The 72089-nt window shown below is 41.6% G+C and overlaps 1 protein-coding gene across 1 annotated transcript; it reads right to left on the bottom strand.

Moving 5' to 3' along the window:
* Positions 1–20195: 20195 nt before the first annotated feature.
* Positions 20196–47440, bottom strand: LOC126438118 (mediator of RNA polymerase II transcription subunit 31-A-like). The gene is made up of 4 exons (XM_050090487.1): positions 47262–47440; positions 46892–46984; positions 31351–31447; positions 20196–21001 (listed from the first exon to the last, which is right to left on the bottom strand). Exons 1-4 carry the CDS (start codon positions 47290–47292, stop codon positions 20761–20763), a joined length of 462 nt encoding a protein of 153 aa, XP_049946444.1. The 5' UTR covers positions 47293–47440; the 3' UTR covers positions 20196–20760.
* Positions 47441–72089: the final 24649 nt, after the last annotated feature.

The following is a 72089-nucleotide window of genomic DNA, read 5'->3' as shown; positions in this document are numbered from 1 at the left end:
AGGGCAAGTAAAATTTTCCCAGCTTGCTTCATCATGTGTTCTTTTGGACACGTCCAAAAGAACATATACCACATACATACATAAACTAATAATAGATGAGGATTCATTTGAACATAAATTTTCCAATATGGTAATAATTTTGTGTAGAATTATGTCAGCTATTTTGCCTAAATATGCTATTCTATTTCTTAAGAGTTTAAGTACTTCAAAACTAAAAGAATGCACATATTTTCATCACTGGTTTTATAAATAATTCACGTATTTCTACAGATCTGACGTCTTCTTTATCAGGAAGTCAGTACTGGTCCTGTGTTTATGTATGAACAATAACAACAAAATCTGAAATTACTGATATATTGTAATCAGCACAATTTGCTGGAAAACTATCTATCTCTTAGCCCTGAGCCAATATTTGAAATTTTAAGATACTGTGCCATGCCACGTAAATGACAATATCAAAGATATCACAAAATTTGCAGAAAAATTATGTGAGAGAAAAACATAAGACTAACATGATGGGTTCTTAGATAACAGTAATTTCCTCTTATTGGTTGAAGAATGGTGAACCCCCCATCATTATGTCCATGTATTATTTGCCAGTGCAGTGTCGTATTTAACTTTGCCTCAAGTTATTTATGTTATGTACACTGTTTTATCTACTCTGTACACACATTTAGTCACTCAAAATTTTATTCAGTCATAGTTTACTGCCACTGTGACCCCTAGCTTTCCCAGTCACTTTCAACTTTACTTTCACTGTCGACAAGTTTGTAATTTCTGCCACATATCACTATACTTGCAGGTGTGAGTCAATTTTACCATACCAGCACAGGGAGATATCCTCACATCGTGGCATTGTTGATTAAGCCCTTGTAGTCTAGACAGTCAAAGTCTTATAGAACAGCTGTTTATTGATTGCCAGAAACTGTACTAATGATGTACACTGCACAAATTTTCGAGTAAGATGGCTTTATCCACATTTGTCATCAAAAAGATTACAAAGATCAGATCCGGTTTCACATAAAATGTTACAGTATAAGCAAGTAGGTACAACCACTTGTGGCATCAATAGGTCACATCGACCACGATTAACACCATTTTTGGACTCTCATTGCTCTGCCGAGGCTCCATGTTAGTTTTTAGTTCTGTTCTGTATTGCAAGCTGTGAACACATATATGACTTACTGCGAAATATATCTCTCTGTGGAATTTAGTGGGGATAGTTATTGCCTTCAAACGATAATCGTATCCCTTCCCCTTACTGGTGACCCCGATGTTTCTGCATCTTCCACAACTTCCGCACCGGGTGTTGTAAATCAAAAGGTCATGTGCACGATGCCATGGCTTCCTCACCCAATGCTTTGTTCGAAGATTTGGAAGCACAACTACGATCACCCGATGTCTTCATTTCTTCACTGGTTCTACATTAATTCACAGTGATTCGCGATCTCCAGCCACATTAACTTTGAACTTTTTCACTCTACAACAGTAAAGTACTACGCCACTAACACAAACAATGGACTCAGGTTTTGTGTCACTGGACTGTGCTCGCCAACATGTGAAGTGCGAAGTGAATAATATTCATAACTGTGTACCTACTGATTGATCGTATAATGCTCAAAGTGATCTACATTCGCACGAACTGCAACAACAATTACTGTCGTGCCATGTGCAGCACCGCCATTATTGCAAAATGCACCTGGCCACTATCAACCATGACCTGTTCCAGTTTTGCTTCATTGGCAAACTAATCAAGAACAATTTAGTGCTCACAATTCTCCATGCTCACTTAAGAAGAACTTAAACTTTGGTCATACGAGTTACCGACTGCTACTGTTTAACAGCTGTCTGCTGGCAGAGGCAGAGCTCACTCCACATCCATGCTTTCTACACCACCTGCCATTATCTACTCACTCTCTCCATTGTCCGAACATTCCATGATCGCCCGTGCACCATATGCGCCGGTATACATGCCAGCACAAACCGACAAGGACAAGCCTCCTCCGCTGCCGCAGTCACCACCACCACCACCACATCCGTACTGCTGGTACCACAATGTTTTCAGCAATAATGCTAAGAAGCGCCGGTTACCTTGCCAGCACCCAAGCCAACCACAGGACCTAAAAGACACTGAGCCCTGCAGGGAACCTCACAGGCATCCCCATATATTGCACTCCGTCCACTCGTCCGCCCGGCTGAGCGGTCATTTGTACGTGACTAACATTTCATCATGGCTCAGTTTCCTAGTCAACACTGGTGCTGACGTGTCTATCATACCTACATGAATGGCTCCCCCCCCCCCCCCCCCCCCATCTTTTCACTGACAAGGTCACTTCTGCAAGCTGTCAACACATCAATATTACAAACTTCAGGCTCTGTCAAAGTTATGGTGCACCTATCACCTGCTCTGTGTTTTCTGTGGACTTTCTAGATTGCCGACATTGATGAACCAATTCTCGGTATGGATTTTTTGTCCTATTACAAACTCTTTCTGAACGTGGTTCAGGGCTCGGTGCTACACTAGCCCACTAACACTCAGCTACTGTGGTCCCACACTCATGTTCCACGTTCTCTTTCTCTCGCGACATGTGATTTAGTATAGGAGTGCTCTGCCCTTGCGGGTGACATTGTGACCTGCATCACTAACCTACGGTCAGAATATGACCCAGCAGCACAACTCTGCCAGGGAAACAACGGGTTGAAACAACGAATAGCACACGCTTACAACAAGCTCGTTGCGGCTCGTACCTTGCTGTTGAAACTGCAGTCCACAGTGCTGCCATCTAACCTTGTTTCTCCAGCAGACACCAGCTCAGACACTCAGCAGGTTAGTCCAAAAACATTAATTGTGTGTGACAACTCGCGTCCGGTAGACACTGCTCCCCTGACGTGCTTGCCACATTTAGAGCCATGTGTTTCAAACGGTGCTTCTAATGACAGTCGCACACATGATAGAACCACACCCACCATGCAGGCAGCCACCCCCCATGTTGATAAACATTCCTTCTCTCTCGCACACCAACCACGTGACTCGGTGGCCATCACTGTTCCCCATGCAATGTCAATGCCTCTCCTGCCAATGCCTGTTATCCAAGGCAAGGCTGACAACAGACAGTTGCTGCGTGGCCCGATCTGCTCTGTGCTGCGCACACTGCCAACCTCTCCAAACAGGTGCACGCCGTGCTCACGTAATAGGCACGTGATTATGTGATTTTCATGCTGCCTTTTCCAACCCGCGCTAATGGTTACGCTTCGTCGTGCCCCACTTGTCCAAAAACTTTACGTCAGGATGTTACTTAGTCTCGTGTGCAGTTCTTAGTTTCTTCCATCACTGACAGAATGACACACAAGATAATTGCCACTGCCGGCCCTCCTATTAGGCACAGGATTAGGTGCCTTAACCCCATTAAGTTGTGCGTGGCTCAGCAGCACATTAATGAACTTTTGGAGGCAGGTACTCTACCGCCGTTTGACAGCAACTGGTCTTCACCGACACACCTCGTCTCCAAACACAATGGTTCTTTTTGAATGTGCAGTGATTACAGATGCTTAAACACTCATACCGTCATGGACAATTACCCTGTGCCGAACATAAACGATTTCACTCATATGTTATCGGGTGCCACAATCTTCAGTGTGGTTGACTGTAAATGTGCCTATCACCAGCTTCCCCTAGTACTGGAAGGCATTCCAAAGACAGCTATTATCATGCCGCTCGGTTTGTTCAAAAACAGCCTCATGCTGTTCAGCCTGAAAAATGCGGCACAAACATGGCAATGTTTCATCAACTCAATCTTACGACAGTTCAAGTTTTGCTTTGCATAACTGGATGACATACTCATTTTCAGCAAATCAGCTGAGGAACACAAAAATCATTTATACAAGGTCCTCCAGACCTTGAACTCCAATGGCGTCGAGGTCAACAAGGGCAAATCCTCTGTCACATTTTTGGGTTATACCGTCTCCACAGGCGGAATACAGCCTCCCTAATCCCACATGCAGGCCATCACATCACTGCCCCCTCCGGCTACTTACAAAGAACACCGACATTTCTTGGGTACAATAAATTACTGCCTTCTGCCACCACCACGCAGGCCCCGCTGACAGACTCACTGTCGGGCAAAAACAGACTTCACGCCTTAAACCAGTTCACTGGACTGAACTTATGCTGGAGGCCTTCAAGGCTTTAAAAACTTCCTTAGCTCACGCCGTGGCACTCGCCCATCCCGACCCGTCATCCAAGCTGTTCATCACTACGGACACCAGCGACATCGCGGTAAGGGCTGTACTACAGCAACACAAGGGCAACACGGTTTCTCCCCTTCATTTCTTCTCTAAAAAACTGTCTACAGCTCAGAAGAAATATTCCGCTTTTGATAGGGAACTTCTGGTGGTCTATGAAGCCATCAAATACTTTCACCCCAACGTCAAGGGCCACTCTTTCTTCATCCTCACCGATCACAAACTACTAGCAGACGCTTTCTGCAACCCTCCCGAGGACCCACCCCCCTTGGTGTTTCTGCCACTTTGATTTAGTCTCTACCATGGCCAAGAGTTTCGTCTCCTCATGGACTGCCAGGTTCGGTTGCCCGACCACCATCACCACCGACAATGGTCGGCAGTTTGAGTCTGCCCTGTTCACCATTTTCTGTAACATCTGTGGCATTAAAAAAATTCATACAGCAGCCTACCACCCGCAAAGCAACAGGTTAGTTGAACAGTGACATCGCACTCTCAAGACTGCTCTCAGGTGCCACGACTGCCTCTGGTCTGAGCTACTTCCATGGGTGTTACTCAGTCTCCGTTCAGCCTTTAAACCAGACTTACAAGGAACTATCTCTGAATTCGTTTTCAGGGAGAACCCAGCCCTACTAGGGGAACTTATCCTGCCTCAAGCATCTGAGGATTTTCCCCCCCTCCCCAGATTTCATTAGCTGTATGCACACTCACTTCAAACATGCACGGCTACACCTGCCTATCAGCCATTCCCTGCTGGACACCTACATGCCAACTGCACTCAACACTTGCTCCTATGTTATGCTCAGGGATGATTCCATTAGACAACCCCTGCAATCACCTCACCTCGGCCCCTTTAAAGTACTACAGCGGGGCGAGACAACATTCGGCATTATGGTTAAAGATCGTCCTCAAACTGTTTCATTGCACAGGCTCAAACCTGCTTTCGTAGACTCCGGGTTTCGCCGCCACTTCACCGTCTGAGGAGACTCGGTCTCCCACATTCAACCTGTGCTGCAATGTGCCAACACACCATGTGGACAACACGGCGATCATCACCTTCGATAACCAGGTGCTCGTGCTCCTAACAGACACCGTGGCCTCGCCATCCAACGGGCAGTTAAATGTCAGGGTGGTGCATAGCCCGTCCCTCTCCTGTGAGTGTGACTCGTCAGAAATCTGCCTATTCATCTCGTTGGACGGCTTGATCTGCATATAGGGCAGACATGCCTGCACCATGCCACAGGCCACTCCACACGCCTGCTCTCGGGCCGGTCGACGCATCGTCCGGCCCCGCTGGTTAACCTGCTACGAGGTGGACTTGCCACCGGTCACTCTGCCTCTGCCTCCACACTCCACCTCGACCGAGATGGAAATCCTGGTTGTGTTCCTGCCAACTCCCCCAACTACTACTGCCGCTGATGCCCACATGACCTCCACTCAAGCCTCACCAGTAGTACGTCATATCGACCACAATTAACACCATCTTTGGACTCTGATTGCTCTGCTGAGCCTCCATGTTAGTTTTTAGTTCTGTTCTGTATCACAAACTGTATACACATATATGACTTAATGCGAAATATATCTCTATGTGGAATTCAATGGGGATAGTTATAGCATTCAACCGATAGCTGTATCCCATCCCCATACACTTTACTATGCACAAAAATTGTACAGTATTAACAACACAGTCACACTAGGAAGCCACAGTCCTTTTTTTACCACAATATTAACAGAATACAGTGACTGTGTAGAATTGGAACAGTGCACATGTTCAAAAGAAGTTTGAACAAAATCATACAACATATCAAAGTTAATATGCTGACTCACACCTATATCTTGAGTGAATGGTACTGGTGACCAATTGCTACACAATGGCTACAAACTCGGACTCTTGTGAATATGTTACTCAGGTGTTATTTGATTGCTTGCTGGTCATGGACTGACTGTTTTGGGGTACATGAGACACACAAAGATTGGTGTAGGAACATACTGCGATTTTGTAAACTATATTTTGATTTGAGAAACAGCTAGGTTAGATTTTACTAATTCAGATGCACTACATATTATGATAGTAATCTCGTTTACAGGGTACGTAGTGGTTAAGGAAAGTATGAAAGATCATGCAACCATGTTATGCATTTGCATTGGGAATAAGAATAATCCACTTACAAGTACAGGTGTAGATGTATAACCATTTATGCCCATTTACCCAATTCTTAATTAATAGCTAAATTACTTAGTTCAGGGCATTATTCAGTCCAATAAATATAGAGCGACAAAAGCATCATGGTAAAAGTTTCAATCTAACAAGATTAATGGCTAAATTTGCAATGGAAAATATAGAAGTATTTGAACTTCAATACTTATTATCAGTTAAGTTAGTTGGTTTCAGCGAAATACCTTACTATAAAGTTGGGATGTTGATCTTTCTAGTGAGTGGTGTCATCATTATTAAATCTATTAGCTCCAACTGTTTTTGCCATTGCGTACTGTTGTAGAATTATCAGTTAAGCATAACTAAACAAACATGATTTTTAAAAAAACTGCTTACATCTTTGCAGTCCACTGATCTACGAATATAACTGGAATGTAACTGAATGGAATTGATGTACATAATAATTGGATATATTTGTGTCAACTTGGTACTATGTATATGTTATAGAAAACCAGAATCAAATACCGATTAACATAAAATTAATTATTGGTAGGTGTGCAATAAAAACAGACTGGAGATTCCAGCTTGCTCTGTTTCAAAGCATTGGTGGCATATCAGCAAGAATTCTATCAGTTTCCCCTATTAGAACCAATTTTTTATTCTGAATGTTTTGATACAATCAATCATCAGTTTCCAGAATGAAATTTTCACTCTGCAATGGAGTATGCACAGGTATGAAACTTACTGGTTGATTAAAACTATGTGCTGGACCGAGACTTGAACTCAGGACATTTGCCTTCCATGGGCAAGTGCTCTACCAAATGAGCTACCCAAGTGCCACTCGTGACCCTTCCTCACAGCTTTACTTCCACAAGTAACTCATCTTCCACCTCTCAAACCTCATAGACGCTTTCCAGTGAAACTTGGAAGAATAGCACTCCTGGAAGTGATACTGTGGAGACCTGGCTTAGCCACAGCCTCGAGGATGTTTTGAGAATGAAATCTTCACTCTACTGCAGACCAAAGTAGCTTGCTCATTTCCAAGAAACATTGCATATTGAAGTCACGGCCTGCCTCTGACTGATATGTATCGAGCATGTGACTCTCGAGGTAGAAAATATGGATACTGTAAATAGTCATCATGGGGTTGCTGCCAGATGACATTGTGCAAATTCCGTAATATTTCCTCGGAGCAATTGTCTTACATATTCAGGTGGTTCAACCTTGCTGGTGGCTAGGTGCGGCTGACAGTATCTGCACATTGATGCCCTGTATACAGAACATGCACACGAAAAATGCACAGGCATGGAAATCACACATGTGCTATGATTTGCAGATAGATGGCGCCATACTAAAACACCCTCCGCTGAAAACCGCATAGCAGCCCTCCTGCATGCGCGCTGTACACTATGTTTACTAACACTGCAGCCAGACATCACTCACTAAATACTGTATTAGACCAATGTTATGACAAGTCTGTTATTGAAAAATCTTAGCTTCCTCATCGTGATTTAATAGCAGTCAAACTAGGGTTCCATGCTGTGCTCAGTTGGAATCCCACATCCCTATTTATGAGATTATTGGCTGTATAGATATGTATTGCTTCCTTAATGATGAAATCCCAGAAAGATGATGCTGGGGATAACAGACCCATAACAAAATTGGTCTAGTATAGTTTTTAGTGAGTGACTTCTGGCTGCACTGTAGTAAACATAGCATACAGCATGCGCAGGAGGACTGCTCTGTGATTTGGCATTTTAGTATGGTGCCATCAATCTGCAAATCATAATGCATGTGTGATTTCCACACCTGTGCATTTTTCACATGTCTGTTCTATATAGAGGGCATCAACACATGGATACCGTCAGTCACATCTAACTACCAGAAAGGTTGAACCACCTAAATATGTCGCAGTTGCTTCAAGGAAATATTGTGGAATTTGCATAATATTATCTGGTGGCAAACCTATGAAGATTATTCACAACATGTTGTTGTTGTTGTTGTTGTTGTCTTCAGTCCTGAGACTGGTTTGATGCAGCTCTCCATGCTACCCTATCCTGTGCAAGCTTCTTCATCTCCCAGTACTTACTGCAACCAACGTCCTTCTGAATCTGTTTAGTGTATTCATCTCTTGGTCACCCTCTACGATTTTTACCCTCCATGCTTCTCTCCAATACTAAATTGGTGATCCCTTGATACCTCAGAACATGTCCTACCAACTGATCCCTTCTTTTAGTCAAGCTGTGCCACAAACTTCTCTGCTCCCCAATCCTACTCAATTTACAACATATCAACTGCTAAAGCTTGAAGGGTGAAATATGGATACTGTTTACAGTGGACATGAGAAATGACAAAGGAGGAACATTTTATAACAAAGTTATTTATGAAAGAACCTAGTAATTTCATTTTCTTTACTTGTCAGTCACATCTTCAGCATGGACAGCCATGGGTAGTGTAAGAGAACAGAAAAAATCCTTTTTTCCATAGACAAGATATATTCTTGATATGTCCCTCAGAAATCTTGGAGAAAGTCATTTGAAATAGTTTTTCAGAAAACTGAAAATTGTGCAAGTGTAGATACTGGAATACACACAGTCTCCTATTCATTTCTTTCTCTTAATTGAGGATTTCAAAGATTTCCATTTCCATAGCATTTGTCGGAAGAAACAAATTCAATGGAACAATTCAAAAATTCGTGACCTATGCCTTCTTTAAAGTTCTACAAGACTTCCAGCCATCATTAATAACTTTGGCACCTGGCAAAATGAAGTGCTTTATAAAGGGCACTAAGAGTGTAGTATGAAGCACTTCTTAAACTCCCATTAAATTACTCCAAAAACCCATATGTGCTCTATCCTGTGTTTTAGAAGACATCCTCCCCCGTACTTCCGAGTGGCGGTTTGTGGGTCATTAACTTCTTCAAGTTACGTTTCACCACTGACAGTGACACTTTCATTCATGACAACAGCAGCACACTTCAAGACAAAAACCACAGTAGTCGCTAACACTATTATTCACAGCTCAGTTTGTGATGCAATGGCTTCTAAAGTGCACTCTACATCACAGCATGACACTATAAACATACATCCATTTCGAAGATGTCGGACCATGTGTTTTTCCTGATGGAGGTCCTTTCCTTGCATTCTGTGCAGTACAATTGAAAAGGGAAGTACATCAATGACCTTCTTAAGGAGTATCACACAAGTGACTCCATGACAGTCGACACAGTTCTGCAGTTCATGTTTTGGCGACAAGCCATATGCCCAACAAAACTTTAAACAACTGTCTACGCTACACAACTTCAGATTTAACTTCTGCCACATTAGATTATTTGAACTATATACTCCACTGTCAATGCAGGAAACAATATCCATATTTGCCATCTCGAGAGTTGTGCATTTGATACATGTCGGCTGGAGGCAGGTTGCAATTTTGATAAGCAGTGCTTCTTGGAAGTTACCAATAGATTTTATTGAATTACCAATAAAATTATTACTGATTGAAATTCTGCCCAGAGTAACAGTGACTCCAGCAAAAAACCATACAAGAAATGTAGCTGTTCACATAAATGACTATGATTACAGTTATAAGAATTGATCTTACCCACTTACTTGATGTCTTCAGGATACTGCCCTCGAGGCAGTGATGTCAGGGTATGCCTTACCTGCTTGCACACTGCTGAAAGTTACATAAGAAAGATGGTCATGCTTATAGTTTGCAATGCAATGTCATTTTTAAAATTTGGGGCTATTTTGAATATTAGTCATGGCATTTGTAAGAAATAGCGTGGCCTTGTAAATGACAATTATTACATCTTAAATGTGCAACAGGCTACTAAACAATTATGTACATGTAGAAGGCAGTTGCAGGTAACTCCACATCATCTATAACTTAGGGCAGTGCTCATTGACTTCTGTACCACTCCTGACTGGGTGCCACATCTTTGGCTGAGGTAAGGGCAAAGCAACTCATGTTCATTTCTTCGTAAACTTTGCCACACTCAGGAACCTGCAGAGGACAGTGTATTTTGTAATGAGCCAGTGCACTAGGCGAAACTTTCTTCTCTATTTAAGAACGGTTTATGATGCATTTAGGCAAACTCATAATTTCCATAACTGTCTTCTTTTCCATGATTTCCCTTTGACCTTAACTTATAATACTATATACTTACAAGCAGTTCTTGCAGATTGTAGTAATGATACTACTGTTTTTTGTTACGTTAAGCAGGAGTTAGTGGGTGGAGATTCCACTATAATGCCACAAGGAACAGAGCTCCACTCAGCAGTATTCCACACACTTCTTTCCATGCAATTGCCCCCCCCCCCTCCCTGCCCACCCCTGGCCCCCTCCAGCTCTCAGAGAAAGGAAAAAAAATATAGTGTAGTCAGATGTCTTTCTTTCAATGATGTGTATTCTTGTACACTGAGGACTAGTATTTTAGTATGAGGACAAAGTTTTTAACAGGGCTGGAACTGAAACTCTTATGGCTACTCACAATTTGCCATTCATCTTCCATCATATTAAAAATATTCTATAACCCCAGGTCTAGCATCCCCCACCCACTCTCTACAAACTGTTATATGGGCACCTTTCATGCCACCAGTTCCTGCCATTTATTTTATGTTGTTTTATTTCTGTGATTGTATTCATTCCTCAACAACTTACAATACATAAGAGTAAAGAAATTCTGATGGTGGTCTTATAAGAGACTAAAACCAGGCACCAAGTGAAATATATACAACTTACATATGATCTAGACTGTTTTGTTGAAATAATTTTCACACTGCCACAGCTGCCGTAAAGCTGCCACAGATGTCAGTAGGCATAAAGTGGGCCAAAGCACCATTACACCAGAAGCAGCAATACCTCCAGCTGGTTTCCACATTGCAGGCTAGGGGCCAGAAAGCGGGCTGACCAGCAAAGAGCAGGACAGTTGCCACAACTTCTGGCCGCCACCTTGTTTTGGTGTACGAGATTGGAAGTGATGCTTTGGCTGAAATGGGCACCGAATCTGTATAAATACCCATCATTTTGAGCCAAAGGCATCTATCTGGCAGCACCTGCTATGAGGGGAGGTGCACACCAAGGGACAGAGTGACATTATTTTGCAGGCTGCTGCCACGAGATTGGGCTCCACTACTGATAAGCTGACTTCTTATTCTAAATCCACTCCCATGGACTTGGGGCCTTCCAGCTGGTGGACCATCTTCGGGCTCACTTTAGCTGCAGCTGGGCCTCTTCCTTGTGCCATGAAGGGCAGCCTTTCATTACCAGTGCAGAGCTTCCAGTTAACCCCTCTGTACTTGTGCAGGCAAACAGGTGCTGTACACCTCCAGTCGCAAGGGCTGACACTGCAGCTGGGGGCTGGCCTCCTTTGCAAGAATAACAGAGTTTCTGCATCTGCAGGTGCAACCTGCCCCGAGCTGTGCTGGAACGACGACACTGTGAGAGCTGTAGCTCATTTTCTAATAAAATGTGTGGTGGCTGTTAATGATATTTTTTTTTGAGTTAACATCAGACAACACCCTGATGACAACCTGTTATCTCAACCCATCCCGAGCCTCTACAGCAAAATCGCATTAAGTTGCTGACAAATTTACAGTTGGGATCTTCCATATACAGCTTAGACATTAAACGTCTTATTTGTCTCATGTTTCTGTCTGGAGTCTCCCAATCTGGCAGCTGATCTCTCACCAACGATGGCAGCCAGAAGGTGCGCATTGTTCGATACCAAGATGTGTTGTGACACCCCACTAATGCCACCACTGTTGCAGCAGATCGCTCTCCTTGTACTGTGCCAGTATCTCAACCAACCTCACACCAGCATCTCTTTTGTTAGTAACATAGTGTTGCTTTCTCCACCCACTCACTCACTCACTCACCAAGGGCACTACCATTGGTCAGTTTTCAACCTCTTAAATATATATATATCGCTTGCATGTTCAGAAAATTATGTACACCTAGCGTCTGCAACCAGTGATTAATATCTACTATTTCCCTGTTTTTCCTTCTTAAATTTAATATTATAGGTACTCACGATTTACTGCAGAACAGTGCTGGTTGAATCTCTCTCTCTACTTCTGCTCCAATGACAGCCATCTTGCTTGTTGCTGGGTACACCTTTCCCTGCCTTGGTTCATGAGCAAAAGCTATAGAGGCATCCATCTTCCAATCATTGGATGTCATATTGCACAACATTCATAATTTTTGTGAAAAATTTCTTCTAGCCACATATCTCAATCACTACAATTGGTCATCTGAAACTAGCTTAGAACCAATCACAAAGATGTATGCTTGATAAAACTGTATGGTGATTGTATGTGGACCAGGGAAGAGCTTAACAATGGAACCTCAGGTACGTAATAGTTGTGCAAAGCAGTATGTTAACAATTATTGAAATGCAGGGATATAGAGAGATTAGAGGAGATAAAAGACAGAACTATAGCAATATGAGAATGTCCCAAAGGTAAGTTAAATTTGGTAATAAAGATGAGTAGAGATACAGAAAAACTATTTACTGGAAAATAATCCAAATCTTAAACTATCTTTCTACGTAGCTCTCACCATTCTGTAGATGCTTGCTATAGCAGAGAACAATTTTTGGTATGTTTTCCTCATAGAGTATTGTCAACCACGTGATAACATGTTCTTTGAGCTCATTGTCGCCAAATTTCAGACCATCAGGACAAGTTTTCAGGTGCAGAAATAGATGAAGCCACTATGGGTGATAGGGTTGTACATGGGGCAGTCAAACTAATTCCAGTCAAAGCCTGTAAGAGGTGCCATTTCTTGTTCGCATTGAGAGATCAAGCATTGTCATGAAGCAAAACAATACTGTCAGTGTGTTTTCTGCAGTGATTATTCCATATTGTGTGACAGTTTTGTTAGCACCTCACTGCAAACATTTGTATCAACTGTTTCAACAGTAGTAAGCTGTGTCTGAAAAAAAAAAAAAAAAAAAAAGACTGTGTAAATGACTTATCAAGGTATCAAAAAATTGTTTATGTTTAGTCTTTACTGGTGACGCCAAGTGCCTCCACACTGCACTAATTGTCATTTCAATGAACAGGTTTCGTAAGTGACTAAAGTGTCAACCTCGATCACTATCCAGCTTACAAAATCACCACCACTTTTCATGTGACATGCGAAAAAGCATAGTGCACTGCCCAGGCAGTTTTTGCATCACTCTCTAAGAATTTTTGGCTTTGAACATGCACATAGTTTTTCCAAAAACAATTTTGTAAACAAGTGATCACAAAATTTGTGGGAAGTTCTTAAAACAATCAGATACTCTGAACTCAAGGTTTCCTTTCACGAGTTCAGCTGCATGAACTGTCAGACCTACCTCCTTACCATTGGACACTTCTTGTACTTCCTCTGTAAACCTCTCAAAACTGCTGTTGAATGTCAATTAAATTTTTTATAAAACTTAACACCGTTTATTACATCACTAGAAAAATTCTTTCTTGGTGTTCAGCAATTCACATTTATTGACATATTTTTAGATAAACTCATCATCAGACCATCTAAGAAGAAAGATGGAATTCTTCATACTCAGTTTAGTGTAATCCATAGCTAACTGTGAAAGCTGCAATAGATGGCAGTATGTTGCATTTTAGGTAGTAAGGCATTTTGTCTTCTTACAGATCCAATCTCACAAATGGTGAGATTTCCAACCAACTTCACTATTATAAACAAGCACTACACACCGTAAACAACACACAGAGAACCAAAATGGTGTGATGGTCTCCTCGACTCAAAACAGTTGCCGTGCATGTGCTGAACTGTGATTGTAGTGCTGGCATGGAAAGAAAGAAATACAAATGGAACTTACTTTCTGGACTGACCTAATTTTTAAGCGAAGGAAGAGCTTGTGGAAATTTTGCTCTAGGGCATTCTGGATTAGTTATTTGCCCTAGAAATTTAGTACAATGCAAAGGTGAGATTAGTGCAAAATAGGACTACAGGACAGCATCTACAGCTGCCACCGTTATAGGATCATCAAATTTCATAAAGCACTCGAACTGAAATCCATCAATAGCCTGCCATTTCTATTCAACCTTGCAACTTCAGTATGCTTATTCTGACCGAGTGAGGTAGTACACTGATTAGGACACTGGACTCGTAATCGGGAGGACGACAGTTCAAACCTGCGTCCAGACATCCAGATTTAGGTTTCCCGTGATTTCCCTAAATCATTCCAGCTACATGTCGGGATGGTTCCTTTGAAAGGGCACAGCCAATTCTTTCCCCATCCTTGACACAATCCATGCTCGTGCTTTCTCTCTAATGACATCGATGTCAACGGGACGTTAGATCCAACCTTCCTTCTACTTATTCTGTAAGCCTTCCACTAATCATCTGAATTTTTACTTTACACTTACTTCAAGTGTTTCCAGCTTCTAGGTATGATCTAATGAGCTACACAGGAAAGAAAGGAGAAGGTTCTCCAAGAAACCCTGTAAATTATTCTTTAATAAAAAGTCTGTTATAATCCATAAATACATGGAAAAGAATCAATGTTACGCATGAATTAGGAAATATGTTTTTGTCTTTATAGAACATGTTTGCCAGGCTCATAAGTAAATAAAAGAGTGAAAACAAAACAAAAAAGTGTACAGACATCTTTAAAAGTTGGACTAAAGTACATCACTTTGCTGGAGGTCAAGCTCTTAATAAATATTACTTTAATAACGCTTTTCAAGCACTGCTACATGAAAGTTAAACCAATTAAAAAGGGAAAATTTGGTGTTCATTACAAATGAAAAGGATAATTTTTAAGTTGTTTGGGAAAACTATTGTTGAATCTCTGTGACAATGCTCACTTAAGCAGATAATATGTACTGATACAAATTTCATGATTTGTTAGCACAAAATACTTAATATTGAAGGTTTAGAGGGGGGAAGGCGGAGGATGATGTACAATAGCTGCTTCTTAGGACAGCAGATGATATAGAGGACAGAGACTGCCAGTTCCGCACACCACGCAAGCTCTTCCTTACTGCGAAACTTGACACACACTAAATCATCTGTCATTCCTGTGGGAGCAATGTAGCTATGACATCAATTGGGTTGGCATCCGTTGAGGAGCCAGTGCAGAAAATTAGAAAAGTCAGCATGTCAAAAAAGATACACCAGCCCATTCTTAGACACTGCTAAAGATGGGATGTACCATGCAGCCATCTCCATGAAGGCTGTGCATCTGTTCCCAACACGGGTCCCTGTACCACATCACTGTCACTACAACAAACGACGCAGCAGTGTGCAGATAAACTGAGCGTAACCTGTTCACAGAAATGCATTATTTTACCATGATTCGTGTGTTTATAAGTTACTTTCTATGACCAGACTGCTTTTTATGTTCTTGCTCCATCCATCTTGGATTATTTTGCTGCCTAGGTAGCAGAATTTCTTAACTTCATCTACTTTGTGATCATCAATCCTGATGTTAAGTTTCTCATAGTTATCATGCCTGATACTTCTCATTGCTTTCAGCTTTCTTCGATTTACTCTCGATTCATATTCTGTCTTCATTAGACCGTTCATTCTTTTCAGCAGATCATGTAATTCTTCTTCACTTTCGCTGAGGATAACAATGTCATTAGTGGATCTTATCACTGATATCCTTTCACCTTGAATTTAATTCCACTCTTGAATTGTTCTTTTATTTCCATCATTGCTTTTTCAGTGTTTATACGGAACAGTAAATGCGAAAGATTAGACCTCTGTCTTACAGCCTTTTTTACTCTGGGCACTTCGTTCTTGGTCTTCCACTCTTGTTATTCCCTCCTGGCTCTTGTACATATTGTATACTACCCACATCTCCCCAAAGTTTAATCCCATTTTTTTCAGAATTTCAAACATCTTGCACCACCTGACACTGTCGAACACTTTCTTCAAGTTGACAAATCCTGTGATCTTGTCTTGATTTTCCTTAAGTCTCACTTCCATTATCGACATCAGTACTGACTCTCTGGTTCCTTTATCTCCCGTAAAGCCAAACTGATCATCATCTAAGACATCTTCAATTTTATTTTCCATTCTTCTGTATATTATTCTTGTCAGCAACTTGGATGCACGAGCTGTTAAGCTGATTGTACAATAATTCTCACTTGTCAGCTCTTTAAGACTTTGGGCTTGTGAGGATATTTTTCTGAAAGTCAGATGGTACATTGCCAGACCCTCACATTCTACCCACCAACATGAATAGTCATTTTTCTGCCACTTTCTCACCAGTTTTAGAAATTCTGTGGGAATTTTATCGATCCCTTTTGACTTATTTGATCTTAAGTCTTTCAAGTATTTCAACAACCCATGCAGGTGCAGTATGTGCAAGGAGTTCGAATTTGGTCTCAGGCAGAAATTGGCAGAGGGGTACTAAAACCAACAGAACAAACAATGTAGGCAACAATACCATCCATTCATTCTAAGTTACAGTGATCCATCTCCACAAATAAAATAGTCTATATCTTTTTGTCACAAGCCCCTCATTCTCATGTATGGTGATTCAGTATTTACTGTTCTCACAGTAATAATGTTGAAAAACATCCATGTCAATGTCAGCAGCAAATGATGTGAGGGATAAGTCAGTTGAACAAAACAATAAACACGTGTAATACTATTTACTAATGCACAAAAAAATCTCAGGCTTTATTGGAATATGAAGTTAGTTTGCCACAAAGCCTTGTGCAATTTTGATTGTTTTGTAGGGAACTAACAAAACCAGACTTCAAGCTACAAGAAGTGGTTGAATCACACATTCTGCTACCCATGTACCTATGAGAATTGTGAATTTCATTGCAAGATAAGGCCACATCACATTATCATTACAATATAAAAGTTTACATCAACAGAAATGTCTCAGGACATAAAAAATATAGGGCACAGGATCACAGGTACATGTTCTGTCAACGATAAAATCTGAGATGGAGCACACCTTTGGATTAGACAAAGATGGAGGCAGAAAGCTACCACTTTCCTTCTCAAAAGAAAACCACTGGATTTGGTGTAACTAGTTAAAGGCAGACACTGGAAATTAAAATCTGCTGCACAGGCTTTTGAATCCGCTCCTCTCACAAAGAAACAAATGGAGTTATGTGGGAATCAAAGTAGACGTTGAGAAATGGCACTAGAACAGCAGTTCACTCTAATCTGGGGTGTGAACACTAGTCTGTCACATGTGTTCAGGCAACAAATTGACGGGAACTGCTACTGGGGGGGGGGGGGGGGGGGGGGGGGGGGGGGAGGGGGGGGGGATCATTATGAACAACAGTGCAAGTTCCAAGACTGGTAATCATTGTCGTGTTAGCATGACTTTAATATCATGTTACAGTTATTTCTTGTCCAGTAATGCAACTTCACGCTCTGATGGACACACCATGGCATATTCACCACAAATTTTAGATTTTTGAGTGTCCACTGGCTGGTGCTAGCAGTAGGTTTGTATGGCACCTACTATGCCATCTTCATTGAAGATGGGGCGTGTGTGACCTCATTTGAAACCACATTGGCCATCGTTTAGTTACAATATCACTGGTAACTTCAGTTCAGCATTTGCTGTGTGATTACTGCCACATGCCTAATCCTGTAAGTATTTTTCAACTTTACGTGCTTACGATTTGTTTAACTAAGGATACATTCATTCCAGGAAAAGTGATGATGTAAGGGATCCTGAAGAGATTACTAGTGGACATTTTGGAAGATGAGTTGACGTGTGATGAATCTGATGAAGATTTTGATATAGAAGAGGACATTATTGAAGCTGATGAACACAATAGAGAATTTAAACAGTTGCAGGTGGGAGACAACAATTGGGAAACTGCTGCACATGAAGTTACAGCAGGTAACTACAAATTTTATATTGGAAAAGACAATGAAACTTTTTGGATTAGTCAGCTCCTAATTACAGGAGAAACAAGTGCTAGGAACATTACTAGAATTTTAACTAGGAGAAAAGGGTCTGCCAAAAATGCACTTACACATTCAGATGCCTTTTATCTGTTCATCATTGAAAACATGATAGACGACATATCTTGTACTAACAGATCAGTTGGAAGAAAAGGCAGTGGTACTAACCACTCCGGAGCTCATGATTGTAAAGACAGTACTGTAGAAGAAATTCAAGCACTTTTTGGGGCATTGTTTTTAATTGGCAGAAAGAAAGGAAATCATGCAAATTGCTGTGAACTGGGAGCATGCAGTTGCACTGGTATGACTATCTTACAGGCAGAATGAGATTTTCACTCTGCAGCGGAGTGTGCGCTGATATGAAACTTCCTGGCAAATTAAAACTGTGTGCCCGACCGAGACTCGGGACCTTTCCCTTTCACGGATAAGTGCTCTACCATCTGAGCTACCGAAGCACGACTCACGCCCGGTCCTCACAGCTTTACTTCTGCCAGAATCTCGTCTCCTACCTTCCAAACTTTACAGAAGCTCTCCTGCGAACCTTGCAGAACTAGCACTCCTGAAAGGAAGGATACTGTGGAGACATGGCTTAGCCACAGCTTGGGGGATGTTTCCAGAATGAGATTTTCACTCTGTAGTCTCGGTCGGGCACACAGTTTTAATCTGCCAGGAATTTTCATATCTTAAGGTCACTTTTCAGTACCAAATGTCACCAAACATTTGTAAGTAACTGTATTCCTCTTTATAAAGTCAGTGAATTTGTTACAATTGATGAAATGCTGCAAGCTTTTAGAGGGTGTTGTGGGTTTGTACAGTACATTCCAATTAAGCCGGCGAAGTATGGTATCAAAATATATACCCTTAGTGACATGAAGACATGTACACCCTAAATTTTGAAGTGTAGTGTGGCAAACAGTTGACTGGGCAATACGTAAAATCAAATAAACCTGAAGATGATGTCAGAAGACTGGTAACTCCCATAAAGGGTACAAACAGGAATGTTACAACTGACAGCACTCAATGGCTTTCAGTACAATTTCTGTTTATCTACGACTGTCACAAAAGAGACCTGTGATCCTCCTGTCTACAATGCATGACACAAATGTAATTGACATTTAAACTGAAGAATTGGCAGTAAATTTGCACAACAGAACCAAGGGAGGGTTGGGTACTGTGGATCAGATGTATTATAGACACCAGCCAGAACAACCATGAGACAGCCGATCACATTACTTCACCACCATCTTTGTATTGCTGGACTAAATTCGAGTATCATCTTTACTCACAACAGCCCAGATAATAGAGACAGGTGACAGTTTTTTTTCTTAAAAACCTATCATACAGTCTTATGGGCACTCATCTAATACAGAGAGCAAAGCTGACAAACCTTCCTAAAGATGTACAACTATTTCTAGAAATTTTCAGAGAAGGTGGGACCATTCATAAAAAACCTAAACCTGGAATATGTCACATATGTTGATGACACAAAAATGTCATGACATAAACATCATGCAGCAGATGTGGACATAATGTTCCCAAGAAGCATTCTCGTCAGAATGTTGTGTGTTTCTCCTGTGATGCCGATGACCAGCAGATGGGACATTTGTTCTGATTGATGATGTTTGTTGATGTGAACTACTTTTAAAAGTTTATATCTTTATTAATTTTTTACCCGAAATAATTAACACAGCTACAGGCTGTTTTATTTCAGTTTTTACCCTATGGTTTGCTTAGAAATGATACTTATGTGAAGGCGAAATTGTGGTGTAAATGTCACGGCATGCCACTCACGTGAAATGAGGAGATGCGCCAACCAGATGGTTAGTACATAGAAGGATGCAAAGTTTGATAATGACAAAATATCTGAGAATGCCAATGAAACAGAACATTTATTTCTCATTATAAGCTATGTAACAATGGAACATTCTCATTATACGTGGTGTGAAAAATAAAATAAATGTCATTTGAGCACTGAAAATGTAATAAATGTATGTTACAAAAATACATTTATTTTCATACTGACTCCCACACACAGAATTATTAGAGTTTTTGCAATTCATACACACAGATAAAAAGGAGCATAAAAGGTAACTCCACATTCCCAGTCACATAGGAATGTTCAGTAGGATGTGCAAGGTCTTAACATAATCACAAAATACTTGAAAATAACTTCTGAACTAACAGGAATCATAATTTACCTCGATAACTTAAGTCTCTGTCATTATATAAATAAAAAAGAAAGCATGTTCGACCACACTGAAAAATGGCTGTATGAAACACAGGTACGTACTTTGTCTGCAAAAGAACTTACACAAAATCCACACTCGCTCTTCACTTCCTCTAACAAATTCTCTTATTTACAAACATTCACAGGAAAGGTCCTCCGACTAGTGAGTGGCCAAGTAAAGCCTCAATCTGGGGCCACGGCGGGTGCCACATGGTCACACAAGGACCAGCCGTCACGCCTTCTGTGTCTGCCCCTGCCCATTGGCCGCGATGGCTGCCGAGGGTGGCTGCTGACCTGCCACCTGCTGGGCATGTTCCGCCTGCGTCTGCAGAAGACGCGTACGCCGCCGTGTGTAGTGCTGCCACAGCAGAATCTGCTGGTCATCGATGAACTTGGCACACTGTGCACTCACAACTTCACGGCGGAAGTGCTCGTACTGTAGGAGATCTAGGAAGTGCAGGCACATTGGGTACCTGAAAATAAATTTATATATTACTTCATATGGAACACAGAAATCTTAACATATGCAACTGAAATGTTTCGAACCTCACTTCCTATTCTTTTGTTGCTAAGAAGCAGCACATTACAAAGCACACTGTTGGGTACCAGCAGTGATGGTGGCTATGAATGGGAGGGGGGCAGGGGAGTTAGACATTTACAGCAGTAGCAATAGTGAAACATTTCACTCTTCTGTTACCAAGAAATAAATGATTACAGTTGAAGCGACATCAAGTTTAACTGAAGTCGTCACTTTTCTAGTGTTATTTTATTAACATTGTCTTCAGAACATTCTCATACATTAATATTCTTACTGAATGGGAGCAGTTTCAGACCAACAGAAACTGCATTGCAGCAACAGAGCAGGAATCAAATGTGGAACTTGGATGATCCAATGAAGAGGTAGAAAAACTAAAGTAAAATTATCAGATGTGAAGCAAGGAAGAAAATACAACATCAATGTGACCACCGCTCAAAAGCCTTAAAAACTACATTTTGCAGTACAGATTGCTGTTAGACATGCAGGAGGAGAGTTAGTGAGATTCTGGGTGGTACCGACAAGAATATGCAGCCATGCCAACTCCAGTGCCATGGCAATCTGTGCTTGGTTGCGGATCCACCGCACTAACAGTGCAATCAAGGTAGTACCACAGAATCTCAACTGGATTTAAATTTGGAAAGTCTGGTGGCCAGGGGCTTACAGTAAATTCATCCTGGTGCTCCTTTCAACAACACATGTATAATGTGAGCTGTGTGACATGCTTCATTGTCCTGCCAATAGATGCCATGGTGCTGAAGGAAAACAAACAGTAGTATACCAATGATAGTAAATTTTTGAAACTGTAATGTAATTGGGCAGATAAAAAAAAAATCTACTCACCAAGCAGTGACAGGAGAACATAATAAAAATATTGAAATTGAGAAGCTTTTGGAACCAGTGGCTCCTTCTGGCAGAAAAAGCTGATGGGGAAGGAAGAGGGATGAAGGGAATGGCCTGGTGAGGTCTAGGAAATGGGGAGAGTTTGGAAGAATCAACCAGAGCCCCGGTTCAGGGGAGACTTACCCAAAGGGCTGAGAAGGAAAGACATGATTGCTGGGTCCTTCACCTGATGAGATTTGAAACCAAGAGAGCCTGGAGGTGGAAGATAGGGTAATACACAAGACAGATTACCGACAAAAATTGTGCAAGAGTTAGTAAGAGCAGAAAGCAAAGTGCACCGTATGTGGTAGAGCTGGGGTGGGGCAGTAGTGGTGGTGGTGGTGGTGGTGGTGGTGGTGGTGGTGGTGGTGGTGGAACAGGCCATAACATGAAAGATACATAAAATTAAAAGGGAGTGAAGAAAAGAACAATTACAGAGAAGAAATTCTGAGATCAAAGAAATTACCATACATTAAGGACAGGTAGGTGGCCAGAACCAAGGCCATGATGTAATGCCGTTTTCCACCTGTGCAGTTTTGAGAGACTCTTGTCTGACAGAATAATCCAGATGGCACATGTGGTAAAACAGGCACTGAGGTCTTTATTCATGTTGTAGAGCATACTCTGCAACAGAATGTTTTGTGTTGGCAGTATATCCCTCTACCTATGAACAATCATTCTAACTGACAACTTGGTGGTAGTCACGTCAATATGAAAGGCCGAACAAGAGTCTCACCCCATCTGGTAAGTCTGCCCTGACCTGGGGTTCTGGGTGGCTTTTCAGAATTGTATCCCTTTCCCTAAACCTCTCCAGTTTTTTTCCTTCACCTCTCTTCCTTCCTCTTCAACTCTTCTGTCAATAGGAGCCACTGGCTCCAAAAGCTTGTAAACATTAAATCCTTTTGTGTGTGTTCCCCTGTTGCCGCTTGGTGATTAGATTTTTTTATCTATCCATCTGCATTATAATTACATAAGAGCTGGTACACAACAGGAGTTGTTTCACATGTTGCTCTAACTTTGACAGCACATGTTTTACCAGTTACAGGGCTGGTATAGGTAATAATAGGAAAGTGCATGGGGCAAGTGTTACAGTGGGGACAGCACAGGAAGTTATAGGTTAGGGAAATACGTGCAGAAGGAGTATAGGGTTCGACACAGATAATGCAGAGACTGGGAGGCTAACAGAAGGCTATTCTATTGTGGTGGGCACAATATTGGACAGAAAGGACCTCATTTCAGAGCAAGATTTTAGGAAGTCATAGCATTTCAAAGTAGCTAATTAATAAATTCAAAGCCTGGATAATAGTGAGTCACAAGAGGTGTACTACTAAGCTGTTTATTGGAAGGATCAGCAGTATCAGGATTGGATGTGATGGCCCAGGAAATCTGCTTTTGAACTTGGCTAACAAGGTAATCATGTCTAGCGAAGGCTGGATGAGAATTGTGTTGTATTACTGTAAAAAGTCTCGTGAACAATGTGTTCTCTCTCTCTCTCTCTCTCTCTCTCTCTCTCTCTCTCTCTCTCTCTCTAGTGATCTCTGTCTAGTGTAGTCACAGTCACAGTCAGTTTTTCCTTTTCATCCCTTCTTGTAAGTCCCCCCGACCTGGGTTGCTGCGCGACTTCCGAATTCTCCCCATTTCCTACACATCACCATTCTTTTTCCTTCGCCCTTCTTCCTTCACCCCCAATCTTTATGCCAAAAGAAGGAGCCAGTGACTTTGAAAGCTTGCAAATTTCATTATCTTTATATGTGTGTCGTCCAGCCGCTGTATGGTGAGTAGAATTCTTTTACACACATTAGAACGCATGAAGGAGTGGATGTGGTTCCAAGGACAGCTGTATACTTGTGTTGATCCACTGTGCATTTCACAATCACAGGGTAACCCAGCAAATGCAAAGAAATGCATCAACCCTTTCAACAATTGTTGCAAGGTTCCACTAGGGGGGGGGGGGGGGGGGCAACAAACCTAACCACGCAAAGGACCACAGGGCAAGTTGAGTTCTTGCTCACCAACTCTCACGCACAAGAGTTCTGTCACTTGTAACTATAATTCTGTTGAATTCACTGTTCTTTAACTGTTCGAGATTACCTGCAAGCCCTCAACATCTGACTGACTGCTTCTAAATGAAAGTTTTGTTTCTTTAACATAAATTTTCGCACATTAAAAGTTAGTTCCATTTTAACTAACACACACTTTCAGCTACAACATAAAATTATGATTCCAATGTTCTATTCTGGTCTCCATTTTGCATATTATGCCTAATTTTGGTAACACTTATTGAAAATCAGTATCACTTTCACTCATCAGTGGAATGAAAGCTTCCCTCACCTGGGGGTTAATAGGTATGGTGGGGAATACCAGCCATGAAGTAAGTCCTAGCCTGATATCAACACACTAGAACACTTATTTTATGCTCTTTATAAATCAGCCATTTGAAACAACTGAGCTCTCTCAGTCTATGCAGGAGGTTGAAACACCTCAACTCCAGCATGTAACTCCTAAAAAAATGTTTAATTTAAATATAAATTAAAACAAACCAAGAATGTAAAACTGAGTGGCAGAGCAGCTGAAAATGATTGGTAGTTTGAAATACCTGTGGTGTATGAAACAGGTAAATGGAATGAATGATAAGGAGATAAACTGGAAGGTGAGCTGTTAAGTTTCATAAGAAGTGAGAGGAGCGATATGAAAAAAAGAAATCTCCAAAACAGTAGCAAGGTGATACTGCCACTGCTGTGGTTTTCAGTCCAAAGACTTTCACAATTTAGCTCTCAATGCTCACCTACGCTGTGCAAGCCTCTTCGTTTCTCCAAAGCTACTGTAACATTTGTACCTGCTTGTTTCTAGTCACTCTTCAGTCATTATCTATCTTTAAATCCTCCCTCCGTCTTCTCTCCAGTATAAAATTAAAAATCACTTGGTAGCTCACAACCAACAAATCACTCCTACTCAAATTTCACCACAAAATTCTTTTCTCCACAATTCCAATCAGTACCTCACAACAAGTAAAGCAATCTACCACATAATCTTGAGCATTCTTTTGCAGCACCGTATTTCAAAAGCTCTTGTTTTCTCCTTGCTGACACGTTTATTGTCCACATTTCACTCCCATGCAAGTTATTTTGCTGCCCAAGAGACAAAATTAATCTAGTTTTAGTGTCTTCTTTCATAGTTAAGTTCTTCAGAATGATTCAATTTAATTCAGCTGAATTTCATTACTTTTATTTTACTTCTGATAGTATTAATTTTCTGAATTTGTTTTCATGGCACTATTCATTCTGTTGTACTGATCATCCAGGTTTTCTGCCTCCTCAATATTACAATGTCATGGACAAACCTTCAAGTTTTTATTTCTCTATCCTGAACTTTAGCTCATTTTCTAAATTTCTCTCTGGTTTCCTTTACTGGACGCTTAATGTACAGATTGAATAACATTGGGAACAGGCTACAGCACTATGTCACACACTCCTGAAGTATTATTTTCTCTTGTTCTTCGTCTCTTAACTGCAGTAGTTTCCGTACAGATTGTAGTCCATCTTATGTTCCCTGCATTTTATCCTGCTTCCTTCAGGATTTTGAGGATTGTACTCCCAACAACATAGTAAAAACATTTCTCTAAATCTACGAACACTACGGACGAAAGTTTGCTTGCTTTCCTTCAGTGCATCTTCCAAGATAAGTCATATGGTTCAAACTGTCACGTATTCCTACATTTATCAAGAACTTCATCTGATCTTTCATACTCTTTGTCCTTCCATTGTTTCATAGATATTCTGCATCCATGACTTACTGAACTGATAGTTTGGTAATATTCACACATGTGAGCAGATTGACTGATTAATTGAGAGCGGTTATGGGACCAAATGGCGAAGTCTTCAGTCCCACGATCCCGAAGTGAGTCAAAGAAGAAAGAGGATCTGCTAAAAGTGGATGATCCAGTGATGGGAGTCTAATTACAAAATAATGAACATTAAACACACACAGTAAAGGCATAAAAAGTGAGACCAAATCAAAAAACTGAAAAAAGGGGGCAATCATGAGATCACAGACTGAGAAGACTGTAAAAGAAGTCCCACCCACAACCAACCTACTCCTGCTCCAAGACTAAAGCAGAACCTTATATCTGGAAATAAAAACCACTTTCACAGAGGAAATTGAGGACCAGTTCAACCATCCGTGGATTGTCTGCTAATATTAAATTTAAGGAATCTGGAAGACTATACTTAACACGAAGGGCCGAAAGAAGGGAACATTCCACCAATATGTGAGATATTGTCAGTCTGCCTCCACAACCACATTGTAGGGGTCAAACGTTATGTAAAAGGAAACAATGGGTGAGCGGGGTATGACCAATGCGTAAACGGCATCAAACAGTGGACTACTACTGAGAGAAGTGAAACAAAGAGTGCCAACTGCAGTAGACTCCTTGAAGGTGCAGAGTTTATTACTATGAGCAGTAACGATCCAGATGGCATTCCACTTTTGCGTGAAGAGAGATTTGACACACATCCGCATATCCACAGCTGGAATCATGCAAGAAAATGAAGATAAGTATCTGCTTCTCCAGTCAAACGGTCAGCCAGTTCATTCCCTGGGATGCCCACATGACTTGGGACCCAGAGAAAGATGACTGAACACACAGGTGAGCAGCTAATATACCAATCATGCTACATACCAGGTCCGTTCTACACTGCAGAAATGTAGGTCATGAAGTACAGAGAAAAACAAGGTACAAGCAAGTGAAATGAAGGTTCTGAGAAACTGGGTGGATGTAACAAAAGTGTAAAATATGAGAAATGACAGAGTTAGTAGGGAGATAACTTGAGCAACCCCTAGAAGGGGAGATAGGTAAAAAAAGATTGATATAGTATGGGCAAATGAACAAAATTATGAGACAAGGTTGCCTAAGAAGATGGAAGAGATGAAGATGGATGGTCAGAGATCAATGAGAAGGCCCAGGGACAAGTGGTTGAAAGAAATGTGAATAAACATTCAGGTGAGAGAAGAAGACTGGGTCATAGTAATGACACGGAGGTGACAGGAAGAATTGACAAAATGGAAAGGATGGAGCGACTTGTGTTCTAACAAAGTCCTTCCCGCGGCATATAACTGTACAATATGATTGTTATGATTAATTAAAATAGCAGTACGAAGACACGGATTAATTTCCAAACAATGTTTTGCCAGAATGATTCCAGATTCATACTGCCCAGATCAAATGCTACCTTATCTTCTATGTACAAAACAACATTCCATTTAATTTTCAGGTTGGCACTTCTGTGCTAAATTTTGTTTTTAGTACCTTGTAATCAAATCAGCTGAAATGAATACCATATTGTGAGTGATTTCCAAGAAGACAGAAGCTGCACTCTACATGGGAGTCTTACTTCTATTATGACACTATAAACCATGTAGAAATTTGGTGTTCTGTTTAATTTAACTTTAAGTAACAAGTAAATCAAATTAAGAGACATATCATTATAACATCGTTTGGTCAACACTGTAATAATTACATAACAAACCATCATGTCAAAGTGGCTGCAGCCAAAGAGGAGCAGTGTCAGTTAACATTAAGAAGAGGCTGTATAATGTTGAAATCTTAATCACAATTACTGCTAGTGTCATTTGTATATTTTATCAATGTGCAAGTGTAAAAATAATAAATATTATGCTTTATTTTATTCATTATTAACATAACAAAAGGAAAATTTCATTGGAAGTCAGTAAAAGCTGTGGACCTGCACTTCTCGATGAATTGACAATGCCAAAAAGATAAGAATACCCACAGAAGTTGCGGATTTGGGAGTCTGCACACACACACACACACACACACACACACACACACACACACACACACACGGGTGAACACTTCTTGTACACTGCTGTACTGGGCTCCTTTTTGCTTTTTGCTTTTTTTTTTTTAAAATCCATTGCTAAATTATATTTTCCTCATTTAAGGTGTAGCCCATATTAAAAGCATCTGCTAAATGAAATACAAAGGCCATGAGAGCACAAACAATGTCCATTAGACATTGCGAGTACATTATCAATAAATATTTAAAATAATCACAGTTATGTTGTCATACAAAACAAAATGCCTACATACATAGTACAGCATCACCTAAATACATTCTCAATATAAGTTCTCAACTGACTGGGCTGCCATTACAAGACCTTGCTTCCAATGTATGCCATCAGGTGGCTTAGTTATAAGGCTGTAAATGAATGGGAAATTGACAGCAAAAATAATATTAGAAAAATGTGAAGATAATAAGATAAGAACACCTATGAAGGAAACTACAAGGCAGTAGTTAAGAGTGTATAAACAAAAATACATCAATGAAGCACACAATTTGAGGGCTTGTGAAAAAGGGGTGAAGGGAGAATTGGATTGGTTGGTTGGTTTAGAAGAGAGGGAGCAAGGGACCAAACTGCTAGGTCATCAGTCCCTTGTTCCAATTAAAATAATTCCACAAGGGTGTGAGTAAAATAATAGAGACATACAAAACACAGCTGGACGAAAGGAGAAAACCACAAGAGTGACAGAAGGGCAACAAACACTAAAATGGACAAAGTCTGACAATAAAAATACAGAGAGACGTAGAAGACATCAAAACAAGACAGCAAATTATCATGGCTGGCTGACCATGGGAATAAAAAGGAGAGGCCAGCCACTCTGCAACACATTAAAACCTCCACCCTAAAAGCACTAGGGTGGAGGGGTCAGAGGGACAAAGGACTTGCGCTTCAACTTAGATCAAATGATAAAACCCACCCTCACGAATAAAGAGTAAAACTAAAACTGTTGTTGGGGCACTGTCAACACCGAAGGTAGGGTGCTGGGAAAGTTAAAAGTACACCACAGAGTGGCTAAAAGTGGGCAGTCCAGCAAGAGGTGACGACCATCCTTTGTGAGCCACAGCGACACCAAGGTGGGTCCTCGCGATGGAGGAGGTAACCATGTATTAGCCATGTATGGCCAATGCAGAGCCGGCAGAGGACAACTGATTCCCTGTGAGAAGATCGCATGGAAGACTTCCTTACATTTGTAGTGCCCTTAATGACACACTGTTTGTTGTGTGTACTGTTATGCCATTCCACCTCCCAAAGCTGAGAAAACCTGTGGCATAAGACAGAACGCAGGTCAGTTTTGAGGACGCCCACCTCCAGAAGTTGTCTCCGTGTGGCCTGTCTGGCCAGCCTGTCGGCAAGTTCGTCGACTTGGATTCAGTGTCTGGGGCCGACACAAACACCACTGAACGATGGGACCATTCCAGGGCATAGGCGAACTCCTGAATGGACACTACCGAAGGATGGCAAGGGCAGCATTGGTCGATAGCTTGTAGGCTGCTCAAGGAGTCAGTACACAGGAGAAATGACTCACCAGAGCATGAGCAGATGTGCTCAAGAGCACAAGATATGGCCGCCAGCTCTGCAGTGAAAACACTGCAGCCATCTGGCAAGGAGTGCTGTTCAATATGTCCTCCAACATACGCAAAGCCTACATGACCATTAAACATCGAGTCGTCTGTGTAAACCACTTCATGGCCCCAGTACATGTCAAGAATCAAGAGGAAGTGACAGCAGAGAGCCGCAGGGTTAACGGAGTCCTTAGGGCCATGTGAAAGGCCCAGAAGAATCTGCAGCCTGGGTGTACACCATGGAGTTGTACGTGAATGGACCTCAAGGAGAGGTGGTAAAGGGCAGGACTACAGTTCAGACAGAAGGGACCGGATGCGAACCACTATCATAAGCCCTGACCTGGGCTGCTGATGCGGGAGATGAACCGCTGTGGTTGGAAAAAGGAGACGGTAATTCATATGCGCAGGAGAACTACGAACATGGGAGAACTGGAGTCTTATAGTACAGAACAGATACGAGGACAAGGAAAATGTAATGTTAGCATATTTTTTAAGTTTCACAGGCGTACATAATTTTACCTATACTTATCTTTTCCATAGCATAAGATTTGTTAAACATTGTATAGCATTATCAGATCCAAAAATATGAAAGATAGACCCATCTTATGTTCTAAATGATGTATAAGTAAGCCCAAACGGGTAGAGGGAGGAGGGGTTACTTCAGACATAGTGAGAAAATCATTTAAAGGACATATGGTGCTATTTTACTAGCAATTTTTAATAAAACAATGAAATATCTTATATCTAAAGGCAGTATATGCACTTACAAATTCGATTATATGCCACTGCACCAACAAAGTTAAAATACAATATATAAGTGTAAAGGTTTTTCTGAACTTGTTTACGAAGAACTAAGCAGTAATGAGAAAGAATGTTTACCAAGCCTTGTTCTATAGTACAGATGCATACAGAAACAATATATGAATTTTTGAAACCTAAAAAGAACATGCTCGTACTAAATTTTCCTTGCACTTATCTACTCTATAGCATATCCCCTCTGTTTTCTCTTCATCCTTTTCCAACAAGCCCTTAAATGAGTAACATGATCTATTGATGTATTGTTTATATATTTCATTATTTCCTTTTAGTTTCTCTCACAGGTATTTTGCTCCTATTATCTTTACATTTTTCTAATACTGTTTTTGTTATTAATTTGTCTATTTACTTTCCTTTACACTTAACATCACTATAACCATATAAATATGCCACCTGCTGACATCTATTAGTAGCTAGGATTTTTAATGGCAGCTCACCAACAGCTGAGCATGTACGTAAAGAATATACTAAGGAGGGGCTACACTGTGTGTGAAGGAATTTTGTTTAGCACAAGAACTTAACTGTGAATTATTATTTTATGTGTTTTCTATTTTTTATTATTTTTTTATTTTACTTTTAATGTCTAGTGAATGTTCTCCTTGTGCTCTCATGGCCTTTATATTTTGTCTGGCATATGTTCCGAGTATGGGCTAAACATAAAATGCATCCAATATAATTTTTTAACAACAAGGGATCTGCTGTTTTTAAGCAACTCATCATAGCTGTATATAAGAGGGGCTCACAATTTACCTTACAGTCACAGGCCTGACTATATCACAACTTCAGTTTACACACAACAGGGTTGATACACCAGCCAAATAAAGATGTATATCTTTCACTCAAGGGTATACTCCATATTGTTTGTGCTTTGGAAGTTTTCTTCACAGCATATTTCAGACATGTAATGTGGGGGTTAACATTTTGTGAAGACTGAAGTGGAGAGGGGCCTTAGGGCTATCACCAACCCAACAATTGACTAACAGCACTGTGCTTCACTAGTCATTATCTTTTGGATGCACTTTACTTCCTCCAACCTTTGAGTTACCCAGCAATTTATAAGGGGGTCTATAATTTAATGTACTTTACGAACCATAGAGAAATTCAGCACCTAGGTGAAAGCAAAACTTCCTACAGAGAATATACACACAAGATGATGATTACTTACTTCAGGTATCTTGCATATTCAGGCTCTTTCCAATAGAGAAGGTATTTGAGATAGTTGATGAAAGCTTGATCTTTAAAATAACCTCGTTGAGCCAAAACTGAAATAAAAACAGTTGGATTACTTATCAGACCTTGATACAAACACCGTAGTCATAGTTGACTGGATTCGAATATACCATTGCTGTAACACTTATTAGTAACTGTTAAGTATGGCTAAAACATGCCGATGAATTCTCATTTTACATTTTATGTTTAAAGCAATTTACTGTTTCTTCCAACTGCTTGGTCCAAAAAATTGTCAGCATAGAATTAGAGATGAGGTGTTTCTCCACAAGACTAAACAGTGTAACAAGAGTTAGTTAAAAAATACAGTAACAGTAAGAATACAATTGTAGCTGCTGCTCCTCTTTGTTTAAGTACTACCTGACTCTGCCCATGTTCATGAAGGTTCATCTCTGCAATGGGAGCTAAGAAACGCAATCAGGGTGTCCTGGGATTCTACAGAAAGTTTGCTCGAGTTTGCCAGGTTTTCCTAGCTAAGTTTCAATTTTTCCAGGGTCATACTGTGTTTCAACCCCAACCAGTTTATTCTGATTGATTTCTTGACAAAATCTACAAACTTTGTCAATATATAAGGAATGTAAAAGGTCTACACTCTGAGTTAGAAGGAAAAAAACCTTAAAATGAACAACTTTAATTCTACCCACAATAAAGTAAATGTACTAGAACCTGACAACAAAATTTTTATAATGTAATTTAAACAAAAAAGCTAATGGAAAATTAGAATGAGACAAGGTTGCAAAAGAAGTAAAGCATTATTAAAACATATTTACATTGTGACCAATTAACTGTAGGGAGCGCACAGACAAAAAACCGAGCATTATCAATTTTGGTCATAAACTGCAAATTTTACAAAGAACTCTATGAATAAGTTTCAAATACAATTTCAATAAAATGATTGTGGAAGGAACAGTAATAGACTAGTCTGATGAGGAAACGTACTTGAACATTAAGTAAAATCACACAAAGGTGGTTATTAGTGTTAAAACTACTACTTCAATCTAAGAAACCTCTTTCTCAGGATTTTCCTCGAGTTTTGTTTTCATACTCAGCTTTTCTCTGCACACTTTCTTCTCTCTCTAATTTTCCTTTGAGGTCTTCCGAGCTGCCTTTCCTCTGCTACTTTTTCACTGTACCTCCCCTGTGCACTTTGGAAACTGTATGAGCTGCTTTGTGATAGCCACAATTTAACACCCCCACCACCTTGAACACATCACATCATTAACAGCACAAACAGTTACAAAAGAGGCTCCAATAAAATTTTTGACCAGAAAGCAGTTGCCAGAGAAACCTTTTCCAAGGCTGGCATTGCCATAGATGATAGTGCAAGCAGACTCGATAAATCTCTTCGCATTTTCACATCCACTTTTGACCCCGATTACTATCACTGACTGATGTGAACACAATCCCCATCACATTCTTTGATGAATTTCCTTACTGGCATGATCTGCACTCAGTTCTGAAACTCGTGGGCAGCATCAATATCAAGACCACCAAAGCGATTGAAGGTACTGATATTTATCAATTCTATGCCACACTGTCTCCTCTCATTGTCAGCTTTAATTGCCCCTTCCGAGTCGAAACGTGGAATGCCCTCCATAGAGAAATATGCCACGTGCCATTTATCCAGATACCATACACTTCAGAAATGTAATGCACTTATTCTAGTATGCCACGACATCTTCCTCTGACATGTCACATTGACACAGAGCTATTTTGGTTCTGTACCTGTTGTCCACTTTCTGAAGATGGGACTGATTTATAATCATTCAGATCTATTTGGAAGCTAGCCTGTTTGTACAAACTTCTGGTTTGACAAATTTTCTTGTTATTTCTCTCACCATACACTGGAGACAAGTACAGCGGAATGGAGTTAAAGGGGCATCTGACAGTCAGAAACAACTCAGCCTGAGTAGCTACAGTCTCAAAAAAGATGAGATCAACTAGCAGTAAATTATCCCTCAAAGACAATTACTGGTAGCTATGACTTACGAATTCTGATAGCGTCCTTAGGTTTTGGCTTTACCTGCTTCTGTTCCCTCTTTACTCTTTCTAGTTCCTTGACACACTTTAAACAGGTGTTAATAATTGCCGACTCCAGTCTTGACACCATTTTATTCGCTGATTCAAGTACTGTCTTGAGAAAAGTTTGATAGATTTTTATTTGGTCTTTCTCAGCTATATGAATATAGAATTTATTGCTGTAGTGCTAGCCAGTTTTGGGCTGACTCTCCCATTCTCAAACCACACATCTTGTTATTAACTAAAAAAGATCCAACCAATGCTAGTACAATCTGTCAAAGTCACCATGCACTATATGTAAGCCTCATGTCCCAAAAAGCACAAGATCCTCTGGATTACCCTCTAATGCACTTTGTTTTCAGCTTTCTTAGGAATGCATTATTAACATTAGGGCCATTCATGGACATTTTAACAACCTGCTTTTCAAATATACCTAACATTGGGATTCATCTGCCTCAAATTCAACTAAATCTTTAGTAGCATTTTTCCTCCAAAAACAAAGAGCCTATGCACTATTCAACATACAAACAAATCAAACTCAACCACTACCACATCATAGGCAGCAACAGTATCCTGTAGTAGTTTACTGGAAAACATCCTCAATTTGAACAACACTTTAATTTACTTTTGACTTTCGAAGCTGCATTCTGGATGCAATGTTACTATTTGGGAACACATCTGGTAAGAGATTAACAAAGCTGTCTTGAAGTAGGACCTGGTTGCTGAGACAAATCAGCTGCATAATGCACTCCCTGCCAGTGCCACGGTGGACTAAAAATACGTGGACTCTAATTAAAAACACTACTTTCATTCTGTGAAACTGTATTTTATTTTCCAGTGCAGCTGCCGAACCATCCTCTCCAATGACAGAGCTAAAGATCATTTTGAGTGCATCCAGGTGGCGAGCAAACACCACAGAAGCCATGTATTACGCAGTAGCATTGAAGTCACGGCTATTAGTGGTGATTAGCATGGATACAGACAATGTAACCTTCCTTGTAGTCTTGAGACCAGCATGCTACCTTCCCCTGGATTACTGGATAAGGCAAGACTGCTTATACTTCTGAGCAAGAATTTCGTTTTATTGAGGAGGATCTGAACACTGAAATTTTCAGAGTTGTCTTTTGTGACCCACCACCTCTGGATCCTCAGTCCAGCAAGTGGTGAATGCACACTCCCAGTTCATTGAGTAAGACCTGACTTAAAATATGCATTAGGCAGGATTACACCTAAAGCATATAGTGAGATGTGGCCAAGACTTCACAAAGATGGGGAGCCATTAAAAAATCTCAAGACATGCACTTCCTTACGAACTATTTCCACCAGACACTCTCACCTCTCGTTGCCTGCGTTTTAAGGAAGGCAATAAAGTTTTCTGTGTGTGCATCTAACGAAGTAGTTCATGTTGAGTAATACCCACAGCAGCATCAGAAGCGTTAGCCAATGAGGACAGAAATGACAGTCTCTTTGCCTCATGCCCCAGCCACCTACCACCACATTCCTCACTCGCTCTCTGGCCACCTGCTCTGCAATGTTCCTGTCACAGGCTTTAGTTCTATCTTAACTAAACCAAAATCTGCTCTGCAATGACCAAAGACTGCTTGTTAGTGTTCTAGTAACATTATTTTATGCCTACCACCGAAGATCTATTATAAATCTTATTTGTACACAGTGCAATCAGATAGATAGCTATTGGGATGTACAACAGTAATTTACAATGTGCTTATCACGTCCTAATACCCCTAGTTCAAAACAAATGGATTCAAATAGGCCACAAACAGCCCTAAAAGCACAAGACACATCTATGACCTTATTGTGATACCAAACAAGGCAATACTTACATGAATGTAAACCACATCAAATATTCATCACAAATCTGTGCGGATTACATCGCATTACAAACCCACAAAACCATGGCACAATAAAAAAAACCAGGGTAGCACATTCAGGCTGCAGTGACAGGCATGCAAACCATCCCATATTAACAAAAACAAACCTCAGTCGGCTAGCTCGGCCTGGCTGCTACTCTGGACTGAGTGGGGGAACAGGTTCAGGAACGCCAAAACTCTGGTGGATAGTGGTCACACAGCACCCGTCTAAGGAAGAAGGGTACACCCACTTTTGCACCAAGCCAAGCAGAAGGCAAGCAAATGTCTCTGCCCAAAATCAAATCATATACTATCCCCTTTCAAGAGCTTTAGGCTAAATGCAACAGTCTCCCAAGTTTCCCCGAGTTTTCACCCCTGTTTTCCAAGTTGTTGGACATCCTGACAATGATAGAATGAATGAGCATCAATATTAAGGGCTTATGAAGCACTTTGGAGTGTTTTACATCCAAAATACATTGAAATCCCCAAGACAAAGACAGTTATTTGTTTACCTAAATAAAATATATTGTTGGTGGGTATGAATAGTACTGCCGATTCTCTTACAGCTAACACTGTGAACCTAAATCAAGTATATTCTTTTTTTAATTTTGAAAGTTTATGTAAGGCCAAAGGAAGATAACATCCACCACGGCAGGTTTATACGTGAACTAGCTCTGCAGGTGAAGAGATTGAAAGAATGTATGAGGAGACAAGTAAATTATTCAGATAGTTAACATAGAGGAAAATTTAATTGCGATGACAGATTGTAATTACTAGGAAAAGGAAGAGAAGGAAAAATAATAGGAGAATATTTGATTGGATGAAAAGAATCAAACAGGAACCTACCCGATAAAATTTTGCACATATTGTAACTTAATCATTGCTAACTCTTTGTTTAAGAATCATAAGAAGATTGAACAATGGAGACTAGAGGGTGAAATATCAACAATATTATGAAAAGGATAGACAGTTACCCATTGTAAAGGTGACCCTTTAGTTGCAGACAGGCACAAAGAAAAAAAGGCTTTGACCAAAAGCCATAATTTGTAACAGTCTTTTCATTGTGCCTATCTGCAACTCAACATATAAAAAGAATGTATAGCCTATATAGAAGAGAACTGGTCACAATGGAAGATTTCGGAGTGATTATATAGTGGTAAGACAGATTTCAAAACCAGATTTTAAACTGCAAGACACTTTATTGCTTATGAACTGCAGGTTGAAACAGAAGAAAATGCAAAAAAGTAGAGAATTAAGGAAATGAGGCTTGGATGAAGTAGAAGAATCAGAGTTTATTGGGAGCTTCAGTACAAGCATTAGGCAATGTTTGATTGAAGCAGGGAAATGGAATACTGAAGAAGATGAATGGGTAGTCATGAGTGATAAATTAATAAAGGCAGCAGAAAACTAAGTACACAAGACCTAGTATAAATCCATGAATACCCAAGGGGTACGAATTGAACTGACAGGAGAAACTATAAAAAATGTGGCAAAAAGAAGTAGGTGAACAGGAATGTCTAAAAAAAAAATGACTTGGGCAGAAAGTGCAAAATGACCAGAAGACAAATGCATATATAACTTGGGGAAAAGAGAGATATTACCGATATGAAGATCAAAGAGCCCTTTGGGAAGAGAGATGCAACTGCATGAATACAATAGATCATATGGCAAACAGGTACTAAGCAAATAAATAAAAGTGGAAAGGTGGAGGAAACATATAGAGCAGCTGTACAAGATAAATGAAGTTGCACAAAATATTAAATTATAAAACAGAAAGTGAAAGTAGATGAGGGTAACATGGGCAATACAATACTGCAAGGAGAATTTCACAGCACCCTGTAAGATCAAAGTTGTAACAATACCCCTGACATAGATGACATTCCCTCAGAATTATTAGGATCCTTAGCAGAGCCAGCCATGATAGAAGTATTCCACCTGATGTGCAAGATATGAGAAATGCACTCATATTTCAGGAAGAAAAAAAATGATTATAATTTCGAAGACAGCAGGTACTGACAGATTGATAATATTCACAACTATCAGCTTAAAAATTCATGGCTGCAAAATACTGACAAATCATTTACAGAAGAATGGAAAAATCTAGTAGCAGCAGACCTCACATAACACACAACAAAATACTGAATATGACTTATCTTCTATGATAAGTTAAAGAAATACAAATATATGTTTACAGCATTTCTAGATTCAAAGGAAATTGGAATACACTGTCTGACATTCTGAAATTAACAGGGATAAAATACAGGAAGTGAAAGATTATATACAGCTTGTATACCTGTCACACAGGAGTTGCAAGGGTTGAAGAACATTCAATGAAAACAATATGGGAGATGGGACTAACACAGGGTGGTAGCCTGCCCTCTATGTCATTCAGTCTGCACTGAAGAAGGAATTAAGATTCAAAGGGAGGAAATAAAAACTTTGTTGTTTACAAATGACACTAATTCTGTCATCAGTAAATGAGTTGGATGACCAGTGAAATGGCTGGATAAAGCTTGTTTTGAAAATATATTATAGGATGACCATTGCGAAGTAAATCAAGTGATAACAGAATGTAGTCAAAATATATCGGGCAATGCTGAGGGAATTCGATTAGGAAGTAAGACACTAAAAGTAGCAGATGGGTTTTGCTATTTAAACAGAAAAATAAATTGTGCTGCCAGAAGTAGAGAGAATATAAAATACAGACTGTCTATACCACAGAAAGGTTTTCTTAAAAGGGGGAATTTGTTAACATCGAATATAAATGTAAGCCTAAAGAGAGGTTTTATTGACAATGACAAGCATGTCACAGTCGATGGCACCACAGCTTTCCAAACTTTTTCTCATGGTGGCATCCTTCTAATACGTACAATTTCAGAAGATACACTTTCACTAACATTAAAAAAAGATTATATTATATCAAATGATACTTTACAGAAACATTAATTTTCAGGCTGCATTTCTAAGTACAGTATAATTATACATTAAACATCTTTTCAGTACTATTATGAATTCAGTGAACCACATGGGCTTGATGAGCATTACATATCTCTTATGCTAGCTTGGGGATGGAACACATGCATTTCCTCATACAACTTTCTTAACTCCCACATTTCACTATTTTTGTATTAGTCATAATAGAAACTGGTCTTTCACATGATTATGTTATAGACAAAACATTTGTCTTCTTTGTATTTCATGTTGGCAGGTTTGAGACACTATTTGATGGTTGTTTTGTATCTACTGAAGTTTCAGGCATATTGCCTGACTGTTGCTCCACATCTTATGTTTCATAAACTGTCTAATGTCTTTTTCTAATACTAAATTATACAATTCGATGACATTTTCTGGCTGGCATGTCTTTGCCTTTCAGTAGGATGTGGTGGTCAATGAGTTTGTAAACTGTTTATATTCTACTAATTATCCCTGCACAATTCTATGAGTGAATTACGTTTCCTACTTGACCATCTATATAATCACAGAATCAATGCACAAAGTAGTACAGTACTATTACTATTCCATGAGCACATAATTACTCTTTGTAATATTCTCTCTGGTGTGTTGAGAGGACTTCTAGGATCTTCTCCATGCCGAATAGCCGCATTGATTAATTGTAATTTTGCTATCAAGATTGCTGGAAGAAAGAGATTGAAAATATATTGTATGCTGCTCAAGAAAGTATATACTGAGCATTTACATCAAAGGTGTGTAAGGAATTTCATTATATATGTATTCTCTAATTGGAAATTTGCACGGAGGTGTCGTTTCGTTGGTAACCAGAAGGGAACTTTCTATGAATTGAAACGAACCTGCAATTATTAGATCCAAGAGCTCCATTATTTCATCGGATAGTTAAACTATCAAAGCAAACTTTCCGCTCAATCTGAGGTTTCCTGACTGACTACGCAACACAAGAAAACCAAGACACTTTATTTACACAGGATTGCAGATCGCTTCGAATCATCGAGACTGCAGACAAGGAGAGACATTGTCGGATTCTGATTTAAGAAGTAAAGCTTAATTATAACTTTCTTGAGCGACTGTGATATGGCTGGTTATGAATGAGATCATTAATAAAATACTAATAACTAACTTTCCTCCTCACCAGCAACCAGTATAAACACAATATTAATTAAAATTATACGTTGTCTCTCGTGCATCATTGGAAGGATGGTGGTGGCAGCGGTACAGTCATTACATGGGGGACTGTGGAGTGATAAAGTGTGGACTGTACATGGGGCAGGACATAAGGAAACGTGTATAAAAAGTGGGGTTACGGCAGTGTGTGTTCTGTGACTGACATGAAATTTGCAATGATTACTGTGGTTAAGTCTGCGGAGATTTTGAGCTGCTGCCTGCAGAGAAGAGCAAGGTCTGTATAGCATGATCATGACAGTATGCTGCTTTTGATGGAATGTGGTAGATGGGAGTAGCTTCCTGTCCTGTAGCACAGACGGGCTGAGTCAAGGGATAGTTACGTAGTATGCCTTCTTGGTAATTCCACATGGAAGAGAATTTGCTGCTCTGAACTGAGATTATTCGTTGCTTATTGTCACTGTGTTTTGCCACAAACTCATGGCCAGTATTCTTGGTCTTTGCCTTGTGGCCCCCTAAGCATTATAGAACTCGCATAACAGAACAGATGCCATTGGTGATTGTGGTACAAGTATGAAGTCTACAGTATAGTTCTGTGGGGACTGGGTTATAGTGAGTATTTCGTATCAACTCATTTTCACCTACCTGTGGAGTGCTAACCCTCTCATCATATCTCGTGTGAATTTTCTGTACGCTGACGGGCAGCAGGAGCTGCACCTTTAGTGTGTGTTTTAGATTAATCTTCGGCTTATCTCCATGGACAGAGTTTAGAGAGGCCCAAACAGTTAATGGTGGTTACACGAGTGGAAATGTACCACCCTAGTGATGAAAGACTCAACTACATGGGCAATTTTCTCGACATTCTTAAGTTATGTAAATGTTTATTTTGAATCTTTAAGTCCTAAATTAATGTGCTTTTAAATTTTAGTTTTCAATTTAGAGATGCTATTACTGGTAGAAGCTGACCTCGGGGAAGATCAGTTTAGATTCCGTAAAGATGTTGGAACACATGAGGCAATACTGACCCCACGACTTATCTTAGAACATAGATTATGGAAAGGCAAACCTACATTTCAAGCATTTGTAGACTTAGAGAAAGCTTTTGACAATGTTGACTGGAATACTCTCTTTCAAATTCTGAAGGTGGCAAGGGTCAATTACAGGGAGCAAAATATTATTCACAATTTGTACAGAAACCAGATAGCAGTTATAAGAGTTGAGGGGAATGAAATGGAAGTAGTGGTTGGGGAAGGCGTGAGACAGGGTTGTAGCCTGTCTCCAATGTTATTCGATCTGCATATTGAGCAAGCAGTAAAGGAAACAAAAGAAAAATTTGGAATAGGAATTAAAATCCATGGAGAAGAAATAAAAACTTTGAGGTTCGCTGATGACACTAATTTTGTCAGAGACAGTGAAGGACCTGGAAGAGCAGTTGAACGCAATGGACAGTGTCTTGAAAGGAGGATGTAAGATGAACATCAACAAAATCAAAATGAGGATAACGGAATTTAGTCAAATTAAATCAGGTGATGTTGAGGGAATTAGATTAGGAAATGAGTCACTTAAAGTAGTAAAGGAGTTTTGCTATCTGGGGAGCAAAATAACTGATGATGTTTAAAGTAGGGAGAATATAAAATGTAGACTGGCACTGGCAAGAAGAGCATTTCTGAAGAAGAGAACTTTCTTGACATGGAGTATAGATTTAAGTGCCAGGAAGTCTTCTCTGAAAGTACTTGCATGAAATGTAGCCATGTATGGAAGTGAAACATGGACAATAAATAGTCTACACAAGAAGAAAATAGAAGCCTTCAAAATGTGGTGCTACAGAAGAATGCTGAAGATCAGATGAGTAGATCATATAACTAATGAGGTACTGAATCCTCCCACTGCCACCTACCTAGTCCGGTCACAGGCAGTCCTATTCCATCAGAAACAGGACCACATGTAAAAGTAGTCATGGACCTACCAACTTAACTGCAATCACGGTGCTGCTTTAGTTGTAGGCAAGACCACTAACAAGCTGTGTGTCTACATGAATGAATGACAACTGCCAAACAGTGGGCAAGAGAAAGGTGGACCACACAATAACTGTTCATGCCATCAAGCACTACTTGCAGGACTCACATGTGTGTTGGACTTCAATGATAGTTCCACAGCCTGTGCAGTCTGGATTCTTCCCACTGACACCAGCTTTTCTCAGCTGTGCAGATGGGAACTATATCTGGAGTATTTCTTCCATTTCTGTGACCCCCTGGACTCTGCCTTCCCCAGTCTGTGTTCTCCACCTTCTTCCATTTCTTTCCTGCTCCCACTTTAGCCCTACTCACATCTGTCTCAACTGCATTCTCCTTTCACATTCTTTTTCTCTCCTCTCCCCTTTCGTCCTCCAAACCCCCCCCCCCCCCCCCCACATATATGCTCTTTAACACAACCTACCGATGCTGGACCTAACACCCACTACGCTGTCCCCACCATATCCCTGCATGTTCCCACAGGCAGCATTATCATATTCCCCACCCTTATACTGCTGTCCCTCCATCCCTTCTATAGACTCGCTACCCACACCGGCGAAGATCACTGCTGTTTACCTCAAAGTCTGGCCTTAGTCTTGTGTGAAGACGACAACTGCCATGTATGCATGAGAGTTAAGCATGTGTGAATGTGTGTTTCAGTTTGTCTGCTTCTGATTAAAGACTTATCCAATAGGTAGTAACTTCTAGCATCTAGGCGATGAGTAGCAATCTTATCCTTTTCGTGATTATGATAATTCACTTTCACAGGACATTTAGGCATTAATTACAGTCAGGTGCCATAACAATGCTCAGTGCAGTTAAACTTTACTATGAGCCATCTGTGTGCTGCTCTTGTTTGTGGTTCGGCACAAATTTTGGCATTGCCTGTGCTTTTATCATTGGTGGCGGCCAGATTGAGACAAGCTTCTGTAGAGCAAATCAGTTAGCCAGAAAATGAGAAAATATGAATGACTCAAGCTTTTTTACACAAACATTTTTGGCCAGATGTCTACATTTATGACACAAATAAAGATCAGAATACGACATTTCACTTGGGGCGACAGACGCTCAAGAACTGTTCGTACTGTGGAGATCGTCCTTTCTTTAATTTTCACTGTTGCAGGATTCTGATTTATCTATTACTGACTTATTTAGCAACTTGTATGGTGAAATATTAATAATGATTTTTTTTCTTAAATGTGGAATGTTGTGTTGGTGACAGACAGCAATTGATTATTCACGTTTTATGGATGGCCCTGTATCAGTTTTTTAGTTATGCTGCATTTGGCATTTTCATTACAGAAGCAAATAGGCAGCTTGGCATTTTTTATGTTGCACCAGTTAATATGGGGCCTATCTAAATTACAGAATTATTTATGTGAAAGTCTGACTGCAAATAATCTGTATACAATGGCGAATTTTTGTTCCGATGAGAGACGAATTACACATACTGTGTAGATGGCCTGTCCTCTCAATTCTGCTGTAACAATATATGACCATTTCTATTATTGGTATATACAGAACTTTCTATGGTGAAATATTCTTAGTAATTCATTGCAGAATGTTTAGTTGGTGAAGGACTGGTATGAATAATACACATTTTATGGGCGGCCCATTATTAATTTTCTACTTCTGCTGTATTTTAGTGTTTATGTTATTGATGTATTCAGGCAATTTGGCATTTTTTATGTTGGAGTTATCATGATCTCCACGTAAATTATGGATATTTTTGTTTTGTGACATTCTGATCAGAATTGCATACAGTAGTGGATTTTGGTTGCAATGAGAGATTAATTACAAGCACTGCACAGATGAACTGTTCTTTAGTTTTTTACTGTTACAGCATGTTACCATTTTTATTATGACCAGTGGCCTAGCCATGTCTAGATTAGGTGGGAATGTGAATGACTGCGAGTTGGCAAAGCCAACTAATGTGGAAGCAGAACTGGATATGGTGACTGACTAACCTGTAGCAAAGCCTGAGGTCTTTGTTAGGTTGGAATGTAAGAGTTTGGTTGTGAATTGTCCAAGCCAACAAATCAGGAAACTCGTTATGTTGTTGGACTGACATGTAGTGTAGCCCAAGACCTATGTGAGAGTGATGTGTCTGAACCAGTAACTGTATGGGCAGTGAGAAACAGAAACTAATGTCAAGTTCCATTAACATTTTTTGTTTTGTTGGAGAGATGCTTTAGATCGCACCACATCGAACAAGGGTGGGTTTGCACAATGGAGGCTATTTTGCCCTAACCTAAGGAAAAAATTACTGAAGCATTGCCTTTTAACTTTCTGACGAAGCTTATTGTCTCTTATCACCTTAGGGGAACCCCACACAACTTCATGCTTGGCAAGCACTCTTGCGTAAACACGCTTGCTCAAGCATGCTTGAGAGTAAGATAAATTTGTACTAGCATCAGTACAGTACAACCAGCTTGAATTTCAATAGTCAATGCTTGTGCCAGTGTTCAAGCATGTATACGCTTGAGCTTGTCTACCAACAAAGTAAGGCATGTGTAAGCCTTTGTCAGTGATCTGGTTTGATTTAATTTTTATTTGGTCCTGTTAAATTATGTTTTGCACAAAGGCTGTACTGCAATGCAGTTCAAATCAAAGAATACAATATTACATAGAGAGAGGGAGAAGGAGAGTCAACACTACTGAGATAGTTTCCACAGTATGTCTACCATGAATAGCTAATATGGGAATTACTTTTACATTGACTAGTCTTTTCTTCATATAATGTTTTTATCTTCAGATTTTTTTTCTGTAACACAAGCAAAAAGGTTGCCAAAGCAAATGCATCATTGTCCAGGTCCAACATTTCCTAGTACACAAACTAATGCTTGTACAACCATGCTTGAACTGTGTGTAGGCGTCAGGAATGTGTGCACGACTGCTGCTCAAGCACATAAAAAAATATGTTATTTACATGGAAAAGCACTACCTACCAAAATAAGTTCATGATGATGTTATGTACTAATCCCTGTATGTCACACAAAGTAGTATGTATCTGGAAAGTTAGGTACAGGCAAAAATACATTGCTGTAAATAGGGATGATTTCAATGAACCTATGGAATTCATTAACACTGCTGAAGTGCCCTGCAGCCCATTATTCTGGCAACAATATATTGCTATGTGGAACAGTAGGTGCAATGAAACCGCTGCTTTCGGACTTAGGTTCTCGGTGCGAACTTGCATAAGTAAGTGTACTTGACAACAGGTAGGAGAGGAAGAAATTGAAAAAGTCATGAAACCAATTAACTATAGCGTCACTTGGAACTATGGTAGACCTGCATTAGATGAACTACTTTTCCTCGACAGATTAAAAAATATTTACACAGATAATGAGCTAAGTTATTGTAACCAGACACCATTATAACCTAACTTACCACTAAAAAGTACACAAGGGAAGGTTTTGCTGCAGATGAATAATGTAAGATTTATGACTTCATTCATGGAAGTTAAAAACATGAAACTATGAAGAAAAATTTGGAGTAGGAATTAAAATCCAGGTACAAGAAATAAAATCATGGAGGTTTGCTGATGACACAGTAATTCCGTCAGAGACAGCAAAGGACTTGGAAGAGCAGTTGAGCGGAATGGACAGTGTATTGAGAGGAGGATATAAGATGGTCATTAACAAAATAAAAACTAGGATAATGGAATGTAGTTGAATTAAATCAGGTGATGTTGAGGGAATTAGATGAGGAAATGAGACAAAGAAGTAGACGAGTTTTGCTACTTGGGCAGCAAAATAACTGAGGATGGTCGAAGTCGAGAGGGTATAAAATGTAGACTGACGATGGCAAGGAAAGCAGTTCTGAAGAAGAGAAATTTGTTCACACTGAATATAGATTTAATTGTCAGGAAGTCTTTTATGAAAGTATTTGCTTGGAGTGCAGCCAAGTAAGAAAGTGAAACAAGTACAATCAACAGTTTAGACTAGAAGAGAACAGAAGCTTTTGAAATGTGGCGCTACAGAAGAATGCTGAAGATTAGATAAATGGCTCACATAATTAATGAGGAGGTACTGAAAATAATCTGTGAAAAGATGAATATGTGGTGCAACTTGACTAGAAGAAGGCTTTGGTTGGTAGGACACATTCTGAGGCATCAATGTATCCCCAATTTAGTACTGGAGGGAAGCATGAAAGGTAACAATCATTCAGGGAGACCAAAAGATGAATACACTAAGCAGATTCAGAAGGATGTAGGTTGTGGTAGTTTCTCTGAGCTGATGAGTCTTTTACAGGATAGAGTAGCATGGAGAGCCGCATCAAACCATTCTTTGGACTGAACACCACCTACAACAACACAGACCAAATAAAATACGATCATGGAAAACAGCTGACCTTACACATAAAGAGTGTTGGTTTGTAAACAAAATAGCTGGAACTGATTATGTTTCACGAGCTGTTCAGCTCACTTTCTGTAAACCTAATAGCACTAACTATGAGTAACAGCTTTAAATAAAGTAAATGTCACAAATTTATTTACAACAAGCTTTTCATTCTGATGGTTCAACAGAAGACTGAATATACAATCTGGATGTATTTGTTGGTTCTTTGCATGCGTAACTGAACTGTGCAAATGAACTTTCCCTATCATGAGTGGAAAAAAAATATCTTGTTTTGCACTGAACTAGAAACCGTTAAAAGGTTGTCCAACAGTTACTAGGCTACTGGGTTAAAAATTGAATGTACAGATGGCAGAAGAGAATGAAGACAAACCGTAATAATAAACTCGTGCTGTTTATTCTAGTTATCCTTTTTGTATTTTATACCTCTAATTTTGCTGCCTTTTATTCATACATACTCTTTAGATGTATTAAATCAATAATATAAATATATAGCTGACTTAATAATCAATAGTTATTAGGTGAATGTTTGGAGAGACATCTAGCACATGACTTTTTAAAGCATTAGTCTTGGCAGGTGTACATTTCATCAAAAATATACTTCAACTGCACTATATTACTTGATCTTTTGTTTACTACTAGTAACTTTAGCAAATTTTCTAACTAGGTGAACATACTACATTCACTGATAGTGCTAATTTAAAAGAATAAAATAGTATTGAAGTTGGACTTTCACAGGAAAAATCTATAACCCAAAATTTGTTAGAATGTGCCCCCTCTGTTTGTATATTTATACTGTATGCAGAGACTACACTCAAAGCATTAAATTCATTTATTAATCAGCAACATGATGGATAAATTATGTTATTTTCACTCTTTGATTAGACTGATATCTGCAGACCAGTAACTAAAACAAAAATGTTCCATAGTTAATTTACGAAATATTTTATCAAACATTTGGTGACTTTAATGCTATAGCTGAAACTGATAAAACAATCTGCATTTTTATATATACCGGTATCCACATAGAAAGCATTTAACACATATCTATTGTAATAATTTCTTTCTATCAGTTTATGAAGTAGGAGAGAACCAAAATACACAGTAAAGAACCTTAATAAACTCACAGTTCAAATAATTAGGATTTGCGAGGCACTGAACAAATTCTAGTTCCACCTGAAATCTCAGGCGTTGTTGTTCCTCCGTTTCTGGACCGCCCACTGAAATTAGAAGGTAATTTCGTGAACATTTGCACTCCCTTAAAGAAACATGTTGACATACTTAGTGAGCTGACACGTATAATATTAGTTTGTTATACTAAAACTCATCTTCATTACAACGAGTTCAGTAATAAGTGATCAAACGTGGAGGGATACTGAATGAATATATGAATCCACAAACATATATTGTGATAACTTCTACTGTCATGATCATATGTTCCGAGTAGTAACTAAGAAAACAAATCACATTTCTACGAAAAATATAAATCGAATTCACCTGGAAGAAGATCAACTCTTCGATTATTCATAATCAACAAGGAATATAAGAACTTCCTCGCGGGAACTCAACTACAATTTTATTACGACACACCACCCTCCGCCCCTAAACTCGGCCGCAACATAGTCGGCCATATTAATCCTCGCAGCGCGAAACGCTACTGCGATAGTTATTGTGCCGCGCTTCATATATTGCAAAGATATGAGACACGCTCACTTATCCAAGGATTATGTTTATATTTCCAACGAACAAGAAACAAATGTGTATCATCGACCTAACGACATAAATACAAACAGCTGCTCACTTCGCTGTATACGCTCCTCGCATGCGAGAGTATCGAAATCCTAATGGTAAATTGGCGAAGCATTCACACCGAAGTGACAGAATTTGAAGCGCCCATGAAAAGCAGTTGAGCTTACATAGTACTAAGTACAGAAAGCTGGTTGAATCCTGAAATTGATGGCAATGAGACTTTTACGGAAAATATAACCGTATATCGAAAAACTAGGCAAATGGGAAATGGAGGTGGTGTATTTGTCGCATTATATGAATCTATCGAGATAGAAACTGAAGTTGCATGTGAGACAGATTGAGCAAGACTCGGTATTAGGAGTAGGCATAAGATGATAATTGGATCCTTATATCGCTCAGCAGACTCGTTTCGTGATGTAACCGATAACTTTAGAGAAAACCTTACTTCACTTTTATGTGTCACAGAGTAACATCTCTGATTGTAAATGAGGATCGCTTCTCCGCCAGGCGGTAAGGGTCAATATTGTTCGTACGCTCGTAACGCTTACACCACGGTTGAACGGAAAAGTCGCGACACTTCGCCTCGATTTTGTTGCCTGTTGCGCCAGCAACACGCCAAGGGGCCAGTAAGTAAAACTGTTGAGTTCGGCGCAATCGTGGAAGCAAATAGTAGTTGTTTATTTTTGTTTGTACAACGGTTTTTGCAAGTGAGAGCGTACTTAGGCCGGTATTACACTATCAAATTTCTTTGTCCAAAATCTTTGTCCAATATCTTTGTCAAAGATATTTGATAGTGTAATAGGGACTTTGTCAAATGTCGTCCAATATTTGATCAAATCTAGGGCCTCGCTGTATATTTCATCAAAGAAACCGCTTGTCTTCTGTTCACTGCAATGTGACATGTTACCACATGGAGCGCTAGCATCGCTGCAGCGTTCTAGCATCGCTGCAGCGTTCTGTCGTCTGTAGTGTTTTTATAACCATTGCGGGTAAATACAATTGGTGTGTGCCGACAACTACAAAATTAATAGAGATTTCTGAAGCTGATGAGGCGCTTTACAACGTGAGGCACCCTGAATACAAAAATAGATTAAGAAGATTGGAGACCTAACCTGACCTGACCTAACCTAACCTAACTTAACATAACATAACCCTCTCCTGTAGCAAGGAATCGGAGTGTTATAGTGAGCCTGTCTTCTGAAGATGTAGCAGTTCTTAAGTGAATATTGTGCTTTGTGATATGAGGATACACTTCATTGAGCACATACAGAAATGTATGCTCATCCATTCTTAAGTAATTGATGTACGACTTGACGTCTTCCACTGTAAGCTCACGTAACAAGTTTTGTTGAATGCTTTTATCGTGTCGTCGTAAAACCCACGGCTTCACCCAGATTAGATTAGTTTTATCGTTCTGTAGATCCGTGCTCAGGAGATCCTCGTGGATGTGGAACATGTCGATTTTTTTAAGCTGAAATAACAATACTAATAGTATGAATAAATACATCATTTGTTTCTATTAAAAATTTCGCCAATGGAGTAGAAGGAGTTGGCCAGTAGTAAGTCTTTCAGGCTCCTTTTAAACTGATCTTTATTTCTAACTAAATTTTTTATCTTTGCTGGCAAATTATTGAAGATGAGTGTTCCTGAGAAGTGGACCCCTTTTTGAACTAAAGTAAGTGCTTTTAAGTCCTTGTGCAGATCATTTTTGTTCCTGGTATTGTATGTATGAACTGAGTTGTTTGTTGGAAAAAGAGATATATTATTTACGACAAATTTCATTAAGAAGTAAATATACTGTGAGGCAGTAGTTAGTATAACCAGTTCTTTGAAGAGGTTTCTGCAGGAGGTCCGTGAATTTACTCCACAAATAATACGTATTACACGCTTTTGGACCTTGAAAACTTTTGTTTGACTTCAAGATTTACCCCCAAAATATTATCCCATATGACATTATGGAATGAAAGTATGCAAACTTTTTCATTTTTATGTTGCCTATGTCTGCTAACACTCGAATTGCAAATACAGATTTGTTAAGACCTTTCTGCAGTTCTGTGGTGTGCTCCTCCCAGCTGAATTTATTATCAAGTTGTAATCCCAGGACTTTTAAGACTGTCAACCTTGTATGTATGGTTCCATCCCCCCCCCCCCTTCTTTTCCGCATGTGCACACAATGCAATTGGAGTACGTAGAACTGCTGCGGTTAAATAACAAGTTGTTGTCAGCCATCTTGAACTTTGACGAAAAATTTGATGACAGTGTAATACCCCTTCTAGCGCTACGTCAAAGATCTTTGTCAAATATATTGGACGGAATATTGGATCACATCTTTGATCAAATCTTTGACAAAGAAATTTGATAGTGTAATACCGGCCTTAGCGCAATGAACTGCAGTAACAACAAGAATAAGATACCACATCTGTCTTTTTTTAGGTTTTCTGAGCACCCTGAGAGGTGTATACCATCGTGTTACTTAACTGTGTCGTCAGGATTCGGTTGCAAACTACATGCATATTGGTGATTAATGTTTCGTTTTAGGAGCATAAAATGGCTAGTGAAAAGCAGGTGAGAATATCTTACGAAATAAGACCCTGTTTACCTTTATAATAACGTTAAGTCTTGTTCGCTACGCGTCGAGCAAAACTAGTTCATGAATGTAGACATTAATAAACTCGTGCGGAATGCAGTAACCACACTGTTTGACATCCCAAATAAGCCACCTCAACTGACGATATGAAGAGGAAACTGCCACAAAGATTGGACAATCCGTCTAAAGCTGTAAAACACTCATACGGCACAGAAGCAGGAGTTCAACTCTCCATATTTCAGCGAAACATTCATCTGAATCGTCACTACGGACCTGCATTGACGACGATGTGGTAAAATGAAGTGCAGTTAGTCGTGGTCAGAGAAAGCGTGTGGAGTATGAGAACGTGCAGATCGCTAGACTTTGTACAAAACTATTACGGGACAAGGAAAGTACCTATCATATTAAGTACAGACAGCAACAGAAACTGTGACAGAAGGATCAAGTGCAGAAGGATAAACACATTTTGAAGACTGTAGGATCCCGATATTTAAAAAAAGATTCCCCTGATTTGTTTCTAAGCCAGATTAGCATGCCATCTGTAAGATGGAAAGACGAAAATAAGCTGTTCGCGTTAATATTTACTATAATACATCACGCAGGCATAAAGATTTTGTCAGAATGTTTTATGTTTCTATCAGTGCGTACATTACAGAGGTATGTGGAAGGCATACCAATAAAACGTGGGGTAAGTGACAATAAGTTCCACCTTCTAAGGCAGAAGACACAGCATTTCTCCTAAACTGATAACCTAATGCATATGTCATTGGATGCAAAGTCTAATGGCAAATTTTACATAAGACAACACTTCTGACAGTATTATTGGCTTTGAGGACTTGGGGTTTACACTGACAGTATATTTCTCCCACTATTTGGCAGTTGCTAGTCCCACTTAGAATAATATAAAGATGAAGGTCGTACTTGTGGCAACATGTCTGTGACTCTTATGTGTGAATCTATGTATTTATATTCTGTTCATATCAACATGGTAATCTGCAGTTCTATCCAACGTCACAAGTGTTTCTTTACGAATGTGTTGTAACTGGCCACTAGGTTCATGATTTTTGTACCTAGTTGCTCTTATTTTAGAATCATTTTTAGAAACATCTATCGAAACAAGGCCCTAGGAGTAGACAACATTCCATTAGAACTACTGACAGCCATGGGCGAGCCAGTCCTGACAAAACTGTACCATCTGGTGAGCAAGATGTATGAGACAGGCGAAATACCCTCAGACTTCAAGAAGAATATAATAATTCCAATCCCAAAGAAACCAGGGGTTGACAGATGTGAAAATTACAGAACTATCAGTTTAATAAGTCACGGCTGCAAAATACTAATGCGAATTCTTTACAGACGAATGGAAAAACTAGTAGAAGCCGACCTCAGGGAAGATCAGTTTGGATTCCGTAGAAATATTGGAACACGTGAGGCAATACTGACCCTACGACTTATCTTAGAAGCTAGATTAAGGAAAGGCAAACCTACGTTCCTACGTTTAGAGAAAGCTTTTGACAATGTTGACTGGAATACTCTCTTTCAAATTCTGAAAGTGGCAGGGATAAAATACAGGGAGCAAAAGACTATCTACAATATGTACAGAAACCAGATGGCAGTTATAAGAGTCGAGGGACATGAAAGGGAAGCAATGGTTGGGAAGGGAGTGAAACAGGGTTGTAGCCTCTCCCCAATGTTATTTAATCTGTATATTCAGCAAGCAGTAAAGGAAACAAAAGAAAAATTCGGAGTAGGTATTAAATCCATGGAGAAGAAATAAAAACTTTGAGGTTCGCCAATGACATTGTAATTCTGTCAGAGACAGCAAAGGACTTGGAAGAGCAGTTGAACGGAATGGATAGTGTTTTGAAAGGAGGGTGTAAGATGAACATAACAAAAGCAAAACGAGGATAATGGAATGTAGTCGAATTAAGTCGGGTGATGCTGGGGGAATTAGATTAGGAAATGAGACACTTAAAGTAGCAAAGGAGTTTTGCTATTTGGGGAGCAAAATAACTGATGATGGTCGAAGTAGAGAGGATATCAAATGTAGACTGCCAATGGCAAGGAAAGCGTTTCTGAAGAAGAGAAATTTGTTAACATCGAGTATAGATTTAAGCGTCAGTCGTTTCTGAAAGTATTTGTATGGAGTGTAGCCATGTATGGAAGTGAAATGTGGACGATAAATAGTTTGGACGAGAAGACAATAGAAGCTTTCGAAATGTGGTGCTACAGAAGAATGCTGAAGATTAGATGGGTAGATCACATAACTAATGAGGAGGTATTGAATAGGATTGGGGAGATGAGAAGTTTGTGGCACAACTTGACTAGAAGAAGGGATCGGTTGGTAGGACATGTTCTGAGGCATCAAGGGATCACCAATTTAATATTGGAGGGCAGCATGGAGGGTAGAAATCGTAGAGGGAGACCAAGAGATGAATACACTAAGCAGATTGGGAAGGATGTAGGTTGCAGTAGGTACTGGGAGATGAAGAAGCTTGCACAGGATAGAGTAGCATGGAGAGCTGCATCAAACCAGTCTCCGGACTGAAGACCACAACAACAACAACTATGTCTTCTGATATTACACCAATTCTTGGGAGAGAAAAAAAGACAAATATTTCATAAATCACATAGGAAAGGGATGCAAAACAAGCATTATGCTTACGACGCAACTGACGTTCTCCTTTCTCGACGCATAGAGCACTAGTGTCGCTCCAGCTGCCCAATGGCTACAATTTTTACAGCAATGAATGTAGCGACTGTTATGTTAGACTGTGCTAACACATTGTAATGTATATGTGCTTACTAACAAATATGTGGAAATCGTAACTCTATTTGTATCACTATTCTACTATCACGTGGCCGATACATTTCCCACAGTGGTGACCAAGAATTTCCGCGCCGCGCCGTGATTTTGCTGTTAAGTCGAGATCTGCCGCGCCGTTTATGTCATCAAGAATGCTGTCGTTGCAAACGGTACAACCTCAACTTTTCTTCGTCAATGTCGACAGCATCTATCAATAAGTGCTCGTGAATTCCATGAACATCCTGTGTGCGGAGTCGCTAAATATCCGCCAAGGCTTGGACGATACTACAGTGCCAAACGACATAGCCACAATGCCTTTATTGTTCGTCACATTTTTGGACCAACCTCGCGTCGCCACCGATGCCAAGCAGCGAATTGTGCCACGACGAGTCTCCAACTTACTGAGTGACTTCACGAAAATTACATATTTGACACACAAAAAGCAATGGCCGCCCGCCTTTGTAACAAACATTAATCTAAGTGCCTTCGACTTTCGCACAGGAAAAAACATAGCATGTTCCAGTACCAAAGCCAGTGATTATGAACGTTAGGACATTAGCGTTAATGACCTCAATGATACGGACGCCTCCCGTGGTGCCATTATGGTTGAACAGCAATGGGTAGTGCCATACCACTATGTCTTTCCGTTTCATCATTCATCTGTCAGTGGACTGTGCGATCACAGTTTGCATCACCTTTCAGTACCTGTGGTTTCCAGTTTTCCAATTACTGTTCCAACCATTGCGATGAAATGCGAGTTCCGTGAAAGAGACTAAGACGTCACTCATAATGCAGTTGCCCAGCTGCACTGCGAATCTCAACCGATTTGCTTCCAGTCCAGCACCCAGCATCAAAACCAACTATGGACTGCGTGAATGCATTTTCCAGGACATCGCTTCAGCGAGGCCAGATACCGCTGTCTTCCGGTTCGAGTGACGTCACACCCGCGTCAGCCGCTCCTCGGATGACTGCAAGTCTGCACGAACTCCATGAGACACAGTAAGTGTTGCTGCATAATAAATGTACTATGCTGTCCTCCTTTATAGTGGCAGGACCTCTTGTACACTCTCACATGTGTTTTCCGCCATTTCAGACATCTGACATTGGGAAAGTCTTATCTACTGCATCAGTCTCATGACTTCACTCACATAATACAGCCATTCTTCGAACAGCCACCCGAATTTAATGCACAACGCCAGCGTCACCTACACCAAGACATGACCCACCTCATTATCCACCGCCCTGCACCAAACCACATTTCCTGCCTGTTTCGCACACCGAAGCGCCCACCCCTTGTGTGTCTCCTTTGCTGTGCCATGTTCACCTTGCGATCGTGTCTTACAATCAAATCACTGATGGCCACCACCATCCAAAACTACCATTGTTCCACCCTGCTTGTCCCGTGATGTGGTTTGACCTCAGCGACTGTTTGATGTCTGCCAGCGGCATCATTGGGGATGACGAGAAGTTCACTACCTTTCTTAACCACCTCGGAGACAATGTGGATCTTATTAGTGATTGCTTTTAGATGTTTCCACTTCTCACAAATACGATACTGCCAAGAAACTACTGGTATGTCGACAGACACACACACCTGAGCAGCAGCTGCATCTCATCATCAATGAGAGTACTTTGGGCATCTACGGAGACGAATTGTCAGTACCACCACATCACTACATGCAGCTCAACAGCGCTACAGTGCAGTCGATACCCAGTATTCCTGCACCAAAACCGATCTTGCATGATCCCAGCCAAGCAGATTCAACATTGTGTGCAGCCATAGACTGCCCGATGATGGCTGGACTGACCCAAACCGGGTCCTGCCCTGACCTCTACCACCCTGAGCACCTTTCATGGCTCCAGCTGACAACAGTTGTCTACCGTGACAGCTGTGATTGTCATTCTCCCAGCTGGCCACCACCCCAACTCCGTCCAACCGAAAGCTGTGCCGACCAAGTGATCACCTGCTTCCACAACCAACACACAACATCGCTAAAGGTGGTTTTAAACCAGATTTTGCAGGATGCATAGCACTGCAGACAACTCTGCATCCACCCATACCATTATGGGTACCAGAAGTAGGAGCACCAGGCCATTCTTCACTGACAAGATGCCTCTGCACACCACAACAAAACAGCAATGATGTAGCATTTCAACAGGCAGATGGTCTCCGGCTATTCATACATGACAGACGCCTGCACACGTATTTCCTCGTCGATACCGGGGCAGCCATGAGCACCCTACTGCCTGCTCTCGCGCCTTCTACACTGTCCTTGTCGCCACTGCAACTACGCATTGTCAGTGTCACTGTAATCGCAGTTTCTGGAACTGCACACATCACACTCGACCTCAGTGCAGGCAAATACCTTGGACATTCCTAGTGGCAGAGACAGTTGAACCAATCCTGGGAGCCGACTTCCTTCGACACTACCAACTACTGCTGAATTAAAATCGCGCCCTCCCATTATGAGAGGACAGCTGGCAGTTGATCCATGGTGCCGTCAGTGATATGCTACTTGCCAGCGCTGCATCGCCCCTGGTCACGCTGCCACCACTCGACACACCACTTGACCTGAAGCTCAAAGTGAATCACTTTTCAACTATCTATGCTTAAAGGCACATGAGTACTCATCATTACATCATGAGAACGAGGTCACTCTCCTCACCAATGACTAACTACAGGGGTGCCATGACATCACTACATGCAAGCTCAACAGCATCTCATTGACCTTCAGCATCTCAACACCAATCACTACCAAGGTGATGCTACTATGGACATTTCTCAGGTTAGTGAAGCATCACAACCCCAACTCAAGTACACTCCTGAGATAATGCTGTGTGACATTAATAGCAAGGGAGCAAGGGAGAATGACGCCATGCCCCACTTCTTGGACTTGCTCCATGCTCCCCCTTTAGACCACATACAATCTATGCTATGCAGGACTGTACAGACCACCACATTACAACCACATCAGGTCCCTACAGTCGCAGGTTCGAATCCTGCCTGGGGCATGGATGTGTGTGATGTCCTTAGGTTAGTTAGGTTTAAGTAGTTCTAAGTTCTTGGGGACTAATGACCTGAGAAGTTAAGTCCCATAGTACTTCAAGCCATTTTTGAACATCAGGTCTCCCTGTCTGGTTCTGAACACTATGGGACTTATTATCTGTGGTCATCAGTCCCCTAGAACTTAGAACTACTTGAACCTAATGAACCTAAGGACATCACACACATCCAAGCCCGAGGCAGGATTCGAACCTGCGATCGTAGCGGTCACGCGGTTCGAGACTGAAGCGCCTAGAACTGCACGGCAACACCGGCCGGCCTCCCCCTGTCTGTTGTTTGTCCTGTTGTCTAGCTCCCCACAAACTTAACGTGGCTAAAGCTGCCGTAGACGAACTTTTGCGAGGAGCAGGAAGAGGAGATTAGTGTTTAATGTACCGTCGACAATAGGTCGTTAGAGACAGAGTCAAAGCTCGGATTAGGGAAGGATGGGGAAGGCAATTGACCATTCCCTTTGAAAGGAACCATACCTGCATTTGCCTGATGCAATTTAGGGAGACTACAGAAAACCTAAATCTGGATGACCAGGTGTGGATCTGAACCATCGTCCTCCCGAATGCGACACAGTGTGATAACCACTGAATCACCTTTCTGCGTAAACTTTTGTGAGCTGGCATAATCAGACCATCAGGCAGTGCTTGGGACTCCCCAATTAAACTAGTTCCTAAAAAGAATGGTACTTGATACCTATGCAATGACTACCGCTACCTCAATGCCCATACAATCTTTGCAGCTACCCATTCTGAACCCTCATCTTGACCGGGGCAAAAATATTCAGCATCGTTGATTGTGAAACAGCATACCTGCAAATTCTCATAGATTATGAAGACGTACCAAAACTTACGATAATCACGCCATTCTGTCTCTTTGAGTTTTCTGCATGCCATACAGACTAAGAAACGTGGCACAGACATAGCAGAGATTTATTGATAGGGTACTGTTCAATTTGCCTTTTTGTTTTGCCTGTCTAGATGACGTCATAATCGTTTTGCAAAACAAGCAAAACCATGACGACCACCTACGTGTCGTCCTTGATAAGCTGACCTCTCAAAGGGTCATGGTAAATGATGACAAATACCATCTTTGGCAACCCGATGTGACCTTTGCTGGACACCACGTTGACATGTCTAGGCCGGCCGCTGTGGCCGAGCGGTTCTAGGCGCTTCAGTCCGGAACCGCGCTGCTGCTACGCTCGCAAATTCGAATCCTGCCTCGGGCATGGATGTGTGTGATGTCCTTAGGATAGTTAGGTTTAAGTAGTTCTAAGTCTAGGGGCTGATGATCTCAGATGTTAAGTCCCATAGTGCTTAGAGCCATCTGAACCATATGACATGTCTAGAGTGCGTCCTACTCCTAAGAAAACTGACCAGACGCGCCTCCTCCCACCTCACAACAAGAGCTGTGTAGGTTTTTGGGGGTTATAAATTTCTACAGGAGCCAACTGCCACACACCACTGAGGCTTTGCTATCACTCACCCAAGCACTGCACCACAAGGATATGTCTGGTAAACGATGCCTCAATTAGACACCACAAATGCAAGTGGCCTTTGAAAAAATAAAACAACACCTGTTATAAGCCGTGACTTTCACCCACCCATCGCCGGACGCACATATAATTATTGTGTCAGATGCTAGCGATCATGTGATCAGGGCTACTTTGTAGCAAGAGATTGGTGGAACCACTCCGCCGCTCGTGATTTTCTCATGCAAACTTACCAACACCAGAAAAAATGGCTCACAACTGACCATGGACTGCCATCCATGTATGAAGCAATTGATCACTTTTCAAGGAGATATTGAGGGGAGACCTCTTACCATATATACAGACCATCGCCCATCGGTAGATGCATCCGCAACCTGTCGGCAGATTCTGCACCCAGGAGATACTGCCACCTAGATTTCGTAGCACAGTTCACTTCTGACATGCGATATGTTAAAGGTGCTGGTAATATTGTGGCAAACTGTCTTTCCTGTATCACAGCTACCTCTGTCCAATTGGACTTCGATAGAAGCGCAGATGCACAAGCGACAGATCCTATCTCCACAGCTTGGTTAACAAACCAGACATTGGACTTCAGTTGCAGCAATGCACGCTACCAGGCGCGACAAAACAAGTAGTTTGGTGTGACGTTTGAAACTGAAGCGTCCGACCAGTCGCCCCATAGCCATGTCGGAGGACAATTTTTGACCTTCTCTACAATCTTTCGTATCGTGCAGCTTACTGTATGCCTCATCACAGAATGGTTTGTCTGGCCTAACATTAAAAAGGATTGTGCCATGTGGACGAGGACTTGCATTCTGGGCCATCAGGAAAAAACAGACCGCCACGCACAGCCCTCCCCCCCGCCCCCCTTCCGACATGATAAATTCCCGATTCCAAAGGGGCTGTTTCAGCAAGTTCAAATTGACATCATAGTGCCACTCCCCGAATTTCATGGTTAGCATTACATTCTGTCTGTGGTAGATACCATGATGCAATGGGTGGAGGCTACGCTCATTGCCGACTTATCAACAGAGACAGTAGCAAAAAATTTCATCAACAGTTGGCTTGCCAATTCGGCTGCCCGACCTCCTTAACATCAAACTAGGGTCAGCAATTTGAATCCCAGCTGTTCAATGACTTAAGTCACCTGTGTGGATGACACCAGTTCCACACAACTGTCTGCCACCCTCAGTCCAATGGCCTCATGAAACATTGGGCAGTGAAAGCTGCTCTCTTGTGCTACTCAAGATCGTGTGTGGAAGCTCTTCCATAGGTTCTCCTGGGCATTCGCACGTCACATAAAGATGACCTTGACACGTCGCTCGCTGAAATACTATACAGCCAGCCCCTGACTCTACCTGCTGACTTTGTAGCACATGAAATGGTCCCCACAGATGAGGACTTAACAGACTTAGTCACGCGTGTGAGCACATATACACAAAACATCTGTATTCCAGCCCCGTTCCATCACATGACAACCTCATGCGACGTTATGTACAGACTCAGTGGAACCCGGCCAACAACCGCCATTTACAGGGCCATGTCGAGTGTTGAAGCATGATACAAACACTTTTGATATTGTAATTCCTGGAAAAAAAAAACAACTGTCACATGAACCGACTTAAACGGGCTTGGACTTGAGCAGACCTGCCACAACAGATACTCCTGCCTCACTGGCTCCTACCGGCGCGTCAGTAAATTTCCAAGCGCGTGTGAATCTCCTGGATTTTCTGCCTGACGACATATCCGTCATGTTACGTCTATACCGACCTCACGGTTACTCCTACCTACATGGGCAGGCAAGCACTGTCACACAGTTTCATGGACACCACTCGTGTCTCGCCAGAAGTTGACATGACAGGACTCACCTCCCATTTTTCAGCTGATGCTACAGTCGCCGTCACCATCCCAGCTTACACCACTGCCGGCCCCGTGACACCTCCTCTAGATGCAACAATGCAAGGCAACGTCGCCAACGTGCTCCTCCTTCGAACGCCGCCGCCGAACCAGCAACAATTACAGATGTCGCTGAGACTGCTTCCTTACCTGCGAACGCCACTGGTGGCAACTCGTTAGTTGTACCACAACGCCGCACCCTGGGCACTTCAGCCGCTTCTCATGTGCTCTGCACTAAGGCGGTGCTGTGTGGCGGTGTAACATATCTGACTCTGTAAATGAGGATTGCTGCCCCATGAGGCGGTAGGGATCAGTATGCTCTGTATGCTCATAACGGTTATACATGTTATTTATATGCGCCTATTAATAAACAGTGTGGAAATCGCATCTCTACGTTTTGTCACCGTTCTACTATCACACTGTCTGCATCCCATTTCCCAGATATGTAAGTTCCCCAGTCATACAGTAATCGTCAGTGGAGACTTTAAACACCCAACAATTAATTGGGAAGATAACAGTTTTGCTAGTGTGTCACTGTTCTACTATCACATTGTCGGTACCCCATTTCCCGCAAACATAAGTCCCCCAGTCGTGAAGTAACAGTCAATGGAGACCTTAATCATATAATAATTAATTGGAAAATCACAGTTTTGTTAGTGGTGGACGTGATATGACATCGTGTGAAACATTACTAAATGACTTCTCTGAAAACTACATAGAAGAGATAGCTAGGAACCCCAGTTATGATCTAACAGTAATTAATAGACCTCCCCCAGTCGTGAAGTAACAGTCAATGGAGACTTTAATCATATAAGAATTAATTGGAAAATCACAGTTTTGTTAGTGGTGGATGTGATATGACATTGTGTGAAACATTACTAAATGACTTCTCTGAAAACTACATAGATGAGATAGCTAGGAACCCCAGTTATGATCTAACGGTAATAAATAGACTTGACCTCTTTGAGGATGTTCACATCGAAACTGATATCAGCTTTTGACAATGTTGACTGGAATACTCTCTTTCAAATTCTAAAGGTGGGAAGGGTAAAATACAGGGTGTGAAAGGCTATTTACAATTTGTATAGAAACCAGATGGCAGTTATAAGAGTCAAGGGGCATGAAAGGGAAGCAGTGATTGGGAAGGGAGTGAGACCGGGTTGTAGCCTCTTCCCAATGTTATTCAATCTGTATATTGAGCAAGCAGTAAAGGAAACAAAAGAAAAATTCGGAGTAGGTATTAAATCCATGGAGAAGAAATAAAAACTTTGAGGTTCGCCGATGACATTGTAATTCTGTCAGAGACAGCAAAGGACTTGGAAGAGCAGTTGAACGGAATGGACAGTGTCTTGAAAGGAGGATATAAGATGAACATCAACAAAAGCAAAACGAGGATAATGGAATGTAGTCGAATTAACTCGGGCGATGCTGAGGGAATTAGATTAGGAAATGAGACACCTAAAGTAGTAAAGGAGTTTTGCTATTTGGAGAGCAAAACAACTGATGATGGTCGAAGTAGAGAGGATATCAAATGTAGACTGGCAATGGCAAGGAAAGCGTTTCTGAAGAAGAGAAATTTGTTAACATCGAGTATAGATTTAAGTGTCAGGAAGTCGTTTCTGAAAGTATTAGTATGGAGTGTAGCCATGTATGGAAGTGAAACATGGACGATAAATAGTTTGGACAAGAAGAGAATAGAAGCTTTAGAAATGTGGTGCTACAGAAGAATGCTGAAGATTAGATGGGTAGATCACATAACTAATGAGGAGGTATTGAATAGAATTGGGGAGAAGAGGAATTTGTGGCACAACTTGACGAGAAGAAGGGACCAGTTGGTAGGACATGTTCTGAGGCATCAAGGGATCACAAATTTAGTATTGGAGGGTAGCGTGGAGGGTAAAAATCGTAGAGGGAGACCAAAAGATGAATACACTAAGCAGATTCAGAGGGATGTAGGTTGCAGTAGGTACTGGGAGATGAAGAAACTTGCACAGGATAGGGTAGCATGGAGAGCTGCATCAAACCAGTCTCAGGACTGAAGACCACAACAACAACAACAACATCAGTGACTGTGGCACAGTAATGGCTTAACGACTACTAAAGTACAGGAGCAACTAAATCAAGCACAAAGAGATGTATTTTCAATAAACTACATAAAAATTGAATAGTCTCATATCTCAGTGAGGAACTTAAAACTTTCAGCATAGGGCAGGAGCATGTAGAGGAACGCAGGTTTAAAAAAAATTGTGACCATGAACTTGATAGATATCAACCCACTACGAGGGGACATGCATGGTATACATTCACTGTAAAGAATCTTATAAAGAAACAGAAATTACCGCCTAATAAGCGTAAAACAAAGTGTAGGGCTATAGATAGAGAGTGGCTGAATAAAACGCGCACCGCGCTGGGTAACCGCGCGGTCTAAGGCCGCCTTGCCACGGTTTGCGCGGATCCCCCCATTGGAGGTTCGAGTCCTCCCTCAGGTTTGGGTGTGTGTGTTGTCCTTAAAGTAAGTTACTTTAAGTCAGATTAAGTAGTGTGTAATCCTAGGCACCGATGACCTCAGCAGTTTGGTCCCATATGAACTTACCACAAATTAAAAAAAAATCAAACACATAAATAAATAAAACGCGTTTGGCTGTCAAGAGGGGAATGCATTATGCCTTCAGTGACTACCTAGTAGAATGTTGTCAGGTGATCTTACATAGAACCCAAAGAAATTCTGCTCGTACATAAAGGCTGCTAGTGGCACAAAAGTTAGTGTCCAGTCCCTAGTGAATGAGACAGGAACTAAAACTGAGAGCAGCAAAGCAGAAACTAAAATGCTTAACTCCATGCTCAAATGTTCGTTTACAAAGGAGAACTCAGGAGAATTGCCCCAATCCTCGAACCAATGAACAGACGAATTAAATAAGTACTTGTGTCAGTGGTGTTCAGAAACAGCTGAAATCTTTAAAAATGAAAAAGCACCAAGACCCAATGGAATCTCTGTCGGATTCTATACTGAATTTGCAGCTGAGTTAGCCCCTCTTTTTACTGTAATCAGTCATAGATCCTTCAAACAAAAAAAAATGTGCCCAGTTTCTGGGGAAAAAACTGGGGTCACACCCTTTCACAAGAAGGGTAGTAGAAATGTTCCACAAAACTACCATCCAATATCCTTGACATCGATTTTTTGTAGAATCTTGGAACATATTCTGAGCTCAAACATAATGAGCTATCTTGAATGGAATGACCTCAATGCCAACCAGCATGGATTCCAAAAATATCGATCATATGAAACTCAATTCGTACTTTTCTCTCATGATATACTGAAAGCTTTGGATCAAGGCAGTCACGAAGGTGCAGTATTTCTTGATTTCCGAAAAGCATTTGACTCAGGACCACACCGACACTTACTGTCAGAAGTACCATCATAAGGGGTATTTGTGACTGGCATGAGAACTTTTTAGTTGGGAGGACGCAGCATGTTATCTTGGATGGAGAGTCATTGTCAGATGTAGAAGTAGCTTCGGGTGTGCCACACAGAAGTGTGTTGGGATCCTTTCTGTTCTGTTGTATATCAATGACCTTTCAGACAATGTTAACATTAACAAGATTTCAGAGTGGTGCAAAGATTGACAACTTGTTTTAAATGTTCAGACACGCACTGCACAAAACGAAAAGTAGTCTCCTATGACTCTAGTAAAAATGAGTCACTGTTGGAATCGACCGACTCACACAGATACCTGGGTGTAAGGCTTTGTAGGGATATGCACTGGTATGATCGTACAGGCTCAGTCATGGGTAAAGCATGTGGTAGGCATCGGTCTATTAGAAAGACACTGGGCAGTTGGAGTCAGTCTACAAAGGAGATTGCTTACAAACCACTCGAACGATGGGTTCTAGAATATTGCTCAAGTGTGCGAAACCCAACCAAGTAGAACTAACAGGAGATATTGAACATATACAAAGAATGGCTGCACGAATGGTGACAGCTTCGTTTGTCCTGTGGGAGAGTGTCAGAGAGATAGTGAAGTTACTGAACTGGCGGACTCTTGTAGATAGATATATCCCGAGAAAGTCTATTATCAAAGTTTCAAGAACTGGCTTTAAATGATGATTCTATGAATATACTAGACCTGCCTATGTATCGCCCACATGGGGGTCGTGAAGATAAGATTAGAATAATGGCTGTAAGCTCAGAGGCATTTAAACAATCTGTGGTGTCACCGCCAGACACCACACTTGCTAGGTGGTAGCTTAAATCGGCCGCGGTCCATGTAGTACATGTCGGACCCGCGTGTCGCCACTGTGATCGCAGACCTAGCGCCACCACCAAGGCAGGTCTCATGATACGAGAGAGCACTCAATCCCAGTTGTACGAGAACCTAGCTACCGCCCAGTTGTACGAGAACCTAGCTACCGCCCAGTTGTACGAGAACCTAGCTACCGACCAGATGTACGAAGCCTTCTCTCTCATTAGCCGAGAGACAGAATAGCCATCAGCTAAGTTAATGGCTACGAACTAGCAAGGCACCATTTGTATCCGTGCCTATAGCTTACGAGTATTCAAGAGAGATGTATTCCAAGGACTAATTAAAAGATAAGTAATAAGCATCTACATACTTTTCTTCTTATTCATTTATAAGTTCTCATGTTCCAGACTTCACGCCCGTCTGCTTTAGCCGTGCGTGCCCTATCGGCTACAGCGTTAGTGTAGCTTGCATTTTCAGCCATATCAACTTCACGGTGTCGGCCCAGCTACCGACACAACATTTATTGGCGACGAGCAAAAGAGTTTGTATTAATTCGTTTACAACATTGGCGACGATTTAAAGTGTTCTGATTGCTTACATTTAATTGTGTCATGGCTTCGCCACATTCTCCAGATGTACTGTCCGAATTTTATCGCTTGCAGAATCAGCAGACGCAGGCGTTACTGGATGCCCTTGGACAGCTCGTCCAGGGTCAACGTACCATTCAAACCGATGCGGCCGCCGCCGCTTCTTCGCTACCGCTGCCACTAAACGCTGTTGCACCTCCCTTTCGACCATACGTGGCAGCCGATGAGACCTGGCACGAGTGGTCGCGCCAGTTCAACTTTCACCTCGCTGCCTACAGAATTCAAGGTAATGAGCGGCAGCCGTTTTTGCTTTCTTGTGTCGGTGTATCCACATACCGTGTGATAGTGAAATTGTTTCCCCGACGCGACGTAGCAACTCTGTCCTACGAGGAAATTTTGTCTGCATTAGATGCCTATTTCAAAGAAACAGTTAATGTGGTTGCAAAACGGTATACGTTTTTTCGTACAAAACGTACGGCCGGTCAAACTACTAGGGAGTGGGTAGCAACATTGCAAGGACTTACTAGGGACTGTGCCTTTGAATGTGACTGTGGTCTTTCTTATTCAGATACAATGGTGCGTGATGCAATTGCACAGAACGTTTCTGATGTTCGCATACGGGAGCAAATTTTGAAACTAGTTAATCCCTCCCTTCAACAAGTGATAGACATATTGGATAGACAGGACACACTTGACAGTGCTCAGGAATCTTTTGAAACTTCGCCAGCCGTGTGTAACATTAACCGGCCCGCTGGACGCGCTGCGCGGCCCGGTAACCGGGCCTTGCGCACGTCGACACAGCGACCGCCGCGTGCTAAGCCAGGTGTGCCGCGCCAGCCCACAAATGCAGTGAAATCATGCCCGCGGTGTGCTACTAGACATTCGCGTGAACATTGCCCGTCACGCCAAGCTATTTGCTTTTTCTGCAATAAGAAAGGACATGTTCAAAGTGTTTGCCAGAAAAAGCTCAGATCAGACAATCACAATCATTCCAGGCCCTTTGCTTCGCGCCGGAATCGAACCAAGGACACTCAGGCTCGTGGACCTTCGCCTATGGACATTCATGTCGTTAATTCCACTTCGTCCAGTGACACTTTCTCTAACAGTAGCTGTGTTCGTCCCACAAAAACTGTGCGTCGACGTCGCCGGCAATCACGTCAATTAGCAAGTGATTCTGTACCAGTGTCTGTTCCAATTGCACAAAACAGTCGCTTTTGTCGTCAGCAGGACAATAAACTTTTTGTGGACTTAGACTTTGAAGGCAACGTGATACCATTCCAGCTCGATACCGGAGCTGCAGTTTCATTGCTCACTCATGACACGTACAAACAACTGGGCAAACCTCCGTTGCGTTCCGCAAATGTTAAGCTAACTACATATTCCGGACAGACAATTCCTGTGTTAGGACAGTGCAGCCTTCTTGCAACATACAAGGGACAAACAAAACTTGTGTCATTTTACGTTCTTCGTTCTTCTTCTGCAGTGAACTTGTTTGGGCTAGACTTGTTTCAGTTGTTTAACATGTCTATTGTAAATCAGGTCCTATCGGTGAATCAGACTGTGCCTACAGACAGTGTTTCTCGGCTGTGTGACGAATTTGCAGACATTTTTGCACCGGGCTTAGGTTGCGCTAAAAACTATGAAGCACATTTAGAACTGAAGGTAAACGCGCAACCGAAATTTTTCAGGGCGCGCAATGTTCCCCACGCATTGCGTGATGAGGTCGCAAGAACGTTACACGATCTCGAATCACAGGGTGTAATTGAACGTGTGCAAGCTTCTCTCTGGGCCTCACCCTTGGTAATTTTGCCAAAACCTTCCGGAAAACTGAGACTTTGCGTGGACTTCAAGGCCACAGTGAATCCACAGCTAGTGACTGCTACTTTTCCTTTGCCCCGCCCGGAAGATCTTTTTGCTAAACTGTGCCCGGGAAAATATTTTTCAAAGTTGGACCTAGCCGATGCGTACTTGCAAATACCGGTGGACGACGAATCCCAGCGCGTATTAGTGGTTAACACGCATCTTGGATTGTACCGCTTCAAACGACTGCCATTCGGGTGTGCATCCGCCCCTGCCTTGTTTCAGCAATATTTACAAACTATTTGTGCGTCGGTCCCTACTGCAGCAAACTATCTGGACGATATAGTGATCTCCGGCCAGACAGAAGAAGATCATCTTGCGAACTTACGAACATTATTTCAGGTCTTGCGGCAAAATGGTCTTCGCTTGAGGAAGGACAAATGTGTGTTTTTTGCTCGTGACTTACCATACCTGGGACATGTCATTAATGCCCAAGGCATACATCCGAGTCCAGAGCACCTCCGTGCCATACAAGAATTGCCTTCCCCTCAAAATATGAAACAGCTACAGAGTGTGTTGGGTAAAATTAATTATTACAACAAATATGTGCGCAATGCCTCTTCCATTTCAGCTCCGCTTCATCGCTTACGCCGTAAAGGTGTTCCGTTCGTCTGGACGACGGAATGTGAACGCGCCTTTCGCCAGTTGAAATCGGCGTTGCTTTCTAATACTTGCCTTATGCCATTCGATCCCCAGAAACCCCTTTTGTTGATGGTAGATGCATCGGATTTCGGGATCGGTGCTGTGCTTGCGCACAAAGTTGGCTCCCATGATCGCCCTATTGCCTTTGCGTCCAAATTGCTCTCGTCTGCGCAAAGAAATTATTCACAGATAGAGAAAGAAGCTTTGGCTCTCGTGTTTGGTGTTACTAAGTTCCATGATTTCTTGTATGGTCGTCACTTTACCATCATCACAGACCACAAACCTTTGACATCGCTTTTTCATCCGACCAAGCCTGTACCTCCACGTACAGCGCAGAAATTCATTCGCTGGTCTAGTTTCCTCTCGCAGTACCGCTACGATATCTTGTATCGGTCCACTGCTAAGCACGGAAACGCCGATGCGTTGTCCCGTTTGCCTGTTGCTGAGGATAAAGCATTCGATTCTTCCGAACTTGCTTGCATGTTCATTGATTCGGAAACCGATGAAGTGGTCGAATCGTTTCCGATTGATTTTCGTCGTGTCGCTACAGCCACAGCTGCTGACCCTGTCCTTGCTACTGTTTTGCGTTTTGTTGCTACGCAATGGCCTTTGTCAAAGTCTCGGATTGAGGATCCGTTGGTTCGCCGATTTTTTGCTCACAAGGAGAGACTTTTTGTTCGACGTGGTGTTTTGTTGTTGCGTTCTGATAATGATCAGTCCAGAGTCGTGGTCCCACGTTCGTTACAGTCCTCTGTTTTACGGCTTCTTCACCAAGGACATTGGGGTATAGTGCGAACGAAACAACTTGCTCGTCAGCACTGTACTTGGTTCGGAATCGATGCTGCGATTACGAATATGTGTTCTTCGTGCCCGGCGTGTGCCGAACAACAGTCCGCACCGCCGCGGAAAGTCTTTGCATGGCCAAAAGCCACTTCCCCTTGGCAACGCTTGCACATTGATTTTGCTGGTCCATTCTGGAATGCTCGATGGTTGGTTCTGGTCGATGCCTTCAGTAATTTTCCTTTTGTTGTCCGGATGTCTTCCACGACGTCCTCCGCCACCATCCAAGTGTTGTCTGCTATCTTTTGCATTGAAGGTCTTCCGCAGACTATTGTTTCCGACAATGGCCCACACTTCATGTCCGCAGAATTTCAGTCATTCTGCCAGGCCAATGGTATTCAACATCTGACATCCGCGCCGTTTTCGCCTCAGTCCAACGGTGCCGCTGAACGATTGGTCCGGACTTTCAAGTCACAGATGTTGAAATTGAAAGAGTCGCATTCTCGGGAGGACGCATTGTTGCTCTTTTTGTCTTCGTATCGCTCTCAGCCCCGAGATGGTCGCTCGCCGGCTGAGTTGCTCCACGGTCGTCCTCATCGCACCTTGATGTCTTTGCTGCATCCGCCGCATCAGGTTCCTGTGCAGCGGCAGACTCCTGCTTTTGCTCCAGGCGACGTTGTATTTTATCGCAACTATCGAGGTTCACGGCGTTGGCTCGCAGGGCGCATTCTTCGCTGCCTCGGCCGCGCGATGTATTTGGTTTTGGGGGCCTCTGGTGAGGTGCGTCGGCATCTCAATCAGCTGCGCCTCTGTCGTCGCTCGGGTTCTGCCGCTCCCCGTCTGCTTTCAGCGACGGTGCCGTCCGGTCAGCGCCCTGGGGACCCATCTACTGGCTCGCCTCATCCCCAGGTGTTACCGACGATGCCTTCCATTTTGCCCCATGGCGACGCGCCGCCGCCGCCGCCGCAGCAGCAGCAGCCGCCGCCGCCGCCGCTTGTTCTCCCGCCGGCGCCGCCCGCATTCGACGCTTCGTTGCAGCAGCCAAGCGCCTCCCAGGGTCACGCGCCGCCGATCGCTTCCCGTGACCAGCTGTCCTCCGCCATGGAACTCCCGCCCGCTCCGGACCACATGACGTCATCGCGCGTCGGCTACCCCGACGCTATGGAGGTTGACCCTTCGGTCCCTCCTGTCTCTTTACGGGCGCATACACCGCATGTTGACGTGCACCCTGGACTAGTTTTTCAGGCGTTTCCTAGCTCCCCTCGGACCGCATGGCCGGGTGCGGGTGGCACAGCCTCGCCTGTTGTTAGGCTCCCCACCTCATCGCATACGTCAACATGTGGTCCTCCCCACGGCGGGCGGAAGCCTTATCACACGACCGTTCGCCGATTTGCGGGGGAGGAATGTGGTGTCACCGCCAGACACCACACTTGCTAGGTGGTAGCTTAAATCGGCCGCGGTCCATGTAGTACATGTCGGACCCGCGTGTCGCCACTGTGATCGCAGACCTAGCGCCACCACCAAGGCAGGTCTCGTGATACGAGAGAGCACTCAATCCCAGTTGTACGAGAACCTAGCTACCGCCCAGTTGTACGAGAACCTAGCTACCGCCCAGTTGTACGAGAACCTAGCTACCGACCAGATGTACGAAGCCTTCTCTCTCATTAGCCGAGAGACAGAATAGCCATCAGCTAAGTTAATGGCTACGAACTAGCAAGGCGCCATTTGTATCCGTGCCTATAGCTTACGAGTATTCAAGAGAGATGTATTCCAAGGACTAATTAAAAGATAAGTAATAAGCATCTACATACTTTTCTTCTTATTCATTTATAAGTTCTCATGTTCCAGACTTCACGCCCGTCTGCTTTAGCCGTGCGTGCCCTATCGGCTACAGCGTTAGTGTAGCTTGCATTTTCAGCCATATCAACTTCACGGTGTCGGCCCAGCTACCGACACAACACAATCATTCTTCCCACGCTCCATACATGAGTGGAATGGGAGAAATCCTAATAAGTCGCACAGTGAGATTTACCCTCTGCCTTACACTGACGGTGGTCTGCAGAGTATGATGTAGATGTAAATGTAGATATTTTCTCATTTGGTGAGATACGTCTTGAACTGCAACTACAGTGAGGAGAAGTGTTTTTTTCAGTGTTCTATACGCTACAGTGAACAATGAAATCATGGACAGTTGACTGATGAAAGTGGTCACCCCTATGCACAGTAGAACGCGGGCGAACTAGCAACTGCCAATGACGCGATTCAAGTGAGGCTGAAGTCGTAAGACAGTGTGTTGTGGAACATGGACGTCGACTCCACAAACTGTAACTGAAGAAGTAGGTGTTTGTCTGAGGAGGCGGTTGCTGAGAAAGGTTAGCGGTAATAAAAATCAAAGAAATTACTTTATAAAACTGTCTAGTGGTTCCATGTATATTCTATTACTTGGAACACTCTGAAGATACAATTCGTTTATTTGTGTGTGTGTTATTAACGTAATAAAACACTGTAAAACTAATGCAAAAACTACCTGGACAAATCCTATGGTGAACAATGTTGTTGCAGTCAGAATGAGAGGCACATAGTAAGTGCAAATGACATTTAAGGATTTCCCAGGCAATATAAAATACGGAGCAAATGTTCGCCTTGCTGATGACAGCAACAGGATACTCAATCATAAAACACCAAAACAACAAACAGAGTATGGGAACGGAAACTAAAAGAATGTTTACAGGTGGACAGTGTCAGTATGTAATAAATTAAGAATGAACATAAAGAAAACAAACAGCATGCACTTCAGCACAAAAACGAAAACATACCTGTTGGGCTGAGCATAGATGATGGACACACACAATGTGTTAAGCAAGGTTTCCACATGCTACAAACATGAAACCACTTGGTCGCCACTCGGGTGGCGTCGTCGAACCTGGATATGGAAACATCCAAATTCTTATGGCGTCACTCGAGTGACATCATTTTAGCCATGTCACAAAAATTAAAAACTCTTTAACTTGCTGACGCCCCTTACTTCTCTCACCACCGATTAAAATTCATTTCATGTAGAAAGGCGGCCCAATTTTCAGTCGTGCTGCGCATCCCACTTCATTAACTGCAAGCTGCCAATAAGATTAATTCTCTCTCCCACCCGCTAGCCGCGAGTTACAACGACATTGCGAGAATCTCCCTCCCGCACGCTGCGCTGTTGTACTTCACGACAATGTAGTTCATTCACAGAGCCACCGAGTTATTCATTTAGCTGCCAATGTTATTTTCTTGTAGCAGCATAGCTGTGAATGTCTCTCTGTAAAGGCTATAGTGCGATTTCCAAATACGTGTGTCAGATGACGGCAACAAACGTGGGGCTGCACAAGCAGATGAGTAGGTTTGTTCTCGTATTTACAACATTTTCGAACGTGGATCAGAAACGGGACTCCTATTTTTGACATTTTGAAGACACAGGAACGAACTGCAGAAGTATGTGTCGGCAACACTACTGTACAGAGAATAGTAAATGAAAATGTCAAAGCTATAGAAATCGCAGGAAAATTTGGTTTCGGTAGCCTGGAAAATATTGAAATCGCAAGAAACCTGTAGCACACAGATGGATGGTTTTCGACAATATTTCAAAGCGCTCTGTTTGAAATGTATATAAGTAGTGAAAACCCAACGTCACAAAAACTTGTTAAATAATGCATGTGAAAATTGGCTTCAGAGGTAGCGCTTCGTCAGTGCAAAGAATTTTAGAAGACATTTGTTTCAAATATATTAAGAAGAGAGGTTTTGATTGAAAGAAGTGATGTAGGTACAGCATGAACCATATCCCTCCTAATGATGCACGATACAAGAGAAAGATAATGTTCAAAAGCGTATAACATTGATGAAACAAAGGTGAATCAGAATCATTCCATGAATATCTGCTGGTAAATGAGTGATGACACTGGCGATTTTAAAGTTACCTTAGGAAAAGGGTCTCGGATAACTATTCTCTTCTTCTAGGTTTGTTGCTGAGAGTAAAACTGTATTGAGGTGTAAGCTCAACAGCAGTGGCTGTTATTCGGAAATGAACGCTGTCAGTTTAAAGAAGTAGCTCAATGAAGAATTCTTGCCATATCTTGCTTCGAAGTCGGTCATTGTAACCACCATGACAGTTATCATTCAGATGTTACAGCGAAAACATGAAGTACAAACACCAGGAAAGCGTATATTGTGCTCTGGCTTAAAAACAAAAATATTCCGCACTTACAAGCGGGAGTTGTGCCGAACTTTTGCAGCTCGTTGGGGTGGGGTTGGGTTGTTTTTGGGGTAGGAGACCAGACAGCGAGGTCATCAGTCTCAGCGGATAAGGGAAGGAGGGGAAAGGAAGTCGGCCGTGCCCTTTCAAAGGAACCATCCCGGCATTTGCCTGAAGAGATTTAGGGAAATCACGGAAAACCTAAATCAGGATGGCCGAACGCGGGATTGAACCGTCGTCCTCCCGAATGCGAGTTCAGTGTGCTAGCCACTGCGCCACCTCGCTCGGTACTGCAGCTCGTTAATTTATACAAGTCAAGTGACAGAACGTACAAATTTGACTTTCTTTCACTTGAACGTGATCACACAGTATTACATTTACTCACATATCATGTCAGTATAAACC

The sequence above is a fragment of the Schistocerca serialis genome, unplaced genomic scaffold (assembly GCF_023864345.2).
Source record: "Schistocerca serialis cubense isolate TAMUIC-IGC-003099 unplaced genomic scaffold, iqSchSeri2.2 HiC_scaffold_1260, whole genome shotgun sequence".
Classification (NCBI taxonomy): domain Eukaryota; kingdom Metazoa; phylum Arthropoda; class Insecta; order Orthoptera; family Acrididae; genus Schistocerca; species Schistocerca serialis.
Note: the sequence above shows the minus strand (reverse complement) of the source record. Positions and strands in the feature narration are given on the sequence as shown.

Bases quoted from the DNA above. Each gene is read 5' to 3' on its own strand.
- LOC126438118 (XM_050090487.1), bottom strand. From the start codon at position 47,292: ATGAATAATCGAAGAGTTGATCTTCTTCCAG. The intron at 31,448-46,891 runs GTGAGTTTATTA...TTTTTATTTCAG, and splicing joins AAATCCTAATTATTTGAACT to TTTTGGCTCAACGAGGTTAT. The intron at 21,002-31,350 runs GTAAGTAATCAT...ATTTATTTTCAG, and splicing joins GAATATGCAAGATACCTGAA to GTACCCAATGTGCCTGCACT.